Raw genomic sequence first — 64,748 nt, 5'->3', positions numbered from 1 at the left:
TAATAGACTTCTACAAGGATGTATGGTCGTCATGCACTTGCATGCACGTGTGTGCACGTGTACTTTGCTGTGATTTTCTGAAACAAAAATCGCAATATCTTTTTTAATTTTTGACGAAATGCTTTGGAATTTTAAATATAGTCATGCATTAGGATGTCCTACAATATGATACATAACAGTTGTCGTGAAAACATGAACATGCACGTGCGCTGCAATCTGATTGGCTTAAACTTTAAATGCAGACCTGTTTACCCATAACGCTGTCTCTCAGTATTTGTTATTAGATTTGTCCGTGAGATTTTGCATTTGCCAGTAAGAATTCACTTTCCATCAATTTTACATATATTAAAAGAGAAAAACTGCTTTTCTGATTACATAAAACATTATTTAACAACAAGGTATTTGTCATTCCATCAGGCACGTAGCATCGTTTTTGAAAGTGGGGTGGGGGCCAACCTGAGAAAAAATTTTTTTTCTTTACCCAAAAAAAGTTGACAAGCAAAAAAAAAAAAAAAAAGGAAAATTGAAACTTACCCAAACTCGAAAATCCTATTTCGTGGGGGGGGGGGGGGGGGGGAGGGGGGGCTGTAGTGGCCAACTTCTTTCAAGTCGAACTTCCTTTCATTTCCAATTTTTTCCTATATTTCTTCCTTTCTATATACTGTGGTAAAAAGTGGGGGGGGGGGCCAACCATCTTTTCAATAAACATTTTCTATAGTAAAGGTAATGTTAGGGAAAAAAGTGGGGGGGGGGGGCAGGCCCCCCTGCCCCCCCCCCCCGGATACCACGTGCCTGTCCATAATACCACAGCGTTCTGGCAACCTGAGATCGATTATGTGTTTGAAATCTCTCTCTGATTTAGCGACAAAAATGGTGAAACTAAGACAGATCATAACGAAAACTAACTGTTAAATTCCAAACTAACGTATTTCCGATTTCCGTATTTTTAAAATGGCAAAACGTGAGACGTATTTTAGACTAAAAATCCGTACAAATTACGGCGAAATCGTAAGAGTAAACAGGTCTGTAAATGGCTACAACTCCCTTGTTTTTCAACCAAACAGGATGGGATTTAGAACATAGACAGACATAATAGACTCCAACAAGAAGGTATGGTCTCATGCACGTGCGTGCACGTGTTCTTCACTCTAATTGGCTGAAACAAAAATCTCAATATCTTTTCTGTTTTTTGACGAAATGCTACAGAATTTAAAACATAAGCATACAATAGGATGTCCTACAATATGATATAACAATTGTCATTAAATCACGCGCATGCACATCCGCTGAAATTTGATTGGCTTAAACTTTAAATGGATATAACTCCCTTCGTTTTCAACCAAACAGGATGGTATTTAGAATATTAATAGACATAATGGACCCCTACAAGAAGGCATGGTCATCATGCACATGCTTGCACGTGCGTGCACGTGAAATGATTAAAATTAAAAATATGCTTGAATGAGTGTATTTTTTTTTTACTTTTCGATTAAATGCCTTGATATTAAGTCTATTAAGGGAATATGGCACCAAAAGGGAGTTGGGGAGCGTTTGGGGAACATCTGTAACGGTTCCCGTTACAATTAGCACTAGTTATTTTATCCTGCGTATTTGAAAGTTATACAATCTACTAAAAATCTCTGTAAAATGGTGGTCTTTTTCGACACAACCCAAATAATTGTACACACTTTAGACGCAATTACACGTTAGGGTAACAAAAATGTTTATTTTTAAATTAAAAAAAATTATAAGTTGAAAAAAAGCACACACACCAAATGTTCAAGAAAAAAAAGGAATCTGCTTATGAAATTTTATATTTATTCTGTGATTTGAACAGGAGATCAATTATTTGCCTGTGTGTATAAAGAAAATCAAATTCTTTATCAAGAAGAGGAGGTGGAAATTCACTGAAGGAACACATGTTTACAAATAAATATTTTGATATATACTATCGATGATTTATTTCTGTACTTTTAATTTTCCTGTGAATACCATTCTACATCGGTACGGAAGATAGTAGTAGTAGTAGATTTATTCAGGTAAAAAATCAATGTATGATACAGGGTGGTACAAATATAAATAATGCATAAAATGAAAAACCTAATCACAGTAATAAAAATTTCAAAAATAAATATAAACTTCTAAATACAGGTGTCCTTTTCCGAATGTTTAAAATATAAAACAGTTTATGACATTTATAAATTTTAAATTGAATAAAAATATATGCATTATAATCATCGTGATATCATAACATTAATTAATAAATCTAAGGATAACCTATGAAAGCAAAATTGCTTATTTCCAATGGGGTCCTTTTAACATTTTAAGACCTACATCACTGGAAACAAAAATGCTTTGGTTTCTCAAATTCATGCATTAATAAATAAACAAATATAAAAAAGAACCTCCTCTCCCCCCCCCCCCCCTCTCTCAGTTGCAGCCTTATTTATAAGAAGTTCGCTGGTCTAAAACAGTAATAGGGGAATACCAGGCCAAAGACCTACAGTGCTAAACATTGAAAAAAAATAAGTGCATATGTATTGTGCAAAAAACAGTGGTTTGCTTTCGTGGTTTTTTTCAACATATATTTCAAAATATTAACTTACCTTGAGTTTCTTACATATTCCAATATTTACACCATTCACAACAGAACTGCATGTGCAAGTCATGCATCAACCAAATATTACAGTATACAGGGGCGGATCCAGCCATTTTTGAAAGGGGGTTCCAGGGTTATGCCGTTCCCCTCTAACCCCCCCCCCCCACACACACTTAAGGAAAAGATTCACACACACGTTTGGAAAGATTTAAGGTTGTGGTAATAATAACTTTGTTTTACGTTCCTTTTTTCTTTGAAAAAATACTGTACCTCCAGTCCGAATAAAAAAAGAAAAAAAACAACACACACACACATTTTAAAAACTACCGATGCCTTAAAATTGAATGGATTTGCAGCATTTCCGAAAAGTACAAAGAATTTTCTTTTTAAAATTTGAAAAACTCTTTTGGGGTGGGGTAGAGGTGGGGTTAAACAAGGAGTTACAAGTTAGTTCCTTCAAAAGATATATGATCAAAAAACGGTACATATATAGCCAACACAGCCACAGATCGCGGGAATCTATATCAAATTAAACCTAGAATGTTACATACCCAATATCAGATATCAGATATATATAAAAATAAGTAGAATATTTTCTACCGTTCTCTCATAAAAAAGTAATCCAGAAGGTGAATGGAGGAAACTAAATCGTGACAATCTATCTATTCAATACATACATGTAAAGTTAGACTACAAATATTTATTCTCGGAGAACGCTGTACAGCCCCCTCTCTCTCTCCACTTGGCAAAAAATAAAGGGGGGTTCCAACCCCCGGATCACCCCCCCCTCCGCCTCTAGATCTACCAGTGAGTATATATATTAGCCAATTTTCGATGGACTCAATATATCAGGCCCAGAAGGGCTATGAACAACAGTTTGGGGAATATTTCGTTGTGGGCGTAGTAAATGTGCTAGGAGAACACGGTTAGGAAATTGTTTAGGTGGTAGCATAATTTATATAACGGAGAAATACTAATAAATGGGGAAAAGGCGCTTTTGTGTACAATAAGCTTCCTGGACGAACATCCTTATTTTTTCCAGCTGCATTCCAGCGAGCTACAGATCTGTAGCTAATATAAGATGTTGTTACATAGCATAATCGGATAAAGCAAAAGAGACAGACAATTTGAAAGCTAGAATAATTTTTGCGGGAAAAAAGGCACAATTTATGTTCATCATGAAAAAATTGTTCGGACAAGTTTTTTTTTACATGTGCAAGAGAACCATTTGCGGTAAATACCAAGATCAGTTCTTCTAAATGCATGCATAAATCTCGCTAGGAAATTAAACTTTTTTTTTTATGTACGGGGGGGGGGGGGGCAAACAGTGAATTGAAAATGTGAAAATGTACACAATGACAAATATAATTTAATTCTAAATTCTACATCTATTTCCTTTCTGACCGGCAAGTTTCAAAGTGGGTCAGTTCATTTGTACATAAAATTGTATAAGTATTTCCTATTTCTATCAATATTATAATTTCATTTTTATGGGTTCATGATAACATTGTACTTTATTTTACGCTACATTTGTTTTTAAAACTGATGACTTATTATATATTTGATACACCCTCTATCAACCACCTTGAATATTGATGCAGTTTATGCATTAGAAAAGTCCATGAACAATTAAAATCGTTTACTGATACTTTTCTTTACCATGTAACAAATTAGCCCGAGTTGCCACGGGCAGAAAACCCCTTCTCATTTAAGATTTGGAAAAAAAAATCTTTTTCTATATAAAAGTTCTTGAATAAGTTAATTTGACATACACAAGAACGTGCACATTTTAAAATCATATTTATTATATACACATTTCATCTTCGCTAGCCGAGGGTTTCCGATCCGAAATCTACTTTACAAGTAGAATAGCTTTCGGATTGGAAACCCTTGGCTAGCGAAGATGATATATATGTAGACTCAACCTAGGTTCAAACTTTTACGGAAAATGATTGTTTACCAACTGTATTGCTTTTTTATATTAGCATTAAAAAAAAATCTCCCTTTTTCAGGAAAATATTGTTGGCGAGGAATTTATTGCAAACAAATAATACAACTGCAGATAACTTGGGCAATGCTAAAGCTGAATTCTACGTTATCCAAAAAATGTAATTCTTCATCATTGCCCAAAGTTAAAATTTCGTTTATAGTTTAGATTCCATATCCGATGTTTTATTATTGTGTTCTCTTTTCTGTCAAGGAAAAGTTTAATCCATTCCTGCACAAGCCTTGGAATGGAAAGGGGGACAAGGGGGGTTAGCTTCCCCCCCCCCCCAAAAAAAAATTTGCAAATACAGACATAATATAGGCATGGGGAATTATTGAAGTTTACCTTTTTTTGTTTGTTTAAACCCCCCCCCCATTTCAATTTACTTCCGACCCCTGTGTCCTGTATTCATGCATGAACATTGTGTACGTGAGAGAGAGAGAGTACATAAGAGAGAGAGAGAGAGAGAGAGAGAGAGAAAGAAGAAACTGGCACGTAGCATCGTTATTGAAAGTGGGGGGCCAACCAGAGAAAATTATTTTTTTACTCTCACCTAAAAAAATTGACAAGCGAAAAAAAAAAATTAAAATTTTTCCAAACTCTAAAATCCTATTTCGGGGGGGGAGGGGGGTGATTAACTTTTTCAAAGCCAAATTACTTTCACTTTTAAATTTTTACCTACAATTCCTTGCCATCACTATACTATGGTAAAAAGGGGGGGGGGCAACCATCATTTCAATGAACATTTTCTATAGTAAAGGTAATATTAGAGAAAGAAGTGGGGGACCAGGCCCCCCTGCCCCCCCCCCCCCCCCCCCCGTTGCTACGTCCCTGAAAAAAGATTTGGTTACAAAATATATCAACATTATAAAAGAATATATAATCTAAATGTTGCATTCAATATATTCATAGTATTTTCAGCTGGGTTACATTTTCCCAGATAATAACTGATCCCCGAACGGTCAACGAGGTATAAGGGATCGTTACTATTTTTAGAAAACTGGACAGGCCGGTTTCACAGATAACTGTTGCTTTCATGTCGCAGGGCGTAAACGGGATGTGTTGATGTAGGCGCTGAAAGAAAACTTGGGAAATTTTTTTAATACTTTTACTTTTATAACTCTTGTTTTTACTTATCGTATGATCCATGATCAAGCTTGTACTGTCTGGCGTCTGGTAAGCATTGTAATACGTTGTTTTATAGATGTATTTTTCATAACCGAAAATTCACGTGCTTGTAAAATTGCAACATTTATTTTTTTTATGAATTATTATTATTAGTTTTAAAGCATTCAAAAAATTGTATTGTATTAGTTTCTGAAACTTAGCGAAAGACAGTACAAGTTTGACTTATATTTTGGGGGGTTTAGTGTACACTCTAAGCCTTCTGGAAGCGTGTGCGATAGTACGTGACCGCGATTGATCACATATATTTGGAATTGTTACTATCGCAGAGTAGAGAAATATGGCGGACACCGCTTTGCTCGTTGCGTGTAATAGGTTTAAGACTTTGCACAATAGCTTTAAAATATATTTACGGACTACGGAGTATATTTCTTTTTACCGCTTTCTATCCCATCACTTTCATAAATCAAATAAAACACAATAAAAAAAAAACGACAGAGCACGTAAAGTGAGATCTATAAATTGCTCACTCAAAGCATCAGCTAATGCAAAGTGCGTGAGTTTGCAGCAATTTTTCTATTCAAAAATATTAGCTCTATAGACAATAATGCAGATTTAACCTAAAATTTCGTAATTAGAAAGCTGGACAGGTCATAAAAATGATCTAGCAATATATACACACCCATATATAAACATTACAAGCATCCCAGGATGGGGGATAAATGAGCTATATCGGTCCTTCCCGTTTCCATGTCCTGTGATACCTAAATAGTAATAGACTGTTTACCGAATTATTATTAAAATCTTTCATGAATTCTTTTAAAATATGGTCTTGTAAAAAACCAATGTGCCCTGGAAATGAGTCGTTTAAACTGGAAAGGGATAGTTTTCCCCTACACTTTATGCTTAGTTTCTACTCACTCCTTGCAAACTATACATGTGCCACAAAACACCCATCCAAATTTCAAGAATACTCAAGTTACACATTTTCCTTGCAGATGACACATGCGATTTTCCTTTGTAGTTCCATCTAAAGCTATAACCAATTAAGCAAATGGACTGATTACTAAAATATAGATCGATTGATTGATTGTATGCTGTTTAATGTTCCTTTCAAGAATTTTCACTCATATGGAAAAGCCACCACTAGGCTGACTAGCCTGTGCAGAGCTACGAATTTTATCCTACACTTGTCACTCAGAGCTATTAAGCAATGAGGGATCTTTTTCCGTGCCAGCACGGAAGCACCTACTGTGGCACCGGACCTCGGTTTATACGGTTCCATCCGAAGGACCGGTCTCCACGTCCCAAAGTGGGATTAAAGCATAAGGGTCGGAAATATAAATCGCCACTAAACATGAATAAAAAAGCTACTTAGTCTTCTTAGATAAAATTGATGTTTAATATAGCAATGAACTTGTGATTAAAACAGACCCTCTCCCAGCTAGTTAATATCTAAACATTTGACCGGCCTATACTGAAGCTTTAGCTGAAATCAAGGAGTAGACTAAAAACGACTTTCAATCTTTCAGTTTATAAAATCGCCCTCTCGGTGCTCCCTCGATTATTGCTCCAGTGTCAAAATTTGTTTGCAGTCATTACTGTGTTGCTGCCCACCCAGGGTTTATAAGGTGCCAGTCTTCGCGAAAAAAAAATCGCCACAGTACATTCGGACAGACAGTTAACACAATTTCACAAATGATCATATCGATGTTACTTCATAGCATACGAATCAATAAAACAGACAACACATTAAAAGATTAATTGAAATGTTTCTTTTCCTTTCCTGGTACTGATCCATCGAAATATTTTAGAGACATCGTGGCGGAAGTAGGTTTTAAAAACAATCACAATCAACGAAAAGTTTCTAATAATGTGTTTTGTTATTAGTTAAAGCATCTATATGGTGAAATAGGAAATATATAATTTAAAACCCGATCAAAACAAATCTCGTACAAACGGACCGATTTTACTAGTCAGTACATCGGACCAATAAGGTTTTCACGTTTGCCCGACGGACCGGTACTTTGGGATAGACTGAGGTTCGGATCTTAGAGTTTCTTAGAGTAGGTCTAACTGACATACTTTTAATTTTTACCGGTGATACATGGGGTCAAGACATGTAGCCATACAATATTCATAAGCAGAGTTTGTCAATGTTAAGCCATAAGCACTTAGGAGCTGGACCCCCTTCCTCGTTTTTTTATCTACTCAGTGCCGACACCCCCTTCCTACGTCTGTATTTTCTAGTATGCATTACGTGTCGTTGATAATGTAACCCTTTTGACTCTATAAGCTGCTTTTATTATAGCTGCAGATCTGTAGCTCTCCGAAAAAAATATATATATTGATAGACCGGTCCATCAATACATATTTTTTCGGAGAGCTACAGATCTGCAGCTACTTTTATGATTATTGTTCCCTATACGGCAAAAGCATAATTATACCGTTTTCCACTGATACATCAAAAAGAGAGAGCTTTTCCGATCATCTGCCTCGCCTCGCTTTCACTTTTAGGCCGTTTTATCGAAAGAATAACGAAACATGAAATATGTATACATGTACTTCAATATGTATATATGTAAAGGTTACATGCCGAAAACTGTCCATTCTGTGAGAAGAAAGAACTATTGGAGGGCCGTTAGGCCCGACAATAGTTCTTTTTTCTCACAGAATGGACAGTTTGAGGCTTGTAACCTACTTAAAACATTTCATTCCATTGTGTTCAGAATGGACTCTCTTAGAAAAGTTTCTCTCTTGCAACGTCAATGAAGTAAACATCCTTTGTATTAAATTTGGCATTGTCTTCTTAGTAGACTGTCTCAGGTAAATTTGTTGATTTAAATACTGTGAATAGGATTCACTTCAATTGTTAACTTAGTGGACAGTTACAGGTGAGTTCCTTGGTTTTGTATAAAAAGCATGCACATCGAACACCACTTCTTAGTAAATGTCCCTGCGGTTAGGATGTCCTCTTCAGATGGAGAAAGCGTGTTTTTAACACAAAACAAGTTTAGAGAAGTTGATGAACAAGAAAACAACACGGATGGCATTCTCAGTGATATTTTGGATTTGGAAAGAGAACATCCAAAAAAACAACCGAATTTTGACCTCAAAGTAGATATTTTTTCGGATATTTCTGACGAGGAACTTGTTAAGGCCACCCAAGACATAGAAGGAAAAGAAAATATTGAAAGGTTTGCACGGCTCAATCAAGAAGATTTGGATAATTTGGTTAAGAAAGGTTTATCGAAGAAAACAGAGCAAAAGTCAAAGTGGGCAATGACTCTATTTACGAAGTGGCAAAATGAACGAAAGCGTATGTTACCAAACCATGATACATTTATGTACCAGGATATTATGATAATGAGTGATGAGGAAATCAACAAAACAATGAGTTTCTTTGTAGCTGAAGTGAGGAATAAATCTGGAGAGGATTACAGACCCAATAGCTTGTATGAAATTGTGTGTGCAATTCAACACAAATTACGACATGAAGGTAGATTCATAAACTTTTTGGATGATGATAAATTTCACGATATGCGCAGTATTCTTGATTCAAAGATGAAAGAACTCTCTGGGCGAGGCATGGGGATAGAGCGGAAACGGGCAGAGATCATAACTGAGGCTCAAGAAGATGAAATGTGGTCCAAGGGAGTTTTAGGAAGAGATACACCTCAAAAACTCCTCGATACTCTACTGTTTCAACAAGGAATACATTTTGCACTACGAGCAGGACAAGAACACAGAAACTTGAGGGTTGGGACAAACAGTCAGATTTCTCTTTCCATGGATGCATCTGGACTGCGATATCTCGAATATAGAGAGGATGTCTCCAAAACAAATCGCGGTGGGCTCCAGCACAAAAATCTGCAACCTAAAGTTACCAGAGCATACCAGAACAAGAATGTTCCCGAGAGATGTCCTGTGCTCACGTATGAAAAATATCTGCATTTAAGGCAAGTATATTGTTGTTAATTTCCACCAAAATATTGCTGTAACATATATCTTAATTTAAAACACTTTAATCTATAATATGCAATTTTCTTTTAAACGCCTGAAGCTGGTAAAACCAATGCTCTCTATTTGCGACCTCTGCGGTACCCCACAGATTCCACTTGGTACGCCGACTCCCCTGTTGGAGTACACACTCTTCAACAGACCGTCGCAAAACTGTGTAAAATATCAGGATTTACTGGCCACTACACAAACCATAGCCTCAGAGCAACCGCCGCAACACGCCTTTACGATGCTGCCATTGATGAGCAGTTAATAACCGAGAAAACTGGACACCGCTCGACATCTGTTAGATCGTATAAAAGAACAAATGAAGAACAACAGCAAAGAGTGAGCAAAATCATTCACGGTAAAAATCAGTGTGATGTAGCTATCAAGAAAGCCAAAACCGCAGCCGAAAGTGATTCTAATGTGTGTGCACCAGCTGGTGCTAGTGAAATTGAAATTTCGTCTGGAAGTGTATTTTTCAAATTTAATTAAATTCTAAAGTTGGAATAATTATTACAATGTGTGTAATTCGTTGTTCATGAATAACATGTATATCTTTTGTGTTGGATTTGTTGTTATTTTTTCTTAGTGCTTACCTGTAACTGTCCAATAAGTTGTAAAAAAGTGTCCACTATTTTTAATAGTGGACAGTTTTTCCAACTTATTGGACAGTTACAGGTAACTTATTGGATTGTTTTTGTTATTTCAAGGATAAGAAGGTATTAAAAGAACAAAAGATGATGTCATAACAATGTTTTAAATATTTTTACACCATCCTCTCCCTTTTCGTACTTGCCTTTTATAGGCCTACTACATTATTGTTTTTTTTTTTTACGAAAAACCACGTGCTGCATGCTGCCTGGCCTGTGCAGTAGTGCTGTGCGATATTACCGGTTAACCGGTGTATCCCGATTTCGTTCTTCACAATACGTATCGCGGTATTATTTTGTGAATACCGGTTCGGGTTCGATATCCTATAAATTGTTACAAAAAGAGTTATTTGCCCCTTTCAAGGTAAAATATGGCGGCAAGCAACGTGAAGTTTGATTGGAAACCAGAGACATGTCTATCAGAAACGAAAAGACGACAACTGTTACATGAAAGCCCTTCATGTTAAAGCAGAATCTGAATATTACATTTTGATTCTTAAAGTTGTGCCACAAAAACTTAGCTTGCCACTTGCATACACACAACGCGATCAGGCAGTTGTAATATCAACTCGAGAATACATGGAATTTGAGTTTTTGTTTTCTTTTAACATTGATGAAAAGCAAAATTTATTAAAAATTTTATATTGTGATATATATATTGCAATACAAAATATAATATTGCAATATATCGCGATACGATTTTTCAGCCGCGATACCCAGCTCTACTGTGCAGTTGACCGAGATAATTTCGAATCATACAATCTGACAGAAATTGACAGCTTATTCACCCATCGAGAAGAACAAATAATAAAATCGCCTTTTACCAAGTATTAGTAAGTCAATGCATGTAAATATACTAAGAAATAGCCGACATAAAATTACAAATAATCTTCTTGTATTTTCTAAACATCCTTACCTCTAAAAGTTTGGGCACAGACTGATGACGAATAAATGCCGTGACGTCAGAGTTCTCTTGCTAGGTGCTACTAATATCCCCAAACTATAAAAGGAACTGATAAATACCGTACAAATTGCCCAATGAACCCGATGCATTTTCGACCAGACCAGACCGCAATTATTTATTTCACTTTGACAAATAGATTAAACCTTTAGTGGTTAAATCCCATTAATATATTTGATAATTGGAATTTTTTTATCAATATTTTTGTTAAAATGTATTTAGTATACAATAACCGACCGAATGACATATAGTTTTCATATAGTGAATTGTTTTAAAATTATGGAAATAGCGCATATGCCGCCGTAATACTTAATTATTAACTTTTTTACACCGACGCCGTGCGCGACGTCATGAGAATATCGTGTTCTTTTCCCGACCGGTACTTTGTTAATACCGAATAATATTTCGTCACATTTGCAAGAATGCTTCATTTTTGATAGCTTATCATACTTCAGAAATTTTTATTTGGTTTCAGCTGTGAAAAAAAACTGTTTCACACAGCATACATATCTTTAATCCTTTTATCCTGTACTTAAGGTCAGATGAGACGTTCCTCAAAATCTGTTTTGTATATCTTCATAACGTATGGAAAATATTCAAAATTTTAATAACATTCTGCTTTCTAAACCAGTTTCTAAACGTTTTTAAAAAATCCAAACACTTAAACATTTGAAATTGGAAAATTATTTTTCTTCCCCAAAGGATTATATAAGAAAAACTACCCCTCGTATCTTGCAGAAATGCCTGGTAAGGTACCTCAATTTTTTGTGAGGAAACATGTTTAAGTAGCAATACTTCAATGACAAACTCTTAGAAAAAACACCTATTATGTAGATAATAGCATTTATGGCGATACTTTTCCTGTAAAAATAGTTGCCCCCTTTTGGAACCCCCGTTGATTTAACCCTGTGTTGAGCCCCAGGAAATATGAGCCAAGCAGATGGCGCATTATCCAATGAGAATTAAATAAAGAGTCACGTGGTTTTGTTATTATTGCCAAACATTGATTCGAGGACACACGTTTTTAGCCCTTTGGATTTTAATTGATTTTGCATTTGTATCCATTATTGGACTCTGAAATTGTAAGTTTTGTTTCTGTTACGAACATTATCGATTGTGTATGATATTACGGACTACTCATTGGTTGCATCATTGGAAAAAGAGATTGTTTATGTGCGGGATTCCAGGGATAGTCGGTCATGGCGGCGGATCAAACAATTTCTGTGGCAATAGTTGGCCATTCTTATGTACGGCGTTTGAAAGTTTATGCAGCTCAACAGAACATTCCTAATCTACGATTGGACACTGATAAGTTCTTTGTGTCAATTCGAGGAAAAGGGGGTCTGTGTTTACGGCATCTTCGAAGCGATGCTAACATTGTGCATTTTGTAAATGTCCCGGATATTTGTTTTCTACAGATTGGTGAAAATGACATTGTTGCTGAAAGTAAGGCCTCAAAAATTGCACAAGACATTTTTTCGCTTGCAAATTATTTACATGAAGGGGTTGGTATTCAAAAAGTAATTATCGGCCAATTACTGCGTCGCCTTCCCTATGCAGCATGTATCAATTTCAATGACACGGTGTACGAGGTAAATCGGGCGCTACGGGAGATGACAACTGGGTTGAAAGGAATTGTCTACTGGCCTCACCGGGGGTTCTGGAATAGCCTCTCATATCTGGGACCAGATGGAGTACATCTGCAGGGGTGCGTCGATTTACCCAAAAGGACCCAAAAGGACCCAAAAGGAACCCAAAAGGACCCAAAAGGACCCAAAAGGAACCAAAAAGGAACCCAAAAGGACCCAAAAGGACTTTTATTAATATATCATAATACATTGAAAATCAATAATTTGAAGTAAATTACGAATATACCATATTATACATTTACATAAAAGTTGGCAAAAACATAATATATCGTTGCAACTGTAACAATAACATACAACTTTTATAGCACATCAAACACTACATATGGTCAGGCATGCTTTGATTTCTTTTAGCTGAAATTAACAAAGTATTAATCTACTACTCCTTCTGTTTTACCATATCTTACTATACGATATTTAATAAATGAAAAAAGTTTTATTTTATGACATGTTCTAGGCATATGGTATCGGGGGTGATACCGGGGATGGGTGGGTGGGTAGGGGTTCGGTGGGGGACCTCCCACCTTCACCCCAAATTTTAAACTCAAAAAAATAGTTTTAGATTCAATAAAATATAAAAATGTTTATTATATATCCATTTATTATCTTAATTTTAAGTCCTTTTGGGTTGCTATCAATTTCCTTTTGGGTCCTTTTGGGTTCCTTTTGGGTCCTTTTGGGTTCTTTTGGGTCCTTTTGGGTCCTTTTGGGTAAATCGACGCACCGCATCTGCAGTGCACACCGTCCAATGATCAGCCAATGAGGAAGTTTCTGCGCAGTATACGCAATGCCATCATCATCACTTCAAAGGAAATTAGGCCAGTATAGCTAATGATTCAGTACTGAATTAAGTACCATTGTCTGGATATTTGATCATACATTTTTAAGTCATTAATGATGGTTGACTGTAGATAGTCTCATTCAATATTTATTCTAATTCAGAAAAAAAGGGTACAAAAGTTTAATGTTTGGCAATCTTTCTTATGTTTGATATAAGCATTCAGTGATGATATTTAGTATACTGGGCATCATTTAGTAAAACAAAGTGTTCCTCGTAGACATCCTGTTTGTTATCTCATTATTTTCCTATCGTTTGACGCAATTTCATGGTTAAATTCAATGTACATGTCATAAACGTAGAGAACAGTTGTTTCAGTTGCTGTGATAGACATAACTATTTCTGTTTTATTATAGATTATAATACCAGTATGACATGTTGGTTGCTACTTGTAGTAAAATTTCAGTTCAGATGTTTTAGCAGATTGTTCTTGGGAAACATTTAGTATAATGTTTCAACATTTTACATGGGAATCTTATATATTGATAGAACATTGAGTATAATGTTTCAAAAGTTTGCTTCAAAATACATTCTGTTTATTGTTTTACCAGGTTTTCTTTGGGAATATTAAGTATATAATGTTTCGACAGTTTTTCCTTTAGAAGCATTCAGTTTAATTCTTCAAAAGTTGTTTATTTGAAAACAATCTGGATAATGTTTCAGGAGCATTCAGTATAATGTTCCATCAGTTTTTCTTTTGAAACATTCAGTATAATGTTTCAGGAACATTCAGTATAATGTTCCATCAGTTTTTCTTTTGAAACATTCAGTATAATGTTTCAGGAACATTCAGTATAATGTTCCAACAGTTTTTCTTTTGAAACATTCAGTATAATGTTTCAGGAACATTCAGTATAATGTTCCAACAATTTTTCCTTTGAAACATTCAGTATAATGTTTCAGGAACATTCAGTATAATGTTCCAACAGTTTTTCTTTTGAAACATTCAGTATAATGTTTCAGGAACATTCAGTATAATGTTCCAACAGTTTTCTTTTGAAACATTCAGTATAATGTTTCAGGAACATTCAGTATAATGTTCCAACAGTTTTTCTTTTGAAACATTCAGTATAATGTTTCAGGAACATTCAGTATAATGTTCCAACAGTTTTCTTTGGAAATATTCAGTATAATATTTCAGCAGTTTGTTTCATTTAATAATTGGTCAGTATTATATTCAAATACTAATTTAACTTAAAAGTTTCAGATTATTATGTTATTTAAAGTTATTATTTGTGGTACAATTCCAGTCCTTCAGTGTGGCTAAAATTATATGTATATGGGCATATATATATGGTATTTCAGTTATAGGTTAGTTATAATCTATCATTTCAATAAACATGGTGATAGTTTTACTTGAAAGTCTTTCTTCAAGGGTCAGTTGCAGTTTCTGATATATAGCTGGTTGAATAACATAGATTCATATTACTTTGGTTCACTAAACCTACATTTTATTTAAGAACTGCACAACCTAAATGACTCTTCAGTAAATGTATTTATCTATACAAGTAAACTATAACAAGTGTTCTTCTGTTTTAGCAAAGATGCCAAGAGGCAATCCAGGTGTAAAGCGCAAGGCGACAACGGAGGCCACAAGATCTAAAAAGAAAATACCCGTAACAGTAAGAAGTACTCCGTCGGAGGCTCAGGAAAGGGACGCGGACCCACCGATGACCTTAAATGCCTTGTCCTCGGCAATAAACTATGAGGAACTAGCAAAGCATATCGTGAGGGAACAGGACAAAGTGAGAGCATCCCAGTCCACAGTCTCGGCTGTCACTCAAGACACAGTGAACGCCACCACAACAAATAATGTCAATCAAACTGCCACGCAAAATCCGGAAGAATCTCAGACTCCAACCAACGCAGCTAAAGAAAGTGGTTCCTCAGGTGCGGTCCAGGCCAGCATACCTACTTCTAATGCTCAACTCGCCGACGCTTCCAGATCAACACCTGAAAACTCGGACAATGTTAACACAATTTTAGATGCTATTTTTATGCGAGGTGAGTCAGCACGCACTATTACCCCCATTACAATACAAGATAGTATACCATTAGGGGCAACCATATCATCAAAAATTAAGAGTAAAATTTGGTCGAATGAATTTATTGATTTTAAAACATTGCTCCCTAACCAACCTGAAGACCCTCTTTCCATAACAATTAAAGCTGGCAAAATTGATGTGGAACACACTCAAAAACAAAAATCTCCCCTAACCATTAACCAATGGACGGATGCATTTTTCACCTTTGCATGCATTTACTTACAAAAGAATCCTAATGATGCATGCCACCTTTTTAAGTATTGCCATACTATTAGAGAGATGAGCAGAATGCATGTGGATGAAGCTTGGAGAAGCTATGACGAAACCTTTCGAAAATTGAGGGAGTCCTCTCATCTTCCCTGGGAACAACCCATTAATGAGCTTAGGTTAAAAGCAGCAGCTATGGGGTCTAAATTCCAACAAAAACAAACCAATCAGTTTCAGGGAAGAAAGAATCCTTTTCGTACCCAACGTGTGTGTTTCGCATACAACAGAGGAGAGCAATGTAATGCATCCACATGTAGATATGCCCATGTTTGTCAAGAATGTTCATACAAGCATCCCCGAACAAAATGCTATGTTAAAGATAGGACAAAATCTAGTCAATCCCACACCTCTCCCAACCCCAGTAAGACCACTACCCCTTCAAAATGAATTACAGGGCTATGACAAGGGAAAATCTCAGTATCTAGTAGAAGGATTTACTTCTGGGTTTAGATTAGGTTGTGTTGGTTCCCCCTCAAACTCATCCCTGCAAAATCATAAATCTACACAGGAGCATCCTAAAATCATTGATGAACATATTTTAAAGGGTCTACAATCTCAAAGAATAGCGGGGCCATTTGATGGCCCACCATTCCCAGATTTTATTTCATCACCACTTGGTCTTGTCCCAAAGTCAGATCCAGGGAAATTCAGAATTATCCACGATTTATCCTTTCCTGAGGGGTACTCTGTGAACTCATTTATTCCTAGGGAGAATTCGGAAGTTCAGTATGATACAATAGATAGGATTATTTCATTGGTACAAATTTTTGGTGAGGGTGCATTGATGGCAAAGTCTGACATTAAGGATGCTTTCCGCATTGTTCCCATACATCCCCTAGATTATCATTTACTTGGGTTCACTTGGAATAAGAAATTCTATTATGATCGTTGTCTCCCGATGGGAGCAAGTAGTTCTTGCAGAATATTTGAGGAACTTAGTCAGGCCTTGGTATGGATAATGTATAATAAATATCATGCTTCTGGAATATCTCATATTCTTGATGATTTCTTCTTTCTTGCATCTAGTGCTTCAAAGTGTAGTGAAGATCTAGCCCGTTTCCTCTTCTTATGCAAGAAAATCAATATACCCATTAACATGGAAAAGACCATGGCACCTACAACTCGGTTGACCATATATGGTATTGAGGTTGATGCCATTTCCATGGAATGCAGATTACCACATGAGAAAGTTGCAAAGATACGTGATAAACTTAGTGGCTTTTCTAAAAAGAAAAAAGTACAATTACGAGAATTACAGTCCTTAATAGGTTTGTTAAATTTTGCTTGTTCAGTTGTTGTACCGGGGAGGGCTTTCTTGCGTAGACTTATTGACCTTACTTGTGGCATCTCAAAACCTTACTACTGGGTACGTCTCACAAAAGAAACAAGGGCTGACTTAAACATGTGGTTGCAGTTCGTATCGCACTTCAATGGAAAATCAGTTTTTCTTGCCAAAAATTGGGATTCTTCTGAATTTATCAGTTTATACACAGATGCATCAGGGTCTATTGGTTTTGCGGCTGTACTAGGAGAACATTGGTTTGCTCAACAATGGTCAGATGAATTATATCCCTTTCAAATTGCTATCAAAGAATTATTCCCCATTGTACTGGCTTTAGAAATATGGGGCAGTCAACTGCGGAACAAACGAATACTCTTTCTAACAGATAACATGGCTATTGTTCAAGTCATAAATAAACAGTCAAGTAAAGATAAAACTATTATGAGACTTGTAAGAAGACTTGTTCTTGCTTGTCTTTATAACAACATACATTTCAAAGCAAAACATATCAAGGGCAAGTTGAATGTCATTGCAGACAAGTTATCCCGGTTCCAATTTCAGGCTGCCCGGCAGTTGGCACCACATCTGATGGAAGATCAAACACCCATACCAGACTGTCTGCTGCACATTTGACCAGTGAGGCACAATCTCTACTCTCGGCATCATTATCATCTTCCACACAAGCAGCATACAGAAGATCATGGCAGCTCCTTCAATCATTTCAAGCTAAAACATCATTACCATTACAGGTGGCAGATATTTGCAACTTCATTGCTCATCTCCATGGCTCCCATTTTAGTGCAAGTACAATATCTTCTCATATATCAGCACTAAGCTATGTTCACAAGCTACTTGGTTTACCTGACCCTACACAAATGTTTATTGTCAAAAAAATATTAAGAGGTTGTCACAAATTGTCTCACACTGCAGATTCACGCCTTCCGATTACTTTAGATATTTTAGAACAAATTATTAAAGCTCTGCCAATTACTGTCCCTGTTTTGGACCATCATATCATGTTAAGAGCCCTTTTCTTACTCTGTTTTCATGCATTCCTTAGGATGGGTGAGGTGACTGTGAAGCAGGGTGCTGCCCACAACAAGGTCATTCAGGTGCAAGATATAACATTTCAATTCAAAAGGCAAAAGCCCTGCAGTGTTCAGTTAGTTTTGCGTCACTTTAAAACTCAAAAGATGAATGAGCCTATAATAATTTGCTTAGAGAGTTCGGCCAATTCAGAATTATGTCCTGTCAATGCATTTTATGTTTATCAGTCTCAATATTCACATCGCTCAGGCCCACTTTTTCAGTTTAAAGATGGCACACCACTTTCATATAATTATGTTTCCAAGCAACTTGCAGCCTCAGTAAAATTTACAGGTCTGAATCCAGCATTATACAAAGGTCATAGTTTCCGAATTGGAGCTGCAACTTATGCTGCTCAAAAAGGGGTACTCCGAGAATTATATACAGCAACTGGGTCGTTGGAACTCTAATGCTTTGAAGCGTTATATTCGAATCCCTGCTTTCTCTGTTTGATATCCTTGTCCGTAGTTACATGTACTACCCAATCTAATACTTCATAATAGGTCAGTGTTTTACTGCTATCTTACTAAAAAGCAATATACTAGCTAGTACATGTATGAAATAATGATATGCACAACTTGCTTGTACAGGACAGTGTATTACTGCTGCTAGAAATGTGTCACATAGCACCATGCATGAATCCCTACCACGGTTTATTTTTTATTTTTTATTTTTATTTTTTTTTTATTTTTTTTTTTTTTTTTTTTTCCACGCAGGGCAGTGTTTAACTGCTGTATTCATCATTCTAATGGTCATGATTTTTATGATATGATAAGAAAATATTCAGGTCAGTGTTTTACTGCTGTAGCCATTGTAATCTACGGTGTATTCAGTGTCAAAGTAAATTGAATGCTACTGGTCAGTGTTTAACTGCTATAACCACATTACCGTGTAATATTATTATGGTCAATTTAAATTTGGTTCCTTAAGGTCAGTGTTTAACTGCTAAAACAACCTATTGTAAAAAATTAAAGGTCTCCCAATAATGTGCTGGCTCACCAATTAATTAAGTACATCTTTCAAATTTCCGTTCGCTTTATCTATTCTCAAAGTTTATTATGTTAATGAATTGCAGCTCACCTTGGATGGCGTGGGATATGATCTGATGATCATATCTTTGGCCGTATTTGTCGCCATCTTTTGCTTTTTGTAAGCCGTATGTAATTTTTTATAAAGTTTATGTTGTATCTAATCAGAACTAAAGTTTTCTTTGTGACCTATTTTCTATGGGGGAAATCAGAACGTATGTGTTCATATCTTGTAAAATGTATATATTTATAATTTAAGTGCGTGCAAAATGTTTGTTTTTTGTTTTTTTTTTTGCTGATTTCCCCCCTTGTTTGTAAAACTTAATTTTTCGTCATTTACTATTGAATAAATGACATTTTCATTCTCACAGATATTTGTCCTGTCGTAATTGAAATAGAATTCTGAGCAAAACAAAGCTGCGGTGAGCTGTTTGTATCTAGGAAATAGTGAGAGACATAAAACACCTATTATGTAGATAATAGCATTTATGGCGATACTTTTCCTGTAAAAATAGTTGCCCCCTTTTGGAACCCCCGTTGATTTAACCCTGTGTTGAGCCCCAGGAAATATGAGCCAAGCAGATGGCGCATTATCCAATGAGAATTAAATAAAGAGTCACGTGGTTTTGTTATTATTGCCAAACATTGATTCGAGGACACACGTTTTTAGCCCTTTGGATTTTAATTGCCCACCACCTCCCCATTCTCATGTCCACCTATTTTATTTTTTATTATTTTTGCTTAGACATGGATTTTTTCATATGTTAGAAGTATATATACAGTGTACTTGTATAGCGAAGTCTGTCTATGATGTAAAAACCATTTTTATTTATAATTGCTGTTTTACAAGTTTTCGTTCTTGATGTCACACTTTTTTCAGATCGGCCGTATTTGTCGCCATCTTTTGCTTTTTGTAAGCCGTATGTAATTTTTTATAAAGTTTATGTTGTATCTAATCAGAACTAAAGTTTTCTTTGTGACCTATTTTCTATGGGGGAAATCAGAACGTATGTGTTCATATCTTGTAAAATGTATATATTTATATGTGCGTGCAAAATGTTTGTTTTGTTTTTTGCTGATTTCCCCCCTTGTTTGTAAAACTTAATTTTTCGTCATTTACTATTGAATAAATGACATTTTCATTCTCACAGATATTTGTCCTGTCGTAATTGAAATAGAATTCTGAGCAAAACAAAGCTGCGGTGAGCTGTTTGTATCTAGGAAATAGTGAGAGACATAAATTTATTTATTATTAAGGAACGTCTCGTCTGTCTTAATTTGATTTTCACATTTGGATATAAATGTCAAAGAAGTTTTCAGGAGAAACAAGAGAAAATAATCAACAGGACAAAAAAGTTTATTCAAAGTAAAAATGATGTAAATATGAATTATAGTATAAGGTAGTTTATGAATTATGCAAAAAAATGTAAATATTCAATAATTTGTATCAAAAAATTTTGTTTTCAGGCAAAAAAAGGTACACAGTTATAAGGTCTGGAATATTGTTCAAAAAGCATGTAAGTATGTAAGAAATTCAATACAAATACGTGCAAAATGGTAAAAAAAAAAGTTTCAGAGACTCGAAGTGACAAAAAGATGTATGATGAAAGTTGTTTCGTAGGATTTTCTGTTAGCTATATACTGCATTATTTATCTAAACAGGCTGGACATTTTGTGGTTTAACCTTCCAAACTTTTCAAAGAGATCGATCTCCCCCTGCAATGAGAAGAAAACAAACTGTATTAAGTTGATGATGCCTTGATTTAAGAAATAAACCCAATCTAATAAAAAAGAAATCGACTTGTGAATATTTGATGTCCATAATGAAATCATAAATGTGACACAGAAGTTGGCGTACTGATCAATTTTCCCGAAATTTCCGGTAATTTCTTGTTTCTTTAATCTGTTTTATACGTTACACTTTGTTAATTAAAATGTATGGTCAACAATGACTGTCTCTATAGTAATAATTTCAAATGACATTCAACCCAGACATTGTCTGTAAATTAAAAGAAGATTAGTAAATAATGCACAAACCCAAATCTTAACTTGACTTATTTACATAAAAAGATATCCAACCAATAATTTAACAATAAATTTTCACAAAAAATTGACCAGAACAGGATAAATTGAATGAAAAACAATTATCTATTTTATTTTAAATGAGAACTAAATACACGTATTATAATATTACATAGGCGTAGTCACGGGGGGGGGGCACTAGCCCCCCCTCCACTTTCAGATCTGGGGGGGGGGGGGGGGGGGGGCAAGAGTATATCTGTGCCACCCCACTTTTTGATGAAGAACTAAATCACAGCTATTTTGAAATAATATTAAATCTCATTTTATGGCATTTTTTTTATGTTCAACAAATGAGTAAGCATTTCTCTTGAAGTAATAGTTGTATAATATATCCAACATATACCCAACATTACCTTTACTATAGGAAATGTTCATTGTAAAGGGATAGTTGCCCCCCCCCCCCCCTACTTTTTTTTGATCATAGTATAGTGATATCGAAGAATTGTGGGAAAAGAATTGGAATTGAAAGTAACGTCCCTCAAGAGCAGACGTGTTTCAAGAGCAGATCTTTACTTCCTGGTTATAAGTGTATTGTTTAATTCATAAACATGATTTTTATATATATATATATATATATATATATATATATATATATATATATATATATATATATATATATATATATATATCCAAAAGTTTGATAAAAAATCCACACAAGTATTTAAATAGTGAAAAATAACAGAACGCCGATTAAAACTCTACCGGTTTCAATTGTATCATCAGGAGTTTGACATATTGCTATAGATACAAACATTTCAAAGTATATTGTGACGTCATGTAACGTCAAAAGTGTTGCGCTTTAGTACAGTTCATTGTGACGTCATTATGTTACGTTATTACGTTAACAGTTAGACAAATAATGCGGGAAAATTGTAAATAGTCTATTATGACAGGGCCTTTAGCTTTGGTTTAAACAATGAAATAAAATGTTTTTCCTTGGTTTCACGTTCCTTTTCGGAAGTCTTATTATAGAACTTGTATATAGGAAACACTGTAAAATTAGGAAAAATGTTTTCAGCACATGTTCTAATATGTCCGCTCACGGCAGTACACTGGTATTCAGTTTGACGAATTTGTTGACGATGGACGGTCATGCGGTGTCTTAGGGTGTCCCCGGTTTGGCCAATATAATGCTCGCCGCATCCTGAACATGTCATGACATATATCAAATTTGAACTTTCGCAGGTAAAAGAAGAATGAATAACGAATTTTCTTCCGTTTTTAAAAATAAATTGTTCGGTTTCCTGTAAAAAGGGACAGGTTCCACATCTTGGATGATGACATTTTTTAACACCGGCTGTTTCCTCTGTATTGCTAAATTTGGCTCGTGTTAAAATCTTCTTTAAGGATGGACTCTGTCTTTTACTCTTGATCAACTGAAATTCACTGAATACGTCTTTCATCCTTGGATCATTCTCTAAAATTGGCATGTTGGTTTTGATGACTTGGAAAAATTCTTGATTTTTTGGATTGTGTGTAGATACGTAGGGAATGAGATTTTTTACGGGTTTTTCTTGTATCTGAAGTAGGCTGTTTCTGTCATGTAGTTTGGCGTTGTCTATTCCTTTTTCAATTAGTAAGGTTGGATAATGCCTTTGTTTTAATAATTCCCGTAACTCATCAAGTCTGACATTTAAAATATCCTTGTCCGATATTATGGTACAGAGTCGCCTAGCTAAATTATATGGAATGTTGTTCTTGATGTGTTTTGGATGACAGGAATCGTAGAGAAGGTATTGTTTTGTGTCCGTGGCCTTGTAATATACGTCAGTTACGATTTTCCCTTCTTTTTTCATGACCATAACATCTAAAAATGGTAACTTGTTTTCGTCACTCTCCATTGTAAATTTTAAGTTGGGGTTCATGCTGTTTAAAATATCATAGAAACTTTGTAATTCATCGGTAGATTTGGTCCAGATTATAAAGCAATCATCCAAATATCGTTTCCAGGAGTTTCGAATAAAATGTTTGCACTCAACACCAAAATTTTCTTCCACGGTTTTGTATAATTTTTCTCAAGGTATCCCAACGTAAGTGTGGCATATGTCGGGGCAACCTTGGTTCCCATAGCTGTTCCAAGTTTTTGTCTGTAGGTTGTTCCATCGAAGTTCATAAAGTTATTTTCCAATATGAATTTTAAACTTTCTAGAATAAACGTTTTTGAAAAACGAAGTACAACATTCCATATAATTTAGCTAGGCGACTCTGTACCATAATATCGGACAAGGATATTTTAAATGTCAGACTTGATGAGTTACGGGAATTATTAAAACAAAGGCATTATCCAACCTTACTAATTGAAAAAGGAATAGACAACGCCAAACTACATGACAGAAACAGCCTACTTCAGATACAAGAAAAACACGTAAAAAATCTCATTCCCTACGTATCTACACACAATCCAAAAAATCAAGAATTTTTCCAAGTCATCAAAACCAACATGCCAATTTTAGAGAATGATCCAAGGATGAAAGACGTATTCAGTGAATTTCAGTTGATCAAGAGTAAAAGACAGAGTCCATCCTTAAAGAAGATTTTAACACGAGCCAAATTTAGCAATACAGAGGAAACAGCCGGTGTTAAAAAATGTCATCATCCAAGATGTGGAACCTGTCCCTTTTTACAGGAAACCGAACAATTTATTTTTAAAAACGGAAGAAAATTCGTTATTCATTCTTCTTTTACCTGCGAAAGTTCAAATTTGATATATGTCATGACATGTTCAGGATGCGGCGAGCATTATATTGGCCAAACCGGGGACACCCTAAGACACCGCATGACCGTCCATCGTCAACAAATTCGTCAAACTGAATACCAGTGTACTGCCGTGAGCGGACATATTAGAACATGTGCTGAAAACATTTTTCCTAATTTTACAGTGTTTCCTATATACAAGTTCTATAATAAGACTTCCGAAAAGGAACGTGAAACCAAGGAAAAACATTTTATTTCATTGTTTAAACCAAAGCTAAACGCCCTGTCATAATAGACTATTTACAATTTTCCCGCATTATTTGTCTAACTGTTAACGTAATAACGTAACATAATGACGTCACAATGAACTGTACTAAAGCGCAACACTTTTGACGTTACATGACGTCACAATATACTTTGAAATGTTTGTATCTATAGCAATATGTCAAACTCCTGATGATATAATTGAAACCGGTAGAGTTTCAATCGGCGTTCTGTTATTTTTCTACTACATGTATGTATATCTATATATATATATATATATATATATATATATATATATATATATATATATATATATAAATATGAAGTGCTTATTTTACTCCATGGCTAATGAGAATGATACCTATTATATTAAACTTTTTCCAAAGTGCTATAGTTGTCCAGTTATGAATGGGATACACTATTAAATAGGGTTTCCACTGACTTACTACTTGACAGATTAAATTGCTACATTGATTGATAAAATAATGTCCATTGCAATAGTTTAAGAATGCAACCTCAAGTTGACTCAAATATATATTTGGTCTAAAAATAATCAAATATGCTAGCAAATCGATTTCAATTACTAGTATCAAGTGCTTCAAATATCTTTTTATCTTCTGATACAAATAACACCATACAGATATACATTTACTGAGAAATATTAATCAAGCTGAAATAATTTATCTAGCCGTCTCTTTTACTTAGGTGAATCAAGAAATTGATATTGCATAACACTGAAGTGTACTTTTCTTTATTTCATTTTAATAGTGAAATCTGATTGAAAATGACATCAACAGTTATCCTTTCACTCTCTGACAAATATCAGAAGTGCGGTTAAATTCGAGATTTTCCTCCCAAAAAGTGTAGTAAAAATACTCCTGTTATAAGTTTGAGTACATAAACCATTATGAAAGAGAATAAAACAAAGTTTCTCCATGCAAATATGTTGTTGTAATCCATGTTAACAATCTTTTCAATTTCACACCACTTAACTATATCTCAGCCGCTCAACTAACAACTATCATATTTCTTATGAATGTATTTCAAAAAGACCAAGACCAAAGAAAAATCAAAGATAATGTAATAAAAACAAAAAATCCAATTTTTAGTAGTTGAATATCGATTTTTTTTCACTAGTGAGAAAGGATTTTTAAAAAAATATATTTACGCGTGCTTTGCACTCGTGAAAATGTAAAAAAAAAAAATCATGTCCCACTGGTTAAATAAATCGATATTGAAGTACAAAACATTGAATATCCTCTATGCAAGTAATGATCTGAAAAAAAAGGGTCAAAGTGGTTACAATACCTATTTTGTTTTACTTTTATTTACCTCTTCAATTTTATCTCTGCATTCCCTTGGTTTGTCAAAAACTCTGGGATCATCTATCCCGGGCTCAACTCCTGTGTACCCGATGGTGGCCATGAATCCTCCTTATAACAATAATAGTGTATGTTTAGTCTATATTATTTATACATATAATATAAACGTCACCCGTTTTCTGTAGGATTTCTATTACTACCTTTCTCTGTGCCCCCAGTGACAGTCTCTCCGATAGGAACACATAACTCGTTAGTAACCGTAAAGTAAGCATTCCCTCTGACCTTCTTTAGAGTAATCTCATACGCACTGACATCCAGAGAGTCGGTAGATGTACCCAGGTGGGTGTCGCTCAATTTTTTGCTTTCCCCTGTAAAGGTAAAAGATATGAAAAACAATGTGATGGACCAATTCACATAGTATTTCTGAACATAAAAATCTAACAAAACGATTGCAACAGTAGGCTTTATACAACCTCGAACTAAATTGATATCAAATAAAATTTGCATTTTATTACATATGTAAATTTAGCATTGATAAGTTTTACATTGTAGATATTTTGAAGTTAGTTGTAAATTATTTAGACTAACGCTTAAAAATGTTCTGCTGCATCCAAAAATCGTGCAAATAACCTTTTTTTTTTTTTTTTTTTTACAATTTAGTTTACCTTTAATCAAAGGTATTAAAGTTTCATCATCAGTAGATGTTCACAAAAAGTTTCTTCAAAATATATTTGCAATACTCTGCACAAAAATAATCAATTAATCAAAAATGATATTTGCCTATATCCATGCTTTAGACTAGAAACAAACTTACTAGGCACGCAGGCGGGCTTAAATTCTTTTCCTGCCAATCTTGTTGTATTGCAGTTACCATTCAGTACAACATATTGAACTCCCTTAAGTAACGACAACATTTGTTATCATTATCATGAATATCAAAATGTGTAACATGTGATATCGAAATTATTTAAATTGTGTTTAATACTCACTTGTTCAAAGTTTTGGATCATTGCACCTCTGAAGAATTTGCCGTCTACAACTCCCTCTGAAAAAGCGGCTATCTTCGTGTTCTTGGCATCATAGAAAAGCCTGACTTTTCCCTACATTAAAACGCATTTTTATGTTTTTTATCATGATATATATAGATCTGAGTGTTTTTTTCTATTTGGCAATATTTTAACAATATTGTACATCTTGTATAAGAAAAGGTTCGACACAGAGTACGTTTTATCCGAGAAGTAAAATTCGATGTCATAAAGACCTAGGACGGATTGGTCATCCATAGAGCCCTTAAAAGTTGTGAGTACATCACGTGACAAACATGTGCACGTATTTATGTAATAAAGAAACCCTTATTTCTTAAGAAAAAAAAATCAACTACCACTGCCTTCGTAGTCTATATGGGTAGGGGATAGAGTATATATATATTTTAAAAAGAGAGTACACGATTAGGGTATCTCGCCAAGTACAGAACAGAACAGAACAGAACATTTTATTTCTAATTTAGAGCCCATAACAGACAAGTATGAAATTGTTACAATAATAAGGAAAAGATAAGCCAATGAATAGCAAAACAATTATACAATTGGTAATTGACATAAATCATTTCAACAATAATTCTGTCTAAAAGGAATACATCAAATATGCATGTATGTATAAAAGACTAATGCTGCTATATCATGTTATCATTTATAAATTTGCCCACAAAATTAAGTTTCCTTATCTTCTGTATTGAGTAACCAATAAAGTTTTTGTTCATCATCTAAAGCTGAAAATAGTGGAAATTTATGATTAATTAACTGAAACATTTCTTTTCTTTGATGATCAAATTTTTTACATGTTATTAAAAAATGAGTTTCATCTTCTATGTTGTTAGAATTACATGTCTATTACATAATCGATCTTCTCGAGGAATATTGGTAAATCTTCCCACTTCAATTTGTAATCTGTGACAGGAATTTCTTAATTTACATAAAGATTTTCTGTGATGAAAATTTTTAACAACTGATAAATAATTCTCATAACCCCAATTTTGTTTGAGTTTCACATATATGGATAATTTGCCATCGGTATACCTTTTATGACTTGTATACCATTTTTTCACATAATAATCTAATAAAATTTTATGTCAAAATGGCTTAAATTTATATTTCCCATAACAAATAACTTCATCTTTAATATTCAGTAATTTTCTTAATTTCTGTATAAATGCAAACCATGAGTTCTTTCCATTCACAAAAGCTTTTTACTACATTCATATGCATCTTTAAGTAAAGGAAATTCTGTGGACAAATTTTCAAATCTATACCAACTTTTAATCAACAGCCTGACAATACCATAATGCAGGGGGAACCTTCCCAATTCAGACAGTACTGCAAAATTTGTGCTTTTCTTATGAACACCGAGAATATATTTACAGAATTTAAGGTGTATTCTTTCACAGGGTAGATTTTTAAAGCAGTCTTCAACTGTTAAATTTTGGCAGTTTAGGAATTTTTTTAGTATTTATATTACTTGCACCCCACACCTCTGCATTATACAAAAGAATTGGTTTAATGGTAGAGTCAAATACATGTATACTGGTTTTAATCCTAGGGTTCAAATCAATAAAATCCTTTCTTAACTTATAATATGCTTTTAATGCTTTTTTTTTTATAAAGCTCTAATCTTGCTACATGAAAGCTTCCAGATACACTTAGGTGGACTCCAAGATATTTGTAGCTAGGCACACATTCTATCATATTATTTTGAAACATTAGTTTTTGTGTAATATTACGACCAGTATGGGCAGCGAAAAGGACAAAAATTACCATAATGAGAAAACAAACATTTATTTTAATTTCAATGACCATAAAAACTTAACAAATGATATACAATGCATAATCAACAGACCATTTTGCAGAACAAGTATACATTAAAGCATAACCAACAAAAAAGTTCGTAACAAACATATATGAATGCAAAACAATGATCATCTTTGCAGTACAAACGTACAGAAAAACACGACAAATGAAAAAAACTTAACCAACGTGCACGCGGTAAATCTAGTCTTCCCGACTCCCGGCTCCCGACGGTCTCGGATTTTTTTTTTAATTTCTTTTTTGTCGGTGCACAGAAACTCTTCAAACTTCTCAGGCACATTTTCTTTTTAAATGAATTCAATAAATGTAAAAACTTAAACAAATTTGCGTATTTATTACTGAATCAGCAGTATCGCCTTCCAAAAAGCGGTAAATGTAGTACTCCGTTATAAATATGAAAACCAAAAACGAACATCGAAACAGAGAGACGTAAGTGTCGTAGACAGTAAAGGTGCATGGACACAGATTTGAAGTTAATATTTTCTGTATAATATTACGACTTATACATTTTAATAGCATTTCACACAAAAAATATTTTAAAAATCTTATTTCATCTTAAAGTTATTAAAACTTCAAATTTTAAGACGGGTTTGATTGACACATCCTTGCACTCTCACAAATTTTGATTTTATTCTTAATACTTAGGAAAAGTGGCAATCTTGTTTCAATAACTTTAAGACGAAATAAAATTAACTTCAAATCTGTGTCCATGTATCTTTAAAGATATTAAAGGTATTGATATTGAGAAGATATTTCTTATTAATTATGAATTAGTATTTCAGTGAAAATTAGTGGTGTTAATTAAAAAAAAAATGAACAATTAAATTCTATAAAAATTCATTGCATCAAAATGATTTGATTTCAAAAAAGATTTTTTATCAAAATCTTCATAAAAATACATGTAGCTAAATCTAACAATGTACTTATATGGTAAAATAATGCAAAATGAAAGTACTGCATTGTTATACATTGACGTAGCATCGTTTTTGAAAGGAGGGGGTAACCGGAGAAAAAATTTCAATCTAGCTGAAAAAAAGATTTTAAAAACTTTACAAGCAAAAACAAAAAGGAAATTAAAATGATATAGCCCAAACTCGAAAATCTCGTGTGTGTGTGTGTGTGTATGGGGGGGGGGGTGTTAGGTTCAACTTCTTTCAGTACCAATTTTTTTCCTAATATACATGTACTACATAACCCTTTTTTGACCTTACTCTTAAAATCGGGAATTGTTGCTACGTACCTGTTATATGATATGCCACTGTAATGTAAAGTTATCATAATAGATTCTTGTAATATTTAAAGAATTGGGGAAAACCAACTTTTGTAACAACAACAACAAAAATTGACGAAACGGCCTTCAGGAGAATGTTTTTTTTTTTTTTTTTTTTTTTTTTTTACATTTTATGTAAATTCTTTTCTTTCATTTTAAATTTTAAGATGAATTACCACCCCCCCCCCTCAAAAGGAAAAAAATTAAAGGGGGATCCGAGGTAGAACCACGTCCATGTTGTATAGCCTGGGAACATAAACATAATGTGGCAAAGAGTTCTATACAAAATAAAATGTAGGGGGAATTTCTGTGAATACAAATTATCTAGCATGTAAATGAGGGTTTTCATTTATTAAAAATATATATATATAAACTGTACCTCAGTTTGTTGTCTTTAATCGCGATTCTACGAAAACATCGGTGTCCTTTTTTCCAGTGGTTTTCGCATAGCTGAGTACTAGATTTACCGCTTTTGGCAGATGATACTGCTGATTCAGTAATAAATACGCAAATTTGTTAAAGTTTTTATATATTAATGAAGTTTTTTAAACCTAAAAATTTGCCTGAGAAGTGTAAAGACTTTCTGTGCGCCGACAAAAAAGAAATCGCCAAAAAAAAAAGGAAATTTAAAAAGAAAAAAACGGGACCGTCGGGAGCCAAGACTAGATTTACCGCGTGCACGTTGGTTAAGTTTTTTTTTCGTTTGTCGTGTTTTTATGTACGTTTGTATTGCAAAGATGGTCGTTGGTTTTGCATTCATGTATGTTTGTTACGTACGTGTTCGTTGGTTTTGCTTTAATGTATATTTGTTATGCGAAAAGATCTGTTGATTATGCATTGTATATCATTTGTTCAGTTTTTATGGTCATTGAAATTAAAATAAATGTTTGTTTTCTTATAATTGTAATTTTTGCCCTTTCCGCTGCCCATAGTATGGACCAGCCTTATTAAATATAATGACTTTTGTTTTTTGAATGTTTACCTTTAAACACCAATCAGAGCAGTACTTTTCAAGTTTAGCGAGTCTTGCTTGTATACCTTTAGCTGATGAGGATAAAATAACAATGTCATCTGCATACATTAAACAATTAACAGTTTGTGTCTGAAGCGATACTTCATCAATACATGAATCTAAATATGATGGAAAGTCATTGATAAATATTTTAAATAGGGAGGGGCTCAAATTATCCCTTTGACGGACGCCTATAGCTATTTCAGTATTTGAAATGGATCTGAGAAGAATCTCCCAATTTTCACACATGCTTGACTATTCTTATATATATTACTAATGATATTATAAAATTTAGATCCAACATTCATGTTAAGTAATTTTAGCTTTAATCTTGTATGTATAACACTGTCAAAAGCTTTATGAAAGTCAACAAAACATGCATAGAGTCTTCCTTCTTTTGTGCTACAGTATTTATCAATTAGACATTTTAGAACAAATAGATGATCAGATGTTCTTGCATTTTTGGTAAACCCCATCTGAGATTGATGAATTAAATTATGTTCTTGAAGAAATTTATCTAGTCTAAAGTTCAAAACACTGTTGAATAACTTGCTAAGAGTGCTGGTAATTGTGATACCCCTATAATTTGCAGGATTGTTTGGATCATCAGACTTAAAAATTGGACTTATGTACCCATTACTCCAAGCTTGAGGATAAAAACCATATGTGAAACAGTTATTATAAAGTTTATGTATACAGGGAAGTAAATAAGATTGACTATGCTTTAACATTTCATTAGATATCAAATCAAGTCCCTTGGCTTTTCCATATTTTAAATTTGCTATTGCATCAACAATTTCTTTATTTGTAATCATATAATCCAATTCATTAAAGGATGGGTTATTCTCCATGTCAGCCAAAATTAAATCTTTCTCTTGTATCCTAAAATTAAAAGAATTATCACACACAGAGTGAAGATTGCGAAAATGATTAACCCATGTTTCAGGATCTATGTTTGCTGCAGAATTATCTTTATTATAAATTTATTATTATTATAAATTTTTCCATGTGCAATCAGTCTACAGCGCATTGTTTGCAAGTCTGAATCAAACTACTTTTGATTTTTGTGCTTTTTTTCTTTCTTTTATGACTTGTCCTATTTAATGACATGTTAGCAGCAGTTATGATTATGTCATTAAATTCTTCAGCCTTTTTCATCAGTAGATGTAGCTTCTGTAATAAAGGAATCTAAAAAAGACTTGATTTTTTCTTGTATCTTATTTGAACTTAGAGCCAATTGAAATTTAATAGGGGAATCTTCATTCCATTTAAAATTTTGAGGGGCAGGGTGCAAGGTTTTGGTATTAGTAACATTTGAACTCTCCTGAAACTTTGCTAGAACTTCCCATGATATTTTACAGTGACAATCAGAAAGAGTAGGAATAAAACTAGATACCCTGAAATATAAAATTTGTTTTACTAAGTTTTCACTTGCAACAAGGTAGTCTACTGTGCGAATATTTGATAAATGTTGCGACCTTTTGAACCCCATATACCCTACCTATGTTTATATCCGTTTCGAAAAATCAGGAAATATTAATTAAGATATGGTCATTTCATAGTATAAGGCGATAAACTTTTTGAAGCATAATGAAGAAAATTTGAGGTCTTAGCATTTAGTGTTTGTCACTTTACAGAAACTTTCGAATGATAACACATGTCTTTATAAATGAATGCATGTGACATGAAAACATGCATTTGAAATTGACAGTTCTTTAAGATACAGTGAGGTTGCCGTTATCGAATCACTTAGTAAATTTGCTTGGATATTTCGTACCTGAGTTTGAGTTAAATTCATTTTACAACCTTGTTTGGTGGTACTATGTTTTACTTATAACATCATATATATTTCCCCAATATCCACTGATTAAATAAAAAATTATCGCTGTACTTGTGTTAACGATGTTTTCTCCTTTACCGGATCATTTTCTCCATTACCGAATCACGTGACATAAAGCTGATTATTCTGGTTCGGGACCGTCCCTTATTACGTAACGTTTTACTATGCCTTAAAATATTTCAAACCCCACCCACCACCCAAAAAAGTAGAAAAGATAGGAATTTTTTGAGTTGTTTGCATCCGACAATTAATGTAAAAACAACAGCAATGAAATCATAGGGAAAACAAATGACTAGTTGATATAAGAGGACGTAAAAACTTATATGTGCATGATGAACTGCAAACAGTCGAAGAATTAATTTTTTATTCAAAAATTGTACTCATTGAGCTACCACACCCCCTCCCCATAATTTTGTCGCTATTTAGATAGAAAATATATCGCTAGATATATGATTGTGCCCCCTCAAAAAAAAAAAAAAACAACGTCAGATGACCTTTTTATGCTTGATCAATTAATTTTCAAGGAATTTTGGTGGTTGATAGTGCCTCCTCAACTGAAAATGTATGGCTCTGCACCCCCCCCCCCCTACTTACCAACTGAAATTGCTTCCTACGAGCCTGGCTTCAGAGATACCTAAAGCTGAAAGGAACAATTATATTTTCAAAATGTCGACCCAACACCTAAATTTCCTCCAATGAGCAGAGACAACTTTACAAATAATGATGTTGGGATTCATTTGCTGGATTTCTCCATTCCAATATCCACAGTAGACTAAATACCAGTATTCCGATTTATTAAATACTGGAGGTTGTCCTTTCACTTTATATGCATGGGTCTACTTCAACTGTACATCGTCTCTATAGAAATGAGTAAGACAGCTCATTCTCCTCTAGCTGCTTTCATAGTGCTCTTTCTCCCTTTTACGTGAAGACAGTGGTGGCATATATTCCATATAGGCAAAAGGCTGCAGTCTGCATATCATTTTCTCAATATGTAATTTAAATCATATGTTTACTAACTAGTATATGTTGAAAAAAAAAGGGGGGGGTATCATAATACTCTGTTTATAATTTATTTAGCTTGATGTTGAATTGAAAAAGTATTGTTAGCAATATGCATTTTATATTATACGAGCTTGATCTTGATCATGACAAGAAATAAAAATTGATTATCTGAAATATTTTTTTTAGGGAATAGGAAAACTGCAAACGGTGTATCGTTGGAAATAATGATTTAGTAGGGAAGTTTAAATTGCAAAGGGATAAATAAATAAAATTTCTAAATCTTAATTTTGTTTGGTAATCATGATGATTTTTATTTGGCTATCGTCGATGTCTTCACATTAGCTTACATGCACGTATACCACCGGGAGACATTCTCGAATCCACATGCTCTGTACTTCTTACTGATTTTGACTGCTGATTTTGTTTATGTGTATTTTAACCACTTTTATTGTTTGTACGCTTTTGGTAGACATCTTCTGTTGTTTTGTTTTTTTACTGTAACTGGTGTGCAAAAAAAACGCATACGAAAAATTATAATTTGGACAGTATCCCTGCATCTCATATTTCTTGAAACAGTGATTCGTTATTGGAAACCTAAGTACCCCCAACTTTAAAGCGACTACTGTTAATTTCTGATTTAGAAATTGTATAACGCTTTCAGTGCTTTTAGACACATAATTTTATTAAACATCTGCACCAAATTTGTTTACCTAGACTGTACGATTCACATTGGAGCGGTACCGAAAAGTGAAAGTAGTCTGCTTGCATATACGCTTCTGGTCAGCGTCACAAAAAAGCTTGTTCATGTTTATTTAAAAATTAGGACATTAAACGAGTTGAATTTAATAATTTCATGATATATGATGAAAGCAAGAATAATTCAGCATGACAGGGTAGGTTAAGCTAAGTATTGGACTTTGATAAGAAAAATACAGAATCTTCATCTGAAAGTGATTCGTTAACGGGTGCGATTCGTTATTGGCAACCTCACTGTATTCTTAAAGATTTCTAATCATTTTTAGCCATTGTTATTAATTAATTGTTGCAAGTGTGTTTACGCATGCCATTTAAATAAATATCTATGATATATCGTAGCAAAATATACTATGCTTACATAAACAGAGAGGTTAATATCCAGTACAGCTGTATAGACTTACCGCCTCATATCCCCCTTTGCCGTTTTTATTAGTGCCGACTAGGAACCCCATGTCTCCTCTCCATTGCTCGGGGGTACAACATCCCTGTGTTAAATGACAAAGCAAGGGAACGGTCAGAACTGTGAGAAAGATGGATTTCATTCTTCTTGTTCGGGGGGAATTTCGTCTGATCTCGATCAATTCTTCCGGATACAGAATGTTTATATATATACAGCGATGATCACATGAGTCTTATTTTCTCGTGACTTGTTTATTTGGCGTACCTGTTTACAATATGTTTGGAAATTCCTTGTTGAGTCAGTGAAATTTGATGTCGATGCAAATACACATGTAGTGAATGATACATACTGATAATACTATTTGAGAGTTCATGGCCAGGTCAGGTACTTTATTTTCAGGGGGGAGTGTCAGTGCTTTTCATTTACCTTTAGTCTGCTTTTTATGTTACTCTTTTCCTCTAAATCTCCCCTCCACCACGCCCCCTTTCTTCCCCCATCCCTCCTGAAATCTCTCTCCCCACTCCCTATAGTCCTAGATTGTCTTTGTCTGTTATGAAATGTGCTGCTAGGACTATACAGATGCACTTTGCGCATCGGATTCGAATACTTGAAACATGTGAAAAGTTTCACAAAAAATCTCTCCATTTTTAACAAAGCTATGAAAAGCTGGAAAATTTACAAGAATTCGTTTCTTTATATAAAAAAAAATGGGACCAACAAGGGACAGCAGAAAAAACCATAAACCATTTGCATACTGTGGTAAAAAAAAGTAGAAATTGATAACTGCAGTCGTCCAGAATCGTAGACTGTCGAATGAAAAATAATAAAGATATGTCAAATGATGAGATACGCTTCAAAAAAGTAATATTACATTAGAATTTTATATCTAAGTCTTTTACTTACAGATTTTTGAAAGATTAAAATTAAATCAGAAAATGATAATAAAAATGAACTAGTACAAGTTTACATGTATGTAATACATGTTTTCTCTCTTTAAGACATATGCTCACATGCGATATTTTTACGATGCTGTATAAAAATTAATTTCAATTTTACAGAAAACCAAATAAATAATACATATTTTGTTTACGCAATTTAGAAATTCCTTTATAGAGATAGTTCGTGCGGACAATTTTATAAATATTTTAAACATTAAATTAAAACAACTAAGAATCGAATTTCTTAATTGTTTCAATAAGAACAGAACTCAGACAACTTGTCAATGGTCATAAACAAAATAACAAATGTTAGCAATCACTCTGACTCCACATACAAATACTCTGAAGTTAATATAAAAAGATGCCGGAGTTCCTTATTCACAATATTTGAGTAGTCTTTTGAGATGCTCCTTTATTAGGCGACTTGTTTTTATATTCCTATGAAGAGGTCTTTATTCAAATCTTCCACAAGAAAGAAGAAAAAAAAAACGCTTGCAGAGAATTTTCAATTTGAAATTCAGATACATCAACGACGTTTTATTAATTAAAAAATAGCTATTTCCATTTTTAGATCGGCTCGATTTATACAGGAAAATTGAAATAAAATATACCATAGAGTCCGTCAAATATATGCTTAATATCATTTCGATCTTTCGTTGACCATAGACCACAAGGCCGACGAACGATTACATTGTTTGATAAACGAGATGACAAGCTTTTTATCAAGTCCCTTTTTTATGTAGCAGTATTCCACTGTTACCTGCATTTGGCAACTTATTCTCTACTAAAGAGCAGGCTTTAAGTTTGATCAATTCTTGAACCGAACCAGGCTACTCGCACATAAGTTGATTTTAGAGCATTTTAACAACATCGTTAGTCAGTATTTCTCAAATTCTTAGTCGTTATAATGTCCATATAAGCAAATATAAATGGATCTCATTTTAACTAAATTGTTTCATATGCATATCAGACCCTTGTTTTTGTACTAATCTTGATTGCGGAATGATCTGTCTACTTAAGAAATACATAGGGCTCATGGATAATGTGACCGTTTAACAGAGGGTTCTCACTTCTCCCTGGCACCTGATCCAATATCTGGAGTTACAAGGAGGTCCACGTTTTTTTTTTATTTTCCCGGATTTGAATTGTTTGACTTTTTTTTATGAAATCGATCAATGTGCGTTATCTCCCTTATGCCCCTTTCTGTTTTTACGAATGTTTAGTAAACACAAAACACGTTTTCGAATTGTACAAACGTTGAAAAAACACATTTAAAAGAATTTCTGAATCGTTAAATCAAATTTATAAATCAAATAAACATTTATATTCATTTTTTTATGTGGAATTTCTGTGGATGGAATTTTAACACTGTCGCAGAATAACATATTTTAATTTGCATTTCAATATATTTCCATTGTTTTTTTTGTGAATTGTACTACATATTTTTTGAGTCCAACAAACGTTAAAAAAACGATACAAAAGATTTATGTTCAAACAATTTTGAAAATTGTACAAATGAGCTTGATATAAAAAATACCACTGTCTGACACATCTGGTTCATACTTGGATATCTTACTCGAAAAATACGTTAATGGTAACAAAGCTGTATGATAAACGTGATTACTTTAACTTTATAATCGTCAACTTCCCTAACTTATGCAGCAATATAACGTCATCACCTGCATACGGAGTATACAGTATATCTCTCAGTTGATCCGATACGTAAGAGAATGCTCTACGTATGTACATTTTCTAAAACGAGGTAAGTTATTGATAAAATGTTGATGAAACAAGAATATCAGCAGTCTCGTATTAGTAATCATTTCTATGGTCAAATAACCTTGTCAGCAAATACAATTTATAATTGAGTTAAATGACGACTAACGTTTTTCATACTAATTGTTAGTCAATTATTTAAACACCGGGTTGTCAACGGATAAATCCATTTTTTCGCGATCATGACAAGGAGCACAAGACGGGTGTGACCGGTCAGCAGGGGATGCTTGTCACTCCTCTGTGGCATCTGATCCCACCTCTGATGTTTTGGAATTTTGTGTTCGCTCTACTTCTATTTTGTATTGTTTTATGGACTTTTGATCTTGAATACTGTTCGTTATTTCGATATGTTTCATTGTACGAATAAATTTATTTATTAATTTTATTTATTTTTTATGCAGAATCAAAATTGGACTTAAAGGCTCTCCAAGCTCTACTTGTTTTAATTGTCAATTTAAAAAAAACAAACTAATTCAGAGAATTCGTGTCCCCCGCTTAGGAAAAAATTCGGATCCCCCTGACTGAATTTGTAGAATTATTAAATGTATACATGTATACTGAAGCAAATAAAATACATGTATGTCAATATGCGTATAAAGATTTGATTGCTTATTCTTTATTATGTGTATAGAAGATTCTTTTTATATGGAATATTTATCACACTGTAATGATGATTTTATAACCTCATTATTTTTTCTTTTCACATTCTGATTACTATAATTAAAAAAAAAAGAAGAAAAGTTAAAAAAAAAAGGGCATCTTCCGAGATTCGATCTCGGGACCTCTCACACGTGAAGCGAGAGTCATACCTCTAGACCACGGAATCGCTTTAAATGTTGGGAAGTATATGCAGGATTGAAGTCACATACATGTATATGTTCATGTTCGATAGTCAAAATTTTACACAATCCATGGTGTTTGATTTATTTAGCCTTTATTAAACAGTTCTAATAGATGTAATAAGAACATAAAGTCCACCTAGAACCTGTTTTATACGCAATAACTCTCCGCATGCCCCTGTGCTAAAAATAGCGATATGTAATACTATAAATACTAATAAAACAAACAGGGCGGGGCACTTTGAATGGGGTGAGAAAGGTCCTAGGGAGTTTTGGTATAAAATTACATTGCATCAGCTCAAAATCTTCTTGAAATATCGCCCGAAAATAATTGTGTTACACACAGAGAGAATGTATAAATTTACCACCTTGAACTTTGACCTTTTGACCTCAAAATTAATAGGGTTCTTCTTTAGTCCATAGGGAGTTGCTGTGCTAAATTTCATTGCAAAAGCTCAAAGGGTTCTCGAGATATCGTGTGGAAACGAAAGCGTTACAGACAGACAGAAAGACGGACGGACGAACAGACGGACGGACGGACAAACCCAAATTAATATCCCCCACTTTTCAAGCAGGGAACAAAAAATAGGTCGTGAGACTTGAAGATTATATGCATATCAGTGTATATTTCCTTTTGCAAATTGTACAAACGAATTTCTTAATGGTTTAAATAAATAATCAAATCCTTTAACCGATTTTTTAAATTTGTCCTGCTTTGGAACTTATTTTGTACCGGTGAAAAAACGAGCCGAATATTAACCTATCTTTCATCTAATTTTAGACATTACCAGCAGTCATAGGCAGTCGAATTTTCTTTTATTTAATTTATTGATTACTGATTTTAATGTTTATCACCTAAAGGCCTAAATATATTTTCCTTGAATTTTAATTTCATAAACTTGCATTTACTCTATATTTCATATTACAAAATTAAGGCTTAAATATTCCCTTACCATTGTTTTATAATTATTACTAGATGGAATTATTTTGCCTTAAAACGACAATTTTGTATAAATTATTGGGTGGAATTGAAAATCCCTCATTCAAACCAATCATCTGATAAACGTTTAATTAATATGAGTATGTAACAGGAAAGACATTAATTAATGAGATAGAACTATATCAAATGTTATAAGGAAGTTATTTTAAGGTATGATGTCGAGATATCACAAAGAAGAGGGTCAGTACACAGAGCAGTTTTGTTTATTCCCCACAAACTACAAATATTTTTCACAAACAGTTTTTGTATAATATAGTTTGTAGAAAACTGTTAAGCAACATTTATATATCAATGTACTTAGTTTTTTTTATCTTCAGAGTTCTATATATGATTCTTCCAAGCACTTTCTCAGACCTGTTTAAAAAGCGTTTCTTTCTAATTTGTTTTAGGGTTATTAATAACATTTTGTTTCATTTTGAGATATTGTAGAATATATGAAAGACGTATGCTTATAAATACTAATTTTAAGAGTTATTGTAATTTGCAGAGCGTCAATTTGCCGTAAACTCTCCCTGTACACCTGGATGATAACCTCTTGGCGTCTTTCTATTTTTAGATATGATTAGTTTCCTATCAATAAGGATATCACGGAAATTGCATCTACAAACGGCCTTACTCGAATTCCCTACCCTCTAAATCCTCGCCATTATTCAGAAGGAAATTGATTTTTTGTGTTTGCTGACAAAAGCGTCAGTTTTAGAACCTGCTCATGTTTTTCTTCAATTTACCTTTTTCTTTACCTTTAATCAATAACTGATGGTATTTTCTTGTTTTCGAAATTTTTAATATTCTTTTTATATCAAGAATATTGTATACGCAAGTTTTTTTATTCTGAATATGGTTAATTTAATGTCTGTGTGCAAAATCATTCGGTACATTTCTGTTACTGAGATTTTCTAATAAGGGAAGAAATAAGGTCAAATCTACAACATTAAAAATTATCACTTTCAACTTTATATATAATTGTAGAACAATCCTCCACGATTAATTAAAGTCAAGGCTTTTTGATATCATTGACACTGCTTACTCAATAGAAACAAAACTCGTAAGATTTAATACCTTTTAACTGGTTATTTGCGATGCGATATTATCTTGTTAAAACATTCTGATTGTACACACAATTAATCTAAAGTTAATATTAAGAAAATGCTTGAGTTTCTGATTGACAATATCCATTTGGTTTTTGAAAACCAGGTCTTCCAACAATTGATTGGAATTCCCATTGGTACCAATTGCGCCCCATAATTAGCAGACATACTTTTGTATTCATATGACGCAGAATTTGTTCAAACTCTTATACGTAAAAAGAAAACACTCCCTGTTACCTTCAACTCGACATTCATATATATCGAAGACATATTCTCAATAAACAATGGTTAATTTCATTCTTATGTCAATATGATATATCCCGATGAGCTTGAAGTAAAAGATACTACAGAGTCTGACACATATTTTTCATACTCGGATATTGTACTAATAAAGACATTAATGGTAATCGAACTACAAAGCTTTTAGTTAAATGTGATGACTTTAACACTTCAATCGTCAATTTCCCTAATTTACCCCGGTATGCAGCAATATATCTTCGTCACCTGTAGATCTATAGTAGACCTATTTTTGTATTCATATGAAACAGAATTTGTTCAAAATCTTTTACGCGAAAAGAAAAGAAACACTTGCTGTGGACTTTAAATTGACATTTAGATACAAGTATATCAAGGACGTATTGTCAATTAACAAATGATAATTTCCATTCTTATGTCGACACAGTATATTACGGTGAGCCTGAAATAAAAGATAAAACAGAGTCTGAAACATCTGTTTCATATTGCGATATTTATATGGAAAAGGACGTTAATGGTAATCTAACAAAAAAGCTTTATGACAAACCTGATGACTTTTCAATCGTTAACTTCCCGTACTTATGCAGTAGTATAACCTGCATACGGGGTTTATATATCTCAGTTGATTCGATACACAAGAGCATGCTCTACATACAATTTCTAAAGCGAGGTATATCCTCGACAAACAAGTTGATGAAACAGGATTAACAGCAGTCTTGTTTAAAGTCATTTGTCATAATTTCTTTAGTTCTATGATCTATATGATGACAGTGTCAGCAAATGTTCTCTATCATTAAGTCAAATGCTGACTGACTTTTTCATACATATTGTTTGACCATTATTTACACATTGTATTGTCGTCGGATTTTGTTTTCGTTGTTCCCGATCACGACAAGAAGCACACAATGGGTGTGACCGGTCGGCAGGGGATGCTCACTCCTCAGTGGCACCTGATATGATGTTTTTGAGGTTTTTGTTTGCTCTGCTTTAAAGTTTTTATTGTCAAATTGACTCTTTAGCTTGGAGAATGTTCGTTATTCTCATATATTTCTATTTAAAGTTTTTTATACCATTTAAGTTAGTTTAAGATTCAAACGCCTTCGGCTCATGTGAGCTAAAAAAACATAACCCGGTTAGGCAATGAAGAAAGAAATTTATTGCTGAAACTGACAGAAATAAAACCAAAATTACCTTGGATATTGGCATAACCAAGTTGCACCTTTAAATGGGATGTCACATATGGGCGCAATATGTCCTTGCATTAATAATTATCAACAATAACATTTAGGTTTCAAATTAAATTGGATAATATGCATGCAAACATACATAAGTAAATTTTATGTTGATGTAATAGACGAAGAAAACGAAAAGTGATTTATCACAAACAATATGAATTTATAAGACAAGGAGCGCCGGAGTGCCCTTATGTAACGGACATGATACACCGACACCTGTATGATCATTTCAGTGGTGAGTTAAGGTGTCTAGACTGAATAAACATGTCCTGTCGACCAATCACACGATCGGTTAACACTGCATGTGTCTCAGATAGACGGAATTATTCAATGTGTTTGTTTGTTGTTTTAGGTAGTCCGATCCTCAGGTTCTGAATATTAGACATTGATTATTTGAAAATGCTCACAAAGAAGTATCTTTTTTCTCAGAGTAATGTGTATTTACCCATGGTGGTTCTTTAATGTAATTTAAAGCAAACAATCTAACCACTGCACCACGACACCGATAGAAATTATTCTAAGAACAGAACAAGAATAAAAGCAAACGCCTTACAGTTAAGTTTTGTTATAATAATTGATCAACTTTAGGATTTAGTGACAATAATTGACAACTAATTATTTTCATTTCATTTCCTTTGTTGATTCAAGATATCCATTTAAACTCATTATACTGAGAAAAAAAACCTGGAAAGATAACAAACATTCATTGATTAACCTTAAAAAATGAAGAAGAAAAACAAAAATCCCGATAAAAGAATTTACAAAATGCTTGGTTCAGTCAAGAGGTTGTTGGAATCCCTGTAACATTAATTTATCTGTCAGTGGCTTAGATTTAAAAAAAATCTTCTGTATATAAAACATATAAGTATGAATTATTTCTAAAAGAGAGTATTTTAATAACATACAAGTTCCTTTTTGTATTTAAGTTCATCATTTGGATGCACTTTGGTTGATACAATGACCTTGGCAACAAAATTAATGTATCATTAAATTACATGCTGACTGAGGTTTTTCATACTACAGTGTGTAATTGTCAGAGTCGCCCGCGTGGGGAAGTGGCAAAACGACTGCTCTAATGTTGCGATGTATGAGTGAAAAAGTCTCGAGAGGGACTTTAAATAAAAAACAAATTGTTATACCATTATTTACACACCGAACTGTTGACAGTTCCTGGAAGCGTACGCCTGGTTTGACTAGTCTGCAGGGGATGTTCACTCCTCCATGGCACCTGATCCCACCTCTGATGTTTTGGAGGTACACGTTTGCTCTGCTTCTGATTTGCATTGTTTTATTGAATTTCGAGTTAGAAAACTGTTTGTTACCTCCAAATATTTGACGTAACAGAATCCATTAATGATATCTTTTTACGTTTTCTCTAGTAAATCTGGCATAAACCATAATTTTCACAGTATCGATAGTTTTGGTGTCACTATGCGTTGTGATCAACCAGTTTAAAATTCTTATTTTCCACTGTTAAATTTCTAAATCCACCTGAACACCATACTGAATGAAAAACTAGTCTTTTGACATATCATAGATAGAATGTTCTATCGTTAAAATGATAAATTTCCTACGGACCCGAGACACAGTTAGATTATTCTAACTAGACATATCAGCCATATCTTCAAAGAGAACTTTTTTTGTAATGAAGCAATTTATAAGCCCCAATTTTTTGATCTTCTTGATAAAGACAATTCTTTTGAAAGACATGTAAAAGTACGCGGTTTTCGATGATTAGGACTTCTGTAGTTGAATTCCTAGACTGCATGAAAAAATAAAATCAGCTTCTTCTATACTTATATTGTGAAACCCTTAGTTGCCTGATCACACTGCACTATAAGAATATAACCTGTTTCTGTTTAGAATTCACTTTTTATTTTACGGAGTGAATCCACAAGAAATGTCACTTTATGTATCTAGGTCTCTCTTGTAATGGAGTGTTTTTCGTTGACAGAAAAAATTCCATAAAGTTCTGTAAAATTTAAATGTTTGAGTGTAGCATAAGGATCACAAGAAAACTGTGGGTTTGGTGTTAATTGTATAATTTTTTTAATGATTTTGAAAAATATCATTTTTGAATTTTTCATATCCAAACAGGATTGGATGGAAATATATATTATCACATCAAATGTCAATACAAGTATATTGAGTGGCCATGTTAACATCGAATGTCATATCTTAATGGTATTGGGTGAAAATCATACAATGTTGTGTTCCAAAATATCAATCGAAACATGACATCAGCCTCAGACAATGTAAGTTACTTTCGTAAAAGTTTTGCTAAGCCTATTACAACCTTTTAAATAGATACTTAAAGTACAAGGGTAGACTTAGCTAAAACAAACAGAGGATGTCAGCAGCTACTAAGCTTGCAGAAGCTAGCAACCAATAAGAATTAATAATTCAAAAATTGAGATTCACTGTATTGATAAAGTCGAATGATTTCTGACGTTTTCCATACTAATTGTTATACTATTAATTACATATTAACAGTCTACGGATCATTTTTTCTTCCACGATCATTAAAAGAAGCACATGAGGGTCTACAGGGGGTGCTTTCTTTAAATAGTGTCTTTTTTTCTTTGTAACACGGATAACGTAAAATATGAATACATGTGTAAGAAATAAAGTATCATATTTGGGAGTTTCATCGAGACATGACATAAAGTTAGTACTTGATCAGATCTACTATAAAGATTTTCGGACATCAAAGGATTCGATCACCTGAGAGACTTCATGTCATATCCCACTGAAAGTCTATCATGGTATCTTATTTCTTAAATAAACATTAAATGGGAAGTTTCATAATCACTTCTTTGTTTTGTAGGGATTGAGGTGATGAAAAATCTCAATAGATCTAATTTCCCATTGATTGATGAAATGGGGGTGCATGCTCCACTACCCTTGTTTTAGAGTTGTGCACTTTCACTTAGTGAGAGGCACTGGTTCCTACAGAAGAGAACCATATTCCGATCTGGTATTCGAACCCTTGTTCCTAGGATCACGTAAACGCTGGCAGTTGGAAAAAATACATGTAGCGACTCCAAAACGAAGGAGACCCACGCTCTAAAGCAACCTTGTATCAAGTTGGAATAATAAATCAATCTATATTTATTACACTAGCACGTTATCTCGCTTTTTTCCAATGAAATACCGGGTATATCTGTAACCGTTATGTCTAAAGTGTTATAAGTTTCAAAAATACTCGAAAAGGTAGTATCAACAAGACTCAAGCATCGTGGAAGTGAACAATCTACAAGAACCACTGCAGTCAGCATATCGAGCATGCCACTCTACAGAGACGGCACTCCTCCGAGTCCATCATGACATTGTATCAGCGCTTGATAAAAATTCCTGTATGGCCTTAGTGATGCTAGACTTGTCTGCTGTGATGTGATCGACCATACCATCTTACTCAGACGTCTCAGGTTCTCTTTTGGGATTTCTGGGGCAGCTCTGGGATGGATCGAATCCTACTTGACTCAGCGCACACAAAGAGTAGTCATTGGTGGGAGTGCTTCCGAAGATCTTGTTTTGCGGTTCGGAGTACCACAAGGCTCAGTGCTTGGACCAGTCTTGTATTGCCTTTTCTCGAAACCTATCGGTAAAATTTGTCGTGATCATGGCATGCTGTTCCACTGTTATGCAGATGACACACAAATATACCTTGTTATAAAACCGAACGAAACATGACCAGACTTAAAAAGTCAACTAGGAGCTTGTTTAGCTAACGTGAGAAGCTGGATGTGCGCAAATCTACTAAAATTGAACCAGGATAAAACTGAGTTGATTGTTTTTACACCAAAGAGTCAGCTTAAAAGATCTTTTACACAACAACTTGATTTTGATGGTTCTGTCATCTGTGAATCAGATTGTGTGAAGAATTTGGGGGCGTGTTTCAACAAATCACTTACCACGGAGAATCGGATTAGCGCAGTGTCCAAATCCTCTTTTTACCACCTACGAAATATTAATCGAATTCGTCCATTCATAACAGAAGATGCTTGGAAGACTCTAGTTGTCGCTCTAGTTACATCAAGACTTGATTATGGAAATGCTCTACTCTATGAAATTACAGAGACAAATATATCACGGCTACAGAGAGTACAAAATACGGCAGCAAGGATTGTCACCCGAATTAAGAAGCATGATCATATCTCCGAAGTCCTGATATCTCTTCACTGGCTACCAGTTAAATTTAGAACATATTATAAGATCCTTTTATACACTTTCAAAGTACTCCAGGGGACATCACCATCATACCTAAAGGAACTCACAAGAAACATATTGACGCAAGCGTCAAAAATCGGCCGCAAACCAATTAATTCTTCCTTTGATAAAGTAATTCGAAACTGAAATTTGCGTGATCTGTTTTTTAAATTTCTTATATTTATCTGTTGAAATATCCTCGTGACATGAAATACTTGCATGCAACATTGCCGATTTTTCTTCATGCATAATGCATGTACAATATTATACGTATAAGCAAACTGTCCATAGACCTCTGCGTCTCTGCACGCAGTTTTGTACAAACGAACTCTGGTGGAAGTTTGATGTTTAAGTAATTATTACATAAAAGTACAAAACTAAAGTTTAAACTTAGCTATAGTTTAATTTTAATTTAAACGGAACAAATATGAAATATGTGGGACTTTCTTAGAGGATGTTAACAACCCCCCAAATCCATCTAGATCCACCACTACATTTCTTCTCTTTCAGTCTCTTTGTTTTGGTGTTGAAATGTGGCGGGAAAATGCTTGGCACATTGTAAAAACGCGCTTTATCCTAGTCTCATGGACAAAATTGTCGTACGATTCTGTGCTTTTAAGAAATCAATATTTCATCAAATTTTTGAAAAAATGTCCATAGGAAATGTATAAATATACACGGCATTTTGAAATAACTACAACAAATCCTGTCTAGGCTGTTTAAAAAGAGAAAATAAAATTGTTGATAATGCAACGTGGTCTTTGTTTTAGACTATGCCTGCATAAGACACTTCGTGCTAATTTTCTCCGCACTTCAGTAATGTCAGAGTTTGTCAATCAGGATTGGATGAAATATTTACCCAATTATTTATAAAAATTTTATTTTATGATTATTGTGCTCTTGTTAAACATTTAGAATATCTTTGTTCAATATTCTATTATATGAATGTTATTAAATATTTTTATTCCAATTTTTCTAACTCCGCAGAAACGCACGGCGACTTAAAACTTTCATATCAACTAACCGACCGCCTCCTGGCGGCCGGTAATAACAGTCTATAAACCGTCAAGGACTCTACGCTCGTATGACTCCAAACAACTTGTGAAACCTCGTGTTTGCACGGAGACATACGAAACGCGTCGATTTGACCATGCAGCAGCAACTTTGTGGAATGGTTTACCGGATGCTCTCCGGTTTCAGACGTCACTTTTAGCTTTTAGCTTTTAAACAGGATCTTACGACTCTTTTTAAGATAGCATACGACGTGTATTTTTTTTATTCTGAACAAGTTATCGAGTTTTATTATCCTCAGACTATCTATTTGAGCATAACTTGTATTGTGTGAAATTTTTAAGTTGATCTTAGTCCAGCAGCTTATAATTTTAGCTTACTCTTATGTTAGTAATGATCTAACATATTAGTTATTTGATTTTAGGTTTTATGTTTTTATGATTATTATGTTGTATTTAATTACTTGTATATCTGAAACACTGTAAGTTCAGCGCCTTAGAGTAATTTATTTTAAATAGGGCGCTATACAAATGTTATTAATATTATTATTATTATTATTATTATATATTTTGAATGTGGTTTCAAAACACATTTATTTTATTTTATTTGAGCCACTTTAAATTGTTAAAAATGGTACAAAAATGTACAATAGTCTGCAAATACATATCAAATTATTTTCGTAGATGTTATACATGGAAATACTAGTATTGTCTAAGTCAATTTACACTGTACAAAGATACAAATAGGTTAAATTGCTACTTGGAATCCTTCTTTCTTTTCTCATAAAAATCATGCTTTTGTGCACTATTTACCGTAAGTGAATGAATGAATTTATTCAATGGAATAAATGAAATAAAATAGTCTTTGTTGTAACTAGTGCTAATTGTAACGGGGACCGTTACAGATGTTCCCCAAACGCTCCCCAACTCCCTTTTGGTGTCATATTCCCTGTAAGCTTCATTAAATAAGACAAACTCTATGCATCTGAGATTTTAACAACATTTACAAAGAAGTGTACAAAAATCATTTAAACTTTAGCATTGCACGCGTTCACATGTGAATGCATTTGCGTCATGACCATATCATCTTGTCTACACAATCTATATTTTTAATACACTGAATATTAAAGTATTTAATCCAAAAATATTTAAAAAATACGCTCATTCAAGTGTATGTTTGATTTTACTCATTTCACGTGCACGCACGTGCATACATGAGCATGGTGACCATACCTTCTTGTAGAAGTCTATTACATCTATCTATGTTCTAAATTCCACCCCGTTTGGGTGAAAACTAAGGGAGTTATAGCTGTTTAAAGTTTCAGCCAATCAGATTGCAGCACATGTACACGCACGTGTACGCATGTGCATGGTGACCATACCTACTTGTAGAAGTCCATTATATCTATCTATATTCCAAATCCCATCCTGTTTGGTTGAAAACCAAGGGAGTTATAGCTGTTTAAAGTTTCAGCCAATCAGATTGCAGCGCACGTGCATGCACGTGTTTTCATGATAATTGCTTTATTTCATGTTGTAGGATATCCTAATGCATGGCTATGGTCAAAATTTCAAAGGATTTCGTCAAAAAACAAGAAAGATATTGAGACTTTAGTTGCAGCCAATCAGAGCGAAGTGCACGTGCATGCGCGTGAGATCTTGCTATTTTCACCATGTCGTCATGTCTATACTACTAATATATCCTCACATTATGAGTTTCAAAGCATTTCATCTAAAAAAAGAAAAGTTGTGGCTATATCTATTATATTGGTCATTTCACGTGTTGCCCGTGCACGCTCTTGCAAGCACGTGCGCGCAAAATGACCTTGATTCCGCAAATCTACATAACATGTCTACTAACCCTAAAAAGGTTTTACCTACATCGGACGAACAGTTTACAAGATCATTCCCGGACAAAAAAGTTCCAGGAAGAAGAAGAAGAAAAATAATAATAACTAGAAACGATCTCGTTGCGAGCAACGAGAGGTCTTCCGTCCGATTCTGAAATAAAAAACGAAAAATCTAGCTGAAAAAGTCGTAAAAAAATATCGGTCACACGGGGGATCGAACCCGGGTCGCCCGCGTGAAAATCCAACGCGCTAACCATTACGCCATCGGGAACACCGCTTCAAATTTTTAAATGCGAATTTCTCGAGATTGGCTTCTTTAATTCTAAAACAAATTACACATTTCGCATTCATTTAAGAGTCTCTGTTAACCCAATAAAAATCAAAGAAAAGTAATGAAAAACAAAAAAGTTGAAAATTTCGATTTTTTTTAACTCGCTTCCGGTAGCGACCGGAAGTACTGACGACACACAAAAAGGACATTCCGCATATCTAGAAGTCATGCCCTATGTTCTCCAACAAGTCTCCAGTTCATATCTTTAGTAGTTCTTTAGATCTCGAACTGACAAAATTTCATTTTAAAATCAGGAAAATGGCCATAACTTGGCACCAAAAGCGAGTAGTTCCAAAATTCTTCCAAAATTATCAATGGCATATAAGAGCGCATCATCCCTGAAAGTTTGATGAAAAACCGATGAATAGTTCTCGAGATATCGCGTGCACAAAATTTGTCAAAAAAATAAGAATAATAAGAATAATAACTAGAAACTCTTGTTGCTACAGCAACAAAAACGGTCTTCCGTTCTCCTCTATTTATCTGTATGAATGAACTTTTATCTATGTTAAAAAGGGCATATAATATTCAAAATGATACAGGAAAACAAACGGCCGGAGGTGTAACTTATCAAGATTCTCAACGTTACTTTAGACAATTAGAGTCTAAATAACATTTACAAAAAATATTTTCAATTTTTTTTTATCACTTCCTGTGACGACTGGAAGTGACGGCAGAAGTCTGAATAACATATCCAGAAATATCTGTTGCCCAATCTTCATGGTTTTTTACTCATATAAGTTTAGTGTCTTGATCTGTTACAGTTTAAGATATTTCGTAATGTTAACATCTCATTTTGAGGACAAGAAATCACGTGACCGGAAGTGAATTTTAAAAAAAGATATTTAAGGTTACTCTAGACATTTCAGTCTGAATGACATGTCCTAAGATCATTTCAAATACTCTTTTTATAAAAGATTTTTATGGTTTAGTTTGATACTCAATTTATGCAGTTTTTCTTTTATAACCGGAAGTTGCCGTTTTGTTTCCAGTGGGACTGATAATTATTTCAAAACTGCAAATAAGATGCTATAATGTATTACTAAGACAGATTCCATAAAGAAATGTTGAAAATTTTGATTTATTTGATCACTTCCTGTGACAACCGGAAGTGACGGCGGACGATGTTATCCCAGATGGACTTACTTTCTCATCAAGATCTACTACTCCTATAAGTTTGGTGTCTTAACCTTTTACCGTTTACGAGATCTAGCTATAATAACTTCTCATTTTGAGGACAGGAAATCACGCAACCGGAAGTGAATTTCATAAACATATTTGACGCTACTGTAGACATTCACAGTCTATATAACATATCTAAAAATCATTACAAATATTTTATGTATAAAAATATTTATGGGAAAGAAAAATACTCAAAATATGTAGTTTTTCTCTTATAACCGGAAGTTGTCATTTTTGTGTTCTGTGGGACTGATATATTTCGAAACTACAAATAAGATGCTTTAAAGTGATGCAAAAAAAGTTTCATAAAAGAAAAGTTGAAATTTTTGATTTCTCTGATCACTTCCTGTGACGACCGGAAGTGACGGCGGACAATCTTATTACAAGTGGATTTGTCTACTTATCAAGACCTATTAGTCCTATAAGTTTGGTTTTTTAATCTCTTACCGTTTACGAGATATAGCTGTGATAACTTCTCATTTTGAGGACAGGAAATCACGCGACCGGAAGTGAATTTTTAAAAGATATTTGACGTTTCTGTAGACATTTGCAGTTTGAATAACATACCCAAAAATCATTTCAAATACTTTATCCATAAAAAATATTTGTACGAAAGAAAAATACTCAAATTATGTAGTTTTTCTCTTATAACCGGAAGTTGCCGTTTTTGTTTCCGGTGGGACTGACATATTTCAACATTACAAGTAAGATGCTATAATGTGAGGAAAAAAGTTTCAAAAAAGAAAAGTTGAAATTTTCGATATTTATGAACACTTCCTGTGACGACCGGAAGTGACGGCGGACAATCTTAACCCAAATGGATTTGCCTACTTATCAAGATCTATCATCCCTGTAAGTTTGGTGTCTTAATCTCTTACCATTTCTGAGATCTCACTCGGATTAAATATTTTTGAAAAAAGCGGAAATCGGACATATCTGACGACCGGAAGTGAATTTTGAAAAAATGAAAAAAACGTCTCGGGGTATTTTCATGTTCTATTATCCCTGAAAATTTCAGGAAAATCCGTTCAGCCATCTCTAAGAAATCCTGCCGACAAGATTTGGGAAAAAAAATTATAATAAGAAGAAAAAACAGTAGAATCACTATAAGGTCTTCCGTCTGAAACGGAAGACCTTAATAACTAGTGCTAATTGTAACGGGGACCGTTACAGATGTTCCCCAAACGCTCCCCAACTCCCTTTTGGTGCCATATTCCCTGTAAGCTTCATTAAATAAGACAAACTCGATGCATTTGACACTTTAACAACGTTTACCCAGAAGTGTACAAAGTTCATTCAAATTTTAGCATTGCACGCGTGTGCATGTGAATGCATGTGCGTAATGACCATATCATCTTGTCTATATTTAAATATACTAAATATTAAAGTATTTAATCCAAAAGTATTAAAAAGATACGCTCATTCAAGTGTTTTTTTGATTTTGCTCATTTCACATGCACGCACGTGCATACATGAGCATGGTAACCATATCTTCTTGTAGATGTCTGTTACATCTATCTATGTTCTAAATCTCACCCCGTTTGGTTGAAAACGAAGGGAGTTATAGCTGTTAAAGTTTCAGCCAATCAGATTGCAGCGCACGAACATGCACGTGTGTGCATGTGCATGATGACCATATTTTCTTGTAGTAGTCCAGTATATCTATCTATGTTCCAAATCTCATCCTGTTTGGTTGAAAATCAAGGGAGTTATAGCTATTTAAAGTTTAAGCCAATCAGATTGCAGCGCACGTGCATGCACGTGTTTTCATGATAATTGCTGTATATCATTTTGTAGGATATACTAATGCATGGCTTTTTTCAAAATTTCAAAGGATTTCGTCAAAAAACAAGAAAGATATTGAGACTTTAGTTTCAGCCAATCAGAACGAAGCGCACGTGCATGCGCGTGAGATCTTGCTATTTTGACCATGTCATATTATCTATGCTTCTAATATATCCTTATATTATAAGTTTCAAAGTATTTCATCAAAAATTTTAAAAGTTACGCCTATATCAATTAAATCGGTCATTTCACATGCTGCACGTGCACGCTCTTGCAAGCACGTGCGCGCAAAATGACCTTCGTTCCGCAAATCTACATAACATGTCTACTGACCCTAAAAACATTTCACCTTAGTCGGATGTATAGTTTACGAGATCATTCCCGGACAAAAAAGTACCCAGGAAGAAGAAGAAAAATAATAATAATAATAATAACTAGTGCTAATTGTAACGGGGACCGTTACAGATGTTCCCCAAACGCTCCCCATCTCCCTTTTGGTGCCATATTCCCTGTAAGCTTCATTAAATAAGACAAACTTTATGCATTTGAGACTTTAACAACGTTTACCCAGAAGGGTACCAAGTTCATTCAAATTTTAGCATTGCACGCGTGCGCATGTGAATGCATGTGCGTAATGACCATATCATCTTGTCTACACAATCTATATACTTTAAAATACTAAATATTAAAGTATTTAATCTAAAAGTATTAAAAAATACGCTCATTCAAGTGTATTTTTGATTTTTACTCATTTCACGTGCACGCACGTGCATACATGAGCATGGTGGCATACCTTCTTGTAGAGGTTCATTACATCTATCTATGTTCTAAATCCGACTCCGTTTGGTTGAAAACCAAGGGAGTTATAGCTGATTAAAATTTCAGCCAATCAGATTGCAGCGTACGTTCACGCACGTGTATGGATGTGCATGGTGACCATACCTTCTTGTAGAAGTCCATTTTATCTATCTATGTTCCAAATCTCATCCTGTTTGGCTGAAAACTAAGGGAGTTAGAGCTATTTAAAGTTTCAGCCAATCAGATTGCAGCGCACGTACACGCACGTGTATGGATGTGCATGGTGACCATACCTTCTTGTAGAAGTCTATTATATCTATCTATGTTCCAAATCCCATCCTGTTTGGTTGAAAACCAATTGAGTTATAGCTATTTAAAGTTTCAGCCAATCAGAGTGCAGCGCACGTGCATGCACGTGTTTTCTTGAAAATTGTTATATATCATGTTGTAGGATATCCTAATGCATGGCTATGTACAAAATTTCAAAGGATTTCTTTAGAAAACAAGAAAGATATTGAGACTTTATTTCAGCCAATCAGAGCAAAGCGCACGTGCATGCGCGTGAGATCTTGCTATTTCGACCATGTCATATTGTCTATGCTACTACTATATCCTTATATTATGAGTCTCAAAGTATTTCATTAAAAAGGTAAAGATTTACGATTATATCAATTAAATCGGTCATTTCACGTGTTGCTCGTGCGCGCTCTTGCAAGCACGTGCACACAAAATTGCATGTTGACAATGTCATCTTATCTACATTTATAATATGTCTATATATTCTAAATATCAAAGCATTACATCGAAAAATGTCAAAGTTACGGCAATTTCAAGCAAATTGGTCATTTCACGTGTTGCACGTGCGCGCTCTTGCAAGCACGTGGGCGCAAAATGACCTTCGTTCCGCAAATCTACATAACATGCCTACTTACCCTAAAAAGGTTTCCCCTTAATCGGATGTGTACTTTACAAGATCATTCGCGGACAAAATTTTCCCGAGAAGAAAAATAATAATAATAAGAAACAGAGTAAAAACAATATGTTCCCCAACTTCGTTTGGGGAACATAACTAGGGCTAATTGTAACGGGAACCGTTACAGATGTTCCCCAAACGCTCCCCAACTTCCTTTTGGTGCCTTAAACCCTGTAAGCTTCATTAAATAAGACAAAGGCGATACATTTAAGACTTTAAAAAAGTTTTACCAGAAGTATTCAATTTCAACATTGCACGCATGCGCATTTGAATGCATGTTCGTAATGACCATATCATCTTGTCTACACCATTGATATATTTTAATATACTAAATATTACAGCATTTAATCCAAAAATATCTTTAATCTAGTGTATTTAGAATTATACACATTTCACGTGCACGCACGTGCATGCCTGTGCATGATGACCATTCCCTGTTGTAGGAGTCTTTAATATCTATCTATGTTCTGAATCCCATGCTGTTTGGTTGAAAACCAAGGGAGTTATAGCCATTTAAAGTTTCAGCCAATCAGATTGCAGCGCACGTGCATGCGCGTGATTTGATGAAAAGTTATATATATGACATTGTAGGATATCCTAAAGCATGCCTATGTTTTAAATTTCAAAGCATTTCGTCAAAAAACAAAAAAGATATTGAGATTTTTGTTTCAGCCAATCAGAGCGAAGCGCACGTTCATGCACGTGCAAGCATGTTCATGATGACCAAACCCTCTTCTAGGAGTCCATTATGTTTGTCTATGTTCTAAATCCCATGCTGTTTGGTTGAAAAACAAGGGAGTTATAGCCATTTAAAGTTTAAGCCAATCAGATTGCAGTGCACGTGCATGCGCGTGATTTGATGAAAATTCTTATATACCATATTGTAAAATATTCTAAAGCATGCCAAAGTTTTAAATTTCAAAGCATTTCGTCAAAAAACAGAGAAGATGTTGAGATTTTTGTTTCAGCCAGTTAGAGCAAAGCGCACGTGCATGCGCGTGAGTTCGTGCTAATTTGACAGTGTCACCTTATCTACACTATTAATATATCTTTATATAATGAGTTTCAAATCATTTCAGTAAAAAATGTAAAAGTTATAGCTATATTAAATATATCAGTCATTTCACTCATATCACGCGCACGCACGTGCATGCGTATGCGCGCAAAATGACCTTCGTTCCGCACACCTACACTACACATCTATTAACCCTAAAAAGGTTTTAGCTCAGTTGGGTGAACAGTTTCTGAGAACACTCGCGGACAAAAAAGTCCGGAGAAGAAATAAGAAGAAAAAAGAATAATAATAAGAAACAGAGTAAAAACAATATGTTCCCCAACTTCGTTTGGGGAACATAATAATAACTAGAAAGTCTGCTATTGCAAGCAATAGCATATGTCGCCCCGTATTGGACAAAGACTTTCATTTTTATCATCACTAAAACAATGGTCCATTAGCTAAGCTTTGACAACCATCCAGTCGTATGATCAGTTCTTTCCGTTAGAAACGAAAGACCTTAATTGGGTACATCCCACTCATTATTTTTAGAATCTGTAGGAGAAGAAAGTAGTGCAGGAAAAAAAATTACAAGTCCAAAATTGCAGACTTGCATACAAGAAATTGGGCAGATGTACTGAACTGAGCCTCATACTTGTTAATTGGAAGTATTTTTCCTACCAAAAAAGCTTGGCAAATATTATTTATTCAGAAGATCAGCCGAATTATTTTGTGTATTAAAACGCCAGTGATAAATCAGAAAATTCCCTACTTTCACTTTGATTTCTGTAGGTTCTGCCGGAAAACGAATCTGACATGCCACCTTCAATTCGAGCATTTCTGCACTGTACAGATCTGATGTTTCTTATGAAATGATAAATCATGTGTAAACTTTCTCAGTTTAGCGGAATCATGAACATTTTCAGATTTGTTTGTTTTCGGCGATATTTCAATTTCTCTTACACTTAATGAGATGAATGTTTTGTTTACAGTAGTGATCAAGGCTTAGCGCACCTGTATAGGAGCGGATCCAAAGATTTATGAATGAATAAAAACTATGGAAATAACGTACCAATTTTCTAATTTATTCTTGCACTATTTAATGAAATTAATAATATACGAGTAATAGATATACCAAACAACGCGAAATGCTAATAAATGAAGTTGACAATCGTTATTTTTTATATAGAAAAAACAAAATTATAAAATCTAGAGACAAGACAGAAGAAGAATGACTGTTGGCAAACTATCAAATCACTTCAGGAGAACTGAATTTTATGAATGAAACTTTTAAAACGTTACCTGTAAATTGTATATGTTATATCTGTGTATTCTACCTGGCAGTGCGCTTCAAAAGGGGGGGGGGGGGGTGTCTTGAACATAGTACCTAACGTTTGAACGGTAAGGGTTAGGGCTTTCGTATTTCAAATATGTAATCCTTGTGAAAAGAACTTTTATTGGACACCAAGAACTTTGACCCTTTGACCTAGACCTTGGAGAACACATGTGTACATCTGAATCTTTTTTTCTGTTTCGTTTCTATGGCAACTGTGAGCGACTCATTACAATTTATTTAAAAGTAGAAATCACTTTGACACATTGCAAGGAATAAACACTGAAAGTTTCAAAACGATTGCCTGCGTAGTTATTGAGAAAATCGAAATTAAAGAATTTTAACTTTCACCTGGTTTCCGTGGCAATAATCGATTATTTGAAAATTTTAAATGCGAGTTGCATAACTACAGATACTAATCATTAAAATAAGAAAAGTTTCATGACGAACGTTTAAGGGACCAGAGAGAACACTCTCGGACAAAATTTGTCGCTTTTTACAGGTTTCCATGGCAACGGTAGACATATTGGAACTGAACAACCTCACTGCACAACTACAACCAGTGATCGTCCTTTGAGGAAAGTTTCAGGAAGATTGTCCCAGCCATCTCCGAGAAACAGCCTGGATAAAAAAAACATGCGTACAATATCAATATGTCGTCCCCGACTTCGTTCGGGGCGACATAATAACTCCTGAATTTTTCCCATCATTAACTCCTGGATTTTCCCCTTCAATTCGAGCATTTCTGCACTGTACAGGTCTGATGTTTCTTATGAAATGATAAATCTTGTGTAAACTTTCCCAGTTTAGCGGAATCATGAACATTTTCGGCGAGATGAATGTTTTGTTTACAGTAGTGATCAAGGCTTAGCGCACCTGTATAGGAGCGGATCCAAAGATTTATGAATGAATAAAAACTATGGAAATAACGTACCAATTTTCTAATTTATTCTTGCACTATTTAATGAAATTAATAATATACGAGTAATAGATATACCAAACAACGCGAAATGCTAATAAATGAAGTTGACAATCGTTATTTTTTATATAGAAAAAACAAAATAATTATAAAATCTAGAGACAAGACAGAAGAAGAATGACTGTTGGCAAACTATCAAATCACTTCAGGAGAACTGAATTTTATGAATGAAACTTTTAAAACGTTACCTGTAAATTGTATATGTTATATCTGTGTATTCTACCTGGCAGTGCGCTTCAAAAGGGGGGGGGGGGTGTCTTGAACATAGTACCTAACGTTTGAACGGTAAGGGTTAGGGCTTTCGTATTTCAAATATGTAATCCTTGTGAAAAGAACTTTTATTGGACACCAAGAACTTTGACCCTTTGACCTAGACCTTGGAGAACACATGTGTACATCTGAATCTTTTTTTCTGTTTCGTTTCTATGGCAACTGTGAGCGACTCATTACAATTTATTTAAAAGTAGAAATCACTTTGACACATTGCAAGGAATAAACACTGAAAGTTTCAAAACGATTGCCTGCGTAGTTATTGAGAAAATCGAAATTAAAGAATTTTAACTTTCACCTGGTTTCCATGGCAATAATCGATTATTTGAAAATTTTAAATGCGAGTTGCATAACTACAGATACTAATCATTAAAATAAGAAAAGTTTCATGACGAACGTTTAAGGGACCAGAGAGGACACTCTCGGACAAAATTTGTCGCTTTTTACAGGTTTCCATGGCAACGGTAGACATATTGGAACTGAACAACCTCACTGCACAACTACAACCAGTGATCGTCCTTTGAGGAAAGTTTCAGGAAGATTGTCCCAGCCATCTCCGAGAAACAGCCTGGATAAAAAAAACATGCGTACAATATCAATATGTCGTCCCCGACTTCGTTCGGGGCGACATAATAACTCCTGAATTTTTCCCATCAATAACTCCTGAATTTTCCCCTTCAATTCGAGCATTTCTGCACTGTACAGGTCTGATGTTTCTTATGAAATGATAAATCATGTGTAAACTTTCTCAGTTTAGCGGAATCATGAACATTTTCGGCGAGATGAATGTTTTGTTTACAGTAGTGATCAAGGCTTAGCGCACCTGTATAGGAGCGGATCCAAAGATTTATGAATGAATAAAAACTATGGAAATAACGTACCAATTTTCTAATTTATTCTTGCACTATTTAATGAAATTAATAATATACGAGTAATAGATATACCAAACAACGCGAAATGCTAATAAATGAAGTTGACAATCGTTATTTTTTATATAGAAAAAACAAAATTATAAAATCTAGAGACAAGACAGAAGAAGAATGACTGTTGGCAAACTATCAAATCACTTCAGGAGAACTGAATTTTATGAATGAAACTTTTAAAACGTTACCTGTAAATTGTATATGTTATATCTGTGTATTCTACCTGGCAGTGCGCTTCAAAAGGGGGGGGGGGGGGGGGTCGTCTTGAACATAGTACCTAACGTTTGAACGGTAAGGGTTAGGGCTTTCGTATTTCAAATATGTAATCCTTGTGAAAAGAACTTTTATTGGACACCAAGAACTTTGACCCTTTGACCTAGACCTTGGAGAACACATGTGTACATCTGAATCTTTTTTTCTGTTTCGTTTCTATGGCAACTGTGAGCGACTCATTACAATTTATTTAAAAGTAGAAATCACTTTGACACATTGCAAGGAATAAACACTGAAAGTTTCAAAACGATTGCCTGCGTAGTTATTGAGAAAATCGAAATTAAAGAATTTTAACTTTCACCTGGTTTCCGTGGCAATAATCGATTATTTGAAAATTTTAAATGCGAGTTGCATAACTACAGATACTAATCATTAAAATAAGAAAAGTTTCATGACGAACGTTTAAGGGACCAGAGAGTACACTCTCGGACAAAATTTGTCGCTTTTTACAGGTTTCCATGGCAACGGTAGACATATTGGAACTGAACAACCTCACTGCACAACTACAACCAGTGATCGTCCTTTGAGGAAAGTTTCAGGAAGATTGTCCCAGCCATCTCCGAGAAACAGCCTGGATAAAAAAAACATGCGTACAATATCAATATGTCGTCCCCGACTTCGTTCGGGGCGACATAATAATAATAATAATAATAATAATAATAAGAAACAGAGTAAAAACAATATGTTCCCCAACTTCGTTTGGGGAACATAATAAGAAACAGAGTAAAAACAATATGTTCCCCAACGTCGTTTGGGGAACATAACTAGTGCTAATTGTAACGGGAACCGTTACAGATGTTCCCCAAACGCTCCCCAACTCCCTTCTCGTGCCTTTATTCCCTGTAAGTTTAATTTAAGCAATGCAGGCGTGCGCATGTGATTGCATGAGCGTTATGACGATATCATCTTGTCTACACTATTTTACTCATTTGCACGTGCACGCACGTGCATGATGACCATACCTTCTTGTAGGTGTCCATTATGCCTGTGTTCTTAATCCCATCCTGTTTGGTTGAAAAACAAGGGAGTTATAGCCATTTAAATTTAAGCCAATCAGATTGCAGCGCACGTGCATGCGCGTATTTTCATGACAATTATTATATATCATATTGTAGGACATCTTAAAGTATGCCTATGTTTTATATTTCAAAGCATTTTGTAAAAAAACAGAAAAGATACTGAGATTTTTGTTTCAGCCAATCAGAGCAAAGCGCACGTGCAGGCACGTGCATGCAAGTGAATGGGGACAATACCATCCTGTAGGAGTCCTTTATGTCTATCTATCTTCTAAATCCCATGCTGTTTGGTTGAAAACCAAGGGAGTTATACTCATTCAAAGTTTCAGCCAATCAGATTGCAGCGCACGTGCATGCGCGTGATTTGATGAAAAATTTTATATATCATATTGTAGTACATCCTAATGCATGTCTATGTTATAAATTTCAAAGCATTTCATCATAAAACAAAAAAGATATTAAGATTTCTGTTTCAGCCAATCAGAGCAAAGCGCACATGCATGCGCGTGAGTTCATGCAAATTTGACCATGTCATCTTATCTACACAACTTATATATCTTTATATAATGAGTTTCAAAACATTTTATCAAAAAATATAAAAGTTACAACCATATTAAATATATCAGTCATTTTAATCATTGCACGCGCCCGCACGTGCATGCGAATGCGGGCAAAATGACCTTCGTTCGGCACATCTACACATTATGCCTACTAACCCTAAAAAGGTTTTAACTTAGTTTGGTGAACAGTTTCTGAGAACACTTCCGGACAAAAAAGTACCGGAGAAGAAATAAGAAGAAAAAAGAATAATAATAACTAGTGCTAATTGTAACGGGAACCGTTACAGATGTTCCCCAAACGCTCCCCAAATCCCTTTTGATGCCATATTCCCTGTAAGCTTCATTAAATAAAACAACATTTGTGCATTTTTGACTTTAACAACGTTTTCCCAAAAGGATACCAATTATATTCAAATTTTAACATTGCACGCGTGCCCATGTGAATGCACGTGCGTAATGATCATATAATCTTGTCTACACTTTCTATATATTTAAATAAACTTTATATTAAAGCATTTAGTCCAAAAGTATATAAAAAATCACTCATTTAAGTGTATTTTTAATTTCACTCGTTCCAAATGCACGCACGTGCGTGCACGTGCATGATAACGATACCCTCTTTGCAAACATGTATTGCTTCTTTTAAAAAAATTATCAAAGCAACTGAATACTTGTAGGAGGCCTTTATATCTATCTTTGTTCTAAATTCCATCCTGTTTGGTTGAAAACCAAGGGAATTATAGCCATTTCAAGTTTCGGCCAATCAGATTGCAGCACACGTGCATCCACGTGATTTCAAGAATCTTTCTCTATATCATATTGTAGAATATCCTAATGCATGACTATGTTTTAAATTTCAAAGCATTTTGTCAAAAAACATAGGATATGTAGCCATTTAGAGTTTCAGCCAATCAGATTGCAGCACACGTGCATGCGCGTGATTTCTTGAAATTTTTTGTATATCATATTGCAGGATATCCTAATGCGTCACTATGTTTTAAATTTCAAAACATTTCGTCAAAAAACAAAGGAGATATACCCATTCAAAGTTTCAGCCAATCAGATTGCAGGGCACGTGCATGCGCGTGATTTCTTGAAATTTTATCCATATTATATTGTAGGATATCCCAATTCATGACAATGTTTAAAATTTCAAAGCATTTTGTCGAAAAACAAAAGAGATATTGAGATTTTTGTTTCAGCCAATCAGAGCAAAGCGCACGTGCATGCGCGTGAGTTCGTGCTAATTTGACAGTGTAATTTTATTAACACTATTAATATATCCTCATGTACTGAGTTTCAAAGCATTTCATCAAAAAATGTAAAAGTTATAGCTACATTAAGTAAATCGGTCAATTCACTCATTACACGCGCACGCACGTGCAGGCGTATGCGCGCAAAATGACCTTCGTTCCGCACACCTACACTACACACCTATTAACCCTAAAAAGGTTTTAGCTCAGTTGGGTGAACAGTTTCTGAGAACACTCGCGGACAAAAAAGTACCGGAGAACAAATAAGAAAAAAAATAATAATAATAATAATAAGAAACAGAGTAAAAACAATATGTTCCCAAACTCCGTTTGGGGAACATAACTAGTGCTAATTGTAACGGGGACCGTTACAGATGTTCCCCAAACGCTCCCCAAATCCATTTTTGTGCCATATTCCCTGTAAGCTTTATTAAAAAAGGCAAACTCTATGCATTTAAGACTTTATCAACGTTTTCCCAGAAGTATACCAAGTATATTCAAATTTTAGCATAGCACGCGTGCGCATGTGAATGCATATGCATAATGATAATATCATCTTGTCTATATAATTTAGAAATCTTGATATACTAAATATTGAAGCATTTAATCCAAAAGCATTCAAAAATACACTCATTCAAGTGTATTTTTAATTTTACCAATATCACGTGCACGCACGTGCATGCACGTGCATGATGACCATACCCTCTTGTAGGAGTCTATTATGTCTGTGTAAGGTCCAAATCCCATCCTGTTTGGTTGAAAAACAAGGGAGTTACAGCCATTTAAAGTTTAAGCCAATCAGATTGCAGCGCACGTGCATGTGCATGCATTTATGAAAATTGTTACATAATATATTGTAGGATATCTTAATGCATGCCTATGTCCAAGATTTCATAGCATTTCGTCAAAAAACGAAAAAGATATTGATATTTTTGTGTCAGCTAATCAGATCAAAGCGCACCTGCACGCACGTGCATGCATGTGCATGACGACCATACCTTCTTGTAGCAATCCATTATGACTGTCTATGTTCTAAACCCCATCTTGTTTGGTTGAAAAACAAGGGAGTTACAGCCATTTAAAGTTTAAGCCAATCAGATTGCAGTGCACGCGCATGCGCATGTTTTCATGACAATTGTTATGTATCATTTTGTAGGACATCCTAAAGTATGCCTATGTTTTAAATTTAATAGCATTTTGTCAAAAAACAGAAAAGATATTGAGGTTTTTATTTCAGCCAATCAGAGCAAAGCGCACGTGCATGCGCGTGAGTTCGTGCTAATTTGACAGTGTCATATTATTAACACCATTAATATATCCTTATATAATGAGTTTCAAAGCATTTCATCAAAAAATGTAAAAGTTATGACTATATTAAATATATCAGTCTTTTCACTCGTTTCACGCGCCCGCACGTGCAGGCGTATGCGAGCAAAATGACCTTCGTTCCGCACACCTACACTACACACCCATTAACCCTAAAAAGGTTTTAACTTAGTTTGGTGAACAGTTTCTGAGAACACTCGCGGACAAAAAAGTACCGGAGAACAAATAAGAAAAAAAATAATAATAATAAGAAACCGAGTAAAAACAATATGTTCCCAAACTCCGTTTGGGGAACATAATAATAATAATAAGAAACAGAGTAAAAACAATATGTTCCCCAACTTCGTTTGGGGAACATAATAATAATAATAAGAAACAGAGTAAAAACAATATGTTCCCCAACTTCGTTTGGGGAACATAATTAATGTATTTAAAATGTTAAATAAAGAAGAAAAATAAATACACATCTTGAAATAACGTTAACAACCTAAAGTCATGTACAACGTGAAAATTACAAAGACTAGTTTTTATGACAAAGAGGAGATAATATCCATCTCCATGACGACAATAGATATATATAAGAGTAATTCTGATGTGCAGTTAATGGCAAACCGATACGATCACAGCGATAGAATGTCAATAAGAAATGGCCAGTTTGGATTGAACGTCAAATCCAGAAATGTGAGAAAGGCACTAGAGTCTAGGTCGCAATGATGGACAACAGCAGTGAAGTGGTGGTCTGGGAGAAGTTAAATGACGCTAGTTATGTCTCAATAGGAGTGTATCTTATCACTCTGGGTAAGTTCTTGACCATTCTCTTACTTAACTTGGGGCAGTATGAGTTTCAACGCTGCATGCATAATAAGTATATTACTTTTGACTCTTTGAGGAGAGAAAAAACTTTTAAATTTCATACTAAATGTAAAACGGGTTTATATTTATAATTATTTTTTTTTTTTTTGAAATTATCAAGTAATTTTTTTTTCTTACAAGCATCCTTGAAATAAAATCTATAAAATTTATAACACCATTTCATATGTGGAGTCAATTAATAAATTATGCAGATAAAAGCTGTATTCAAACCAAAAGTTCATTCAAACAACACAAATCATGAGCAGAGCAAACACAGACCCCTCCCCCAAAAACATCAGAGGGGGGTTAGGTGTCTTGGAGAAGTGAGCACCCAGTACAGACCAGTCAAACGGGCATGTACTCCTTATCATGATCGAGGAAAAATATTTTCAATTTTTTTCAAAATTAGTTTTAATTCAAATTCAATTTGAATTTTTAGGAAAATCAAATGTGTGCAATTAACTAGTTAAATGGTCACAATAAGAACAGAAACATGAAAGGCCAATGCAACGTTACCTCTTCAATAACTACTGAAACGTTTCTGGCTTTGATACTATAAATTAATGAAAAGAGCGAATATAACATAAAACTCACAGGGTGTCAGAAAAAGACTTCAAATTGAGCATATTTTAAAAGTAACGTTAAGTTGAATAATACGTTTTTAAAGTAACTCAT

The 64,748-nt window shown here is 34.2% G+C and overlaps 3 protein-coding genes across 4 annotated transcripts in view; 2 read left to right on the top strand and 1 right to left on the bottom strand.

Annotated features, from left to right (window-relative positions):
- Nucleotides 1-12,145: 12,145 nt before the first annotated feature.
- On the top strand, nucleotides 12,146-20,669 carry LOC134247179 (uncharacterized). 2 transcript variants are annotated; one of them, XM_062729520.1, is made up of 3 exons: nucleotides 12,146-12,409; nucleotides 15,351-15,815; nucleotides 17,967-20,669. In XM_062729520.1, exons 2-3 carry the CDS (start codon nucleotides 15,356-15,358, stop codon nucleotides 18,899-18,901), a joined length of 1,395 nt encoding a protein of 464 aa, XP_062585504.1. In that variant the 5' UTR covers nucleotides 12,146-12,409; nucleotides 15,351-15,355; the 3' UTR covers nucleotides 18,902-20,669. The 2 variants fall into 2 exon arrangements, with proteins under 2 accessions (XP_062585504.1, XP_062585503.1); XM_062729519.1 differs by lacking the exon at nucleotides 12,146-12,409 and having other exon boundaries at nucleotides 14,532-15,815.
- A 191-nt stretch (nucleotides 20,670-20,860) lies between these two features.
- LOC134247177 (uncharacterized) lies at nucleotides 20,861-35,273 on the bottom strand. The gene is made up of 6 exons (XM_062729517.1): nucleotides 35,027-35,273; nucleotides 26,871-26,981; nucleotides 26,696-26,777; nucleotides 26,082-26,249; nucleotides 25,892-25,992; nucleotides 20,861-21,235 (listed from the first exon to the last, which is right to left on the bottom strand). Exons 1-6 carry the CDS (start codon nucleotides 35,165-35,167, stop codon nucleotides 21,170-21,172), a joined length of 669 nt encoding a protein of 222 aa, XP_062585501.1. The 5' UTR covers nucleotides 35,168-35,273; the 3' UTR covers nucleotides 20,861-21,169.
- A 28,661-nt stretch (nucleotides 35,274-63,934) lies between these two features.
- LOC134247178 (rhodopsin, G0-coupled-like) overlaps nucleotides 63,935-64,748 on the top strand; it is an 11,705-nt gene continuing 10,891 nt past the window's right edge. The window contains exon 1 of the mRNA XM_062729518.1: nucleotides 63,935-64,019. Within this exon, the coding sequence (XP_062585502.1) occupies nucleotides 63,935-64,019 (85 nt within the window). The remainder of the gene's footprint in view (nucleotides 64,020-64,748) is intronic.

The sequence above is a fragment of the Saccostrea cucullata genome, unplaced genomic scaffold (genome assembly GCF_032062105.1).
Source record: "Saccostrea cucullata isolate Sc308-1 unplaced genomic scaffold, CSIRO_AGI_Scuc_v1 ctg7521, whole genome shotgun sequence".
Classification (NCBI taxonomy): Eukaryota; Metazoa; Mollusca; class Bivalvia; order Ostreida; family Ostreidae; genus Saccostrea; species Saccostrea cuccullata.
The sequence above is the reverse complement of the archived record's forward strand: the minus strand, read 5'-3'. Positions and strand labels throughout refer to the sequence as shown.

Coding starts and splice junctions, on each gene's coding strand:
- LOC134247177 (XM_062729517.1), bottom strand. CDS start 35,167: ATGAAATCCATCTTTCTCACAGTTCTGACCGTTCCCTTGCTTTGTCAT. Junction 26,982..35,026: donor GCAAAGGGGGATATGAGGCG/GTAAGTCTATAC, acceptor GTTTTAATGTAG/GGAAAAGTCAGGCTTTTCTA. Junction 26,778..26,870: donor TGATCCAAAACTTTGAACAA/GTGAGTATTAAA, acceptor TCGTTACTTAAG/GGAGTTCAATATGTTGTACT.
- LOC134247179 (XM_062729519.1), top strand. CDS start 15,302: ATGTATTTATCTATACAAGTAAACTATAACAAGTGTTCTTCTGTTTTA. Junction 15,816..17,966: donor AGATGCTATTTTTATGCGAG/GTGAGTCAGCAC, acceptor TTCCAATTTCAG/GCTGCCCGGCAGTTGGCACC.